At 43.2% G+C, this 72,089-nt stretch overlaps 1 long non-coding RNA gene across 1 annotated transcript; it reads left to right on the top strand.

Annotated features, from left to right (window-relative positions):
* The first annotated feature begins 23,237 nt into the window (after positions 1–23,237).
* LOC138643596 (uncharacterized) lies at positions 23,238–63,847 on the top strand. Its single transcript, XR_011314202.1, has 3 exons — positions 23,238–24,572; positions 28,229–28,329; positions 62,713–63,847. It is a non-coding gene; the product is annotated as an uncharacterized lncRNA (long non-coding RNA).
* The last annotated feature ends 8,242 nt before the right edge of the window (positions 63,848–72,089 follow it).

The following is a 72,089-nucleotide window of genomic DNA, read 5'->3' as shown; positions in this document are numbered from 1 at the left end:
CATGATGTACGTTCTCCCTCTCATGGACTGGCGCATCAGTCCAAAGACGCAATGGTAAGTTAGGTAAAAGCTAATTGGGTGACACTAGAATTCCATTGTGCTGCTGCTATATTCGTATAGGGATGCGTAGTCCGTGTATGCCTAAATGTGGGAAAAGTGCACCGCCTGACCATTGTACCTGCTCCAGCTACCTCAAATTAATTTCATACAGGTTCTATAGGTAGGCATCTATGAACATGTGTTGGTGTATCGACTAGGTGACATTTTTGATAGTATAACTGATTATTTATTTGGTGCTCTAAATGTTAAATCAGCCTACAGGAAACAGCTTATAGTTATTATTAATCATCATTCTATAATACATAATTATTTCACAGCCTCTCAAGGAGGCTTCTGTCAAGTCATAGGACCTGCCTGTTGCCACTATATAGATCCTTCCGGACTAATGAGAGTTTCTCCTGATATAGAATAACTCAAAATGATAAAGGGAAGGGGTGTGAAAAGCTTCTTCACTGGATGATTTACCCCTCCCTGAATGGCTCTTATGTTTAAACCCCGTGAACCTTTTCAAAGGAATAGGTGGATGGATATCGGGTGTAATTCATGTCCTAATTCAAGCAGCTTTAGTGATACTAATCATTGCAGTGATGATAAAGTTATTTGTTATGTAATAAAGAAAATTCTCAGTTCTAATTGTAAATGTTTTCCAGGTAAACGTAAAGCTAAAAACGATACTGACTCTGATAAAAGGCAAACTCAAGTGATCACTACCTTGATAATAAAGCAAACCCAAGTGATGACTACCTCAATAACTGCACTCCAACCTGAATGCATATTCTGCAACAAGCTTACTTCAGTATTGTATTTCAGAAGACCAAAGGTCCGATAAAAGACAAAGAGCCCACAGAGAACTTACAAAGACTCATTGACAATATGGACTCTATGAATTATACTAACAAACAAAAATTATATTCTATTTTCCAACACATATTTTAACCCCTTCATGACCCAGCCTATTTTGACCTTAATGACCTGGCCGTTTTTTGCAATTCTGACCAGTGTACCTTTATGAGGTAATAACTCAGGAACGCTTCAACGGATCCTAGCGGTTCTGAGATTGTTTTTTCATGACATATTGGGCTTCATGATAGTGGTAAATTTAGGTTGATCATTTTTGCATTTATTTCTGAAAAAAATGGAAAGTGGGCGAAAATTTTGAAAATTTAGCAATTTTCAAATTTTGAATTTTTATTCTGTTAAACCAGAGAGTTTTGTGGCACAAAATAGTTGATAGATAACATTATCCACATGTCTACTTTACATCAGCCCAATTTTGGAAACAAAATTTTTTTTTGCTAGGAAGTTATAAGGGTTAAAATTTGACCATCGATTTCTAATTTTTACAACAAAATTTACAAATCCATTTTTTTAGGGACCACTTCACATTTGAAGTCAGTTTGAGGAGTCTATATGGCTGAAAATACCCACAAGTGACACCATTCTAAAAACTGCACCCCTCAAGGTGCTCAAAACCACATTCAAGAAGTTTATTAACCCTTCAGGTGCTTCACAGCAGCAGAAGCAACATGGAAGGAAAAAATGAACATTTAACTTTTTTGTCACAAAATTGATCTTTTAGCAACAATTTTTTTTTTCCCAAGAGTAAAAGGAGACACTGGACCCCAAAAGTTATTGTACAATTTGTCGTGAGTACGCCAATATCCCATATTTGGGGGAAACCACTGTTTGGGCGCACGACAGGGCTCAGAAAGGAAGGAGCGCCATTTGACTTTTTCAATGAAAAATTGGCTCCAATCTTTAGCGGACACCATGTCGCGTTTGGAGAGCCCCTGTGTGCCTAAACATTGGAGTTCCACCACAAGTGACCCCATTTTGGAATCTAGACCCCCCAAGGAGCTTACCTAGATGCATAGTGAGCAGTTTGAACCCCCAGGTGCTTCACAAATTGATCCGCAAGAGTGAAAAAGTACTTTTTTTTCACAAAAAATTTCTTTTAGCCTCAAATTTTTCATTTTCACATGGGCAACAGGATAAAATGGTTCCTAAAATGTGTTGGACAATTGCTCCTGAGTACAGCGATGCCTCATATGTGGTCACAAACCACTGTTTGTGCACACGGCAAGGCTCGGAAGGGAAGGAGCGCCATTTTACTTTTTCAATGAAAAATTAGCTCCAATCGTTAGTGGACACCATGTCGCGTTTGGAGAGCCCCTGTGTGCCTAAACTTTGGAGCTCCCTCACAAGTGACCCCATTTTTGAAACTAGACCTCCCATGGAACTAATCTAGATGTGTGGGGAGCCCTTTAAACCCCCAAGTGATTCACAGAAGTTTATAACGCAGAGCTGTGAAAATAAAAATTCATTTTTATTTCCCCAAAAATTATTTTTTAGCAAGCCATTTTTTATTTTCACAAGAGTAACAGGAGAAATTGGACCCCAAAAGCTATTGTCCAGTTTGTCCTGAGTATGCTGATACCCAATATGTGGGGGTAACCACTGTTTGGGCAAACGTCAGGGCTCAGAAGGGAAGTAGTGACGTTTTGGAATGCAGACTTTGATGGAATGGTCTGCGGGCATCATGTTACATTTGCAGAGCCCCTGATGTGCCTAAACAGTAGAAACCCCCCACAAGTGACTCCATTTTGGAAACTAGACCCCCCAAGGAACTTATCTAGATGTGTGGTGAGCACTTTGAACCCCCAAGTGCTTCACAGAAGTTTATAAAGCAGAGCCGTGAAAATAAAAAATAATTTTTCTTTCCTCAAAAATTGGTTTAGCAAGCAATATTTTATTTTCACAAGGGTAACAGGAAAAATTGGACCCCAATATTTGTTGCCCAGTTTGTCCTGAGTATGCAGATACCCCATATGTGGGGGTAAACCACTGTTTGGTCAAACGTCGGGGCTCGGAAGGGAAGTAGTGAAGTTTTGAAATGCAGACTTTGATGGAATGGTCTGCGGGTGTCATGTTACATTTGCAGAGCCCCTAATGTGCCTAAACAGTAGAATCCACATCTGTGACCCCATATTGCAAACTAGACCCCCCAAGGAACTTATATAGATGTGTGGTGAGCACTTTTTACCCCCAAATGCTTCACAGAAGTGTATAACGCAGAGCCGTGAAAGTAAAAACATTTTTTTTCCTCAAAAAAGATTTTTAGCCCACAATTTTTTATTTTCCCAAGGGTAACAGGAGAAATTGGTCCCCAAAAGTTGTCGTCCAATTTGTCCTGAGTACGCTGATACCCTATATGTGGGGGTAACCACCGTTTGGGCACATGGCAGACCTCGGAAGGGAAGGAGTGCCATTTGGAATGCAGAGTTAGATGGAATAATCTGCAGGCGTAACATTGTGTTTGCAGAGCCCCTAATGTACCTAAACAGTAGAAACCCCCCACAAGTGACCCCATATTGGAAACTAAACTCCCAAGGAACTTATCTAGATGTGTTGTGAGAACTTTGAACCCCTAAGTGTTTCAATAGTTTATAACGCAGAGCCGTGAAAACAAAAAATCATTTTTTCCCACAAAAAGGGTTTTTTAGCCCCCCAAATTTTTATTTTGCCAAGTGTAACAAGAGAAATTGGACCCCAAAAGTTGTTGTACAATTTGTCCTGAGTACGCTGATACCCCATATGTTGGGGTAAACTCCTGTTTAGGCGCACGGGAGAGCTCGGAAGTGAAGGAGCACTGTTTTACTTTTTCAACGCAGAATTGGCTGGAATTGAGATCGGACGCCATGTCGCATTTGGAGAGCCCCTGATGTGCCTAAACAGTGGAAACCCCCAATTCTAACTCCAACCCTAAACCCAACACACCCCTAACCCTAATCCCAACCCTACCCCTAATCCTAACCCTAATCCTAACACTACTCCTAATCCCAACCCTACCTCTAATCCTAACCCTAATCCTAACCTTACCCCCAATCCTAACCCTACCCCTAATACCAACCCCAATTTTAGCCCCAAACCTAATCCTAATGGGAAAACTGAGGCTGGGGGCTGATCAGCGGGGCAGTGGGGACATCAGCGGTGCAGGGGGAATCAGCGAGGCCCGGGGGATATCAGTGGAGCAGGGGGGACATCAGCGGGGCAGGGGGGACATCTACAGGGTAGGGGGGACATCCACAGGGCAGGGGGGAGATCTGTGGGGCAGAGGAAGACATCAGCGGAGCAGGGGGCGATCCACATGGCAGGGGGGAGATCTGCGGGGCAGGGGGGACATCAGAGGGGCAGGGGAGGACATCAGCGGGGCAGGGGGCGATCCGCGGGGCAGGGGGAGATCTGCAGACAGGGGGGAGATCAGCGGGGCAGGGGGAGATCTGCTGGGCAGGGGAGGACATCAGCGGGGCAGGGGAGGACATCAGCGGGACAGGGAAGATATCAACGGGGCAAGGGAGGACATCGACGGGGCAGGGGGCGATCCACAGTGCAGGGGGGAGATCAGGGGACAAGGGGAGATCAGGGGGGCGATCAGGGGGGAGATCAGTGGGGAAGATCAGAGGGGAGATCAGGGGGTCACTGGGGCGGGGGCTGTCAGGTGCGATGCAGGAAATGGAGCTGGCAGCAGCAGGGGGGGTGATCAGGGGGTGATCTCCGGGCAGGGGGGAGGGGGTGATCACCGCGGGGCAGGGGGGAGGGAGTGAAGGTCAGGGGGCATGGAATTGCAAGGCAAGGCTGGAAGAGAAGCAGAGGGGAGTACCTGGCGGCGGCCACTACAGCGGCGGCGGTGACTGCAGCGGTGGCAGCGATCATGGTATGTGGCAGGGCAGTATGCAGGCACCTCGCTGTTCAGCTTCCACGGAAGGCATGAAGCTGGACAGCAAGGCAGCCATGGTTTTCTCCGCCCCTCCACATCTGAATTGAGAGCTAGCGTCACATGGACTCTAGCTCCAATCAGATCTGGGGGATGGTGACAAAGTGGTCACCAGGGCAATCGTAGCCAAATGGGGGCTAAGCCACCCCCCCTTGGCTAAAGTACAAGTTTCCCTGTACCTGCAGGTCGGGTGGAATTTCAGTTAACCCTTTCACCCGACCTGGAGGAACACGATCCCGCCATGATGGATACGCTGCATCACAGGTCGGACTTTCATGGCGCAGCGTATGCGTCATAGGTTGGGAAGGGGTTAATATATTAATATGACTATATTTCTATGTCATAAAAATTTATCTATATCATCCCCTTATAATAATCCCTCTATAGAAATAGGGTTAGAAGGAACAGAAGGTCTGACCTACAAGTATAATTTGAATGGATACACAGCATGTCGGTATCCCATGATATACAGGTCCTTCTCAAAAAATTAGCATATAGTGTTAAATTTCATTATTTACCATAATGTAATGATTACAATTAAACTTTCATATATTATAGATTCATTATCCACCAACTGAAATTTGTCAGGTCTTTTATTGTTTTAATACTGATGATTTTGGCATACAACTCCTGATAACCCAAAAAACCTGTCTCAATAAATTAGCATATCAAGAAAAGGTTCTCTAAACGACCTATTACCCTAATCTTCTGAATCAACTAATTAACTCTAAACACATGCAAAAGATACCTGAGGCTTTTATAAACTCCCTGCCTGGTTCATTACTCAAAACCCCCATCATGGGCAAGACTAGCGACCTGACAGATGTCAAGAAGGCCATCATTGACACCCTCAAGCAAGAGGGTAAGACCCAGAAAGAAATTTCTCAACAAATAGGCTGTTCCCAGAGTGCTGTATCAAGGCACCTCAATGGTAAGTCTGTTGGAAGGAAACAATGTGGCAGAAAACGCTGTACAACGAGAAGAGGAGACCGGACCCTGAGGAAGATTGTGGAGAAGGACCGATTCCAGACCTTGGGGAACCTGAGGAAGCAGTGGACTGAGTCTGGTGTGGAAACATCCAGAGCCACCGTGCACAGGCGTGTGCAGGAAATGGGCTACAGGTGCCGCATTCCCCAGGTAAAGCCACTTTTGAACCATAAACAGCGGCAGAGGCGCCTGACCTGGGCTACAGAGAAGCAGCACTGGACTGTTGCTAAGTGGTCCCAAGTACTTTTTTCTGATGAAAGCAAATTTTGCATGTCATTCGGAAATCAAGGTGCCAGAGTCTGGAGGAAGACTGGGGAGAAGGAAATGCCAAAATGCCTGAAGTCCAGTGTCAAGTACCCACAGTCAGTGATGGTGTGGGGTGCCATGTCAGCTGCTGGTGTTGGTCCACTGTGTTTCATCAAGGGCAGGGTCAATGCAGCTAGCTATCAGGAGATTTTGGAGCACTTCATGCTTCCATCGGCTGAAATGCTTTATGGAGATGAAGATTTCATTTTTCAGCACGACCTGGCACCTGCTCACAGTGCCAAAACCACTGGTAAATGGTTTACTGACCATGGTATTACTGTGCTCAATTGGCCTGCCAACTCTCCTGACCTGAACCCCATAGAGAATCTGTGGGATATTGTGAAGAGAAAGTTGAGAGACGCAAGACCCAACACTCTGGATGAGATTAAGGCCGCTATTGAAGCATCCTGGGCCTCCATAACATCTCAGCAGTGTCACAGGCTGATTGCCTCCATGCCACGCCGCATTGAAGCAGTCATTTCTGCCAAAGGATTCCCGACCAAGTATTGAGTGCATAACTGAACATTATTATTTGTTGGTTTTTTTGTTTGTTATTAAAAAACACTTTTATTTGATTGGATGGGTGAAATATGCTAATTTATTGAGACAGGTTTTTTGGGTTATCAGGAGTTGTATGCCAAAATCATCAGTATTAAAACAATAAAAGACCTGACAAATTTCAGTTGGTGGATAATGAATCTATAATATATGAAAGTTTAATTGTAATCATTACATTATGGTAAATAATGAAATTTAACACTATATGCTAATTTTTTGAGAAGGACCTGTACACTGGATAAGCCATGTATTTCGTGAAGTAGGGTTATCTTGCAGACCTGAGTAACAGGAAGGGATCCGCTAGGGCAAGGTAGATCAGATGATAAAAAGAGGGGAATTGTTAAAGAAATGGTTAATCTTCATCTTTTTAAATATCATAAAAATAACACAGAAAAACAAGTATTGTGCAATGTTATTATCTGAGTCACATTTAGCATGATTTCCCGGATATTCTACATAGCAGTGGTCACTAATTCCCAGAAATTGCCAAGGACATCTTGTTGTTTTTGTCTAGATTCTGTTTTTGTCCAAATTCACCCAAAAATCTTGAATGTTCAGCCAGAATCTCATAAAACCACAGACATGTGCAAAGCCTCCCCGCTTGTTCACCTAATCTATCTTGTATTCCAGGATGTATATGACAACCCATTGTATAATCCATATATACATTCCAATTTATTATGTAACTCTATATTTCCTTTTGATCTTGGGGCTTTAAAAACCCAGCCCTGAAAATAAAGACCAGAGACTACTTGGACAGACAACTCTGATTATTGCTTCATCGCTTTGGTACCTAAAACACAGAACACCTGAGTAGGTTAGAAATCCCTTCTCTAACAGGATCTCGATACCTAATTGCAGTCAGGCTACACATGGAGGGCTGTGCGGCCCTTCAAAGAAATGCCACCCCACACCATTACTGACCCACTGCCAAACCGGTCATGCTGGAATATTTCATTCAGTGATATTTAGGATGTGGGATTTTAGTGTTCCCTTTATTTTTTTGAGCAGTGTATATACGGTACAGACCAAAAGTTTGGACACACCTCATTTAAAGATTTTTCTGTATTCTCATCAAGAGCATGCCAAGAGTGTGCAAAGCAGTCATCAAAGCAAAAGGTGGCTACTTTGAAGAACCTAGAATATAAGACATATTTTCAGTTGTTTCACACTTTTTTGTTACGTATATAATTCCATATGTGTTAATTCATAATTCTGATGCCTTGTGTGAATGTACAATTTTCATAGTCATGAAAAATCAGAAAAATCTTGAAATGCTAAGGTGTGTCCAAACTTTTGGTCTGTACTGCATATATATATATCTATAATATAACGCTGGGAGCATCACTCTGTCTGAAGCCTTTATAGACTGTGCAAGCGCCGGCGCAGTCTGGACCCCACAGAGTGACGCTCCCAGGAGATCGCGGTATGCGTAAACACTGAACGCACACTGCAATCTCCAACGGAGAGGCAGGGACGCGCCAGGAGGGTAAGTATAAGCTATATTCACCTTTCCCCCATTCCAGCACTGCGTGCGGCTCCGTCTCCTGGATCCTCTGCCTGTGACGTTCACAGTTCAGAGGGCGCGATGACGCGCTTAATGCGCGCCGCCCTCTGACTGAACAGTCACAGCCAGAGGACCCGGAACACAGAGCGGACGCAGCGCTGGATCAGGGCCAGGTGAATATAGCAAGTGTTGGGGGCTTGAGCTAGCGGCGACTCCGGCACCTGACCCCACAGCGCACCGGTGTCCCCGCCTGCTCAGGCCCCCCAGCACTTGGCGCCCAGCGACGATAGGTGAGTATGTTATTTTTGTTTTTATATATCCAAAGTAATGAACACTGGCGCTGTACACTACGGGCAATGGAGGGAAGGGGGAAAGAGGCTGATGGAGAGAAGTGGAAGAGGGAAAGAGGAGGGGTTAGAGCTGCTGGTGGGATGGCAGGGTCTGTGCTATACCCTGTCTAAAAGAATAGACTGGAAACTATGTACTAATGACCCACCTGCGCTCAGAAAACAAATACAATACTAGCAATAAAGCAACATGGACGGAGCCACTTGCGCTCCGATAAATGCAATAGATATGTATGAAATAAATGGGCTATGCCTACAACAACAATAGTGTACTGACTGCCTCCTATTGATGGCATGAGAATATGTCAGCTGAGGACCAACTGTATTGGAGTGCCCACAGGTAGTGAAACGTTCACTTACTAGTACTGACGGTCCGGATAGTTGCAGAAAGCAATACAAGTCCCAGACTTGCGTCGGGTGATGTGCTGGGCTGTGCTGTGAGATAGCCGGTAAGTGCTAAGAGCGGCTGTGTCCAGAGCACACGCTGAAAGCTGGGGCGTCTGAAGAGGTAAAGCTGCTAGTACTGAAGGTCCGGATAGCTGCAGAAAGCAATGGAAGTCCCAGACTTGCGTCGGATGATGTGCTGGGCTACGTTGTGAGATAGCCGATAAGTGCTAAGAGCGGCTGTGTCCAGAGCAAAAGCTGAACGCTGGGGCGTCTGAAAAGGTAAAGACCGCCAACTCCTGGCGTGCCCCGGCCGGAAGCAACGCCGGAGCAGTAGCGGTGTGGGTGTGGGTATAGTAACAGGGGGAACCAATAATTGGATTGGTTCCCCCTGTTACTATACCCGCCCTACTTGTGACGTCACTATCTTAGCCACGCCCCCCTCCCACACCACTACTGCTCCGGCGTTGCTTCCGGCCGGGGCACGCCAGGAGTTGGCGGTCTTTACCTTTTCAGACGCCCCAGCGTTCAGCGTTTGCTCTGGACACAGCCGCTCTTAGCACTTATCGGCTATCTCACAACGCAGCCCAGCACATCATCCGACGCAAGTCTGGGACTTCCATTGCTTTCTGCAGCTATCCGGACCTTCAGTACTAGCAGCTTTACCTCTTCAGACGCCCCAGCATTCAGCGTGTGCTCTGGACACAGCCGCTCTTAACACTTACCAGCTATCTCACAGCACAGCCCAGCACATCACCCGACGCAAGTCTGGGACTTGTATTGCTTTCTGCAACTATCCGGACCGTCAGTACTAGTAAGTGAACGTTTCACTACCTGTGGGCACTCCAATACAGTTGGTCCTCAGCTGACATATTCTCATGCCATCAATAGGAGGCAGTCAGTACACTATTGTTGTTGTAGGAATAGCCCATTTATTTCATACATATCTATTGCATTTATCGGAGCGCAAGTGGCTCCGTCCATGTTGCTTTATTGCTAGTATTGTATTTGTTTTCTGAGCGCAGGTGGGTCATTAGTACATGTTTTTATGTATCGCAGCAGCATACGGGGCATATAATACCATGGAGCATGTTATGGGGGCCATAAACCTTTATGGAGCAGTGTACGGGGCATATGGATGGGAGCAGCAAATTACAGAACGTTGGCGCAGGATGGGAGCACATGACAGAACGGGGGCGCAGGATGGGAGCAGCACATGACAGAACGGGGGCGCAGGATGGGAGCAGCACATGACAGAATAGGGCAGCACATGGCAGAACGGGGGTGCAGGATGGCAGCAGCACATGACAGAACGGGGACGCAGGATGGGAGCAGCACATGACAGAACGGGGGCGCAGGATGGGAGCAGCACATGACAGAACGGGGGCGCAGGATGTGAGCAGCACATGACAGAATAGGGGCGCAGGATGGGTGCAGCACATGTCAGAATGGAGGCGCAGGATGGGTGCAGCACATGTCAGAATGGAGGCGCAGGATGGGAGCAGCGCATGTCAGAATGGGGGCGCAGGATGGGAGCAGCACATGACAGGATGGGGACGCAGGATGGAACAGCACATGACAGGATGGGGACGCAGGATGGAGCAGCACATGACAGGATGGGGACGCAGGATGGAGCAGCACATGACAGGATGGGGACGCAGGATGGAGCAGCACATGACAGGATGGAGACCATATACCAATATAAATGCTCGCCACCTGGGCGTAGAACGGGTTCAATAGCTAGTATATATATATTTTGCACAGAAAAATAGAATAAAAGCCGGTAATTCATTTGTCGGCTTCTGTAAAATCACTGCAGGAGCGGACAGGATATAAGACATGGTTTACATACTGTAAATAGATGCAGAATGGGTAGATATATAGATGTCAGTGACCAATCCAATTAGTAGTGTTTATGTGCAAATTAGGGGACATGTATGTAATTAATAAAAGATTATTTTTGGGGAAAATAAATGTCGTGGGCTCCGGCGCAATTTTCGGAACCAGCAGAGGGAAAGCAAATGACTGGGGGCAGATGTTTATAGCATGGGAAGGGGGTAATATCCATGGAGCTTCCCAGGCTATTACTATCAGCTCACCACTGTATACTTAGCCTTTACAGGCTATTAAAATGGGGGCCCCCAAAAAATTGACGTGTGGTCCCCTATAATTAATAACCAGCAAAGGCTATGCAGACAGCTGTGGGCTGATATTAATAATGATGAGAACAGATAACACCAATACATATCACTAAATCCTTCAGGTACAATACCTCTTAAGGGAACTTAGAGTTCCACTGAAGAGTGGTGACATCACTAAGAAAAGGAGCATAACGGCCCTGGATCCCGGGAAATGGGGCAGTAGGTAAGTATATTAACACATACACACTACATGAAATACACACATACACATTTATTGAAAAAATCATCATGAGAGTGCTTCTTTAAGGCACAAATGGAAAGAAGATAAGTGATAAGGTAAAAGGTAGCAAGGTACAAAGTCTTGCAAGAAAGATTCCATCTTATGGATAGTAAATAGACATACAGGTGCTTCTCACAAAATTAGAATATCCTCAAAAAGTTAATTTATTTCAGTTCCTCAATACAAAAAGTGAAACATATATTATATAGAGTCATTACAAACAGAGTGATCTATTTTAAATGTTTATATCTGTTAATATTGATGATTATAGCTTACAGCAAATGAAAACCCAAAAGTCATTATCTCAGTAAATTAGAATAATTAACAAAAAACACCTGCAAAAGATTCCAAACTGTTTAAAAAGATCCCTTAGTCTGTTTCAGTAGCATCCATAATCATTGGGAAGACTACTGACTTGAGAGATGTCCAGAAGGCAGTCACTGACACACTTCACAAGGAGGGTAAGCCACAAAATGTCATTGCTAAAGAAGCTGGCTGTTCACAGAGTGCTGTATCCAAGCATATTAATGGAAATTTGAGTAAAATGAAAAAGTGTGATAGAAAAAGGTGTACAAGCAACTGGGATAACCGCAGCCTTAAAAGGATTGCTAAGAAAAGGCCATTCAAAAATTTCAGGGAGATTTAGAAGGAGTGGACCGCTGCCGGATTCATTACTTCAAGAGCCACCACACACAGAGTGTCAATAAGGGCAGACAAAAGGATCGGGTCCCAATCGGTGGACACCAGTCTAGGGAAGCCTTTAAATGTTATTTCCAGCTCAGGAAAGGGAGGCAATACCCCGGCTTGCACAGAATGCAAAAATACAAAGAAAAAACACAAAAATTGAGCTTGTTTAATGCATGCTACAGCATGTAAATCACCAGAAAAGTCATGCTGATAATGGTATCGTCAGCACTAACCATCTTCGTCGCTATTTCAAAACTGTGCAGAAGGGTGCACAGGTCCCTGATCTGAGACCACTCCTGCAGCGTGATTTGCCCCGCCTCTTGATCTCATTGGCCCAGGCTATACGTCATAACGTATTGCACCAGGGCTCGTCGGTGCTGCCACAGTCGCTGCAACATGTTCCACCGTGTGGGCACATCGCATTTCAGCCGGTGAACTGGCAGGCCCAACGACTTCTGTAGAGATGCAAGTCGTCGAGCTGCGGGATGCGAACGGCGGAAGTGAGCACACAGCATCCATGCCCTCTGCAGAAGCCCATCTAGTCTGGGATAGTGGGATAAAAATTGCTGGACAACAAGGTTCAAAGTGTGAGCCATACAAGGCACGTGTGACATTGCCCCGGTGAAGGGCCACACCCAGGTTTGCAGCATTGTCACACACAGCCTTCCCTGGCTGCAGGTTGAGTGGAGACAACCATTGATGGAACCCAGTCTCCAGAGCTGACCACAACTCCTCAGCTGTGTGACTCACATTTCCCAGAGATTTCAATGTAAACACCGCCTGATGCCGTTGAGCCCAGGTGACAGCATATTAAGGAGGTGTGCAGGATTCCTTCTGAGCAGTTAGAACATGGGTGGCATTACCAGACAGGCTTTGGGTGCAGGTGGAGGACTGAGAGGAGATTGAGGAGGCAGAAGCAGTGGAGGAACTTCTAGATACAGAGAATCGACGAGCAATTTGTGGGGACGGCAAGACTTGGACAGCAGACCCTTCTCCTGATGTCACCATAGTTACCCAGTGCCTAGTCACCGACATGTAATGCCCCTGCCCATATCTACTCATCCAAGTGTCTCTGGTGAAATGCACCCTGTCACACACAGAGTTTCTCAAGGAAGCAGTGATGTTGTGTGCGACAAGCTGGTGTACCGCAGGCACAGCTTTCTTTGATAAGTAGTGGCGACTGCGCATCTGGTACTGGGGCACTGCGATGGACATAAGGTCTCGAAAATCCTCTGTGTCCACCAGGTGGAAAGGCAAAATTTCTGTAGCCAACAGCTTGCAGATGGTGAAATTCAACCTCTTAGCTTTGTCATGGCTAGGAGGAAATGGTCCTTTACTTGTCCACATCTGAGGGACTGAGGGCTGGCTGCCGTGCTTAGACGGGGTTGAGTAGGGTGTCCCCGGCAAACTGCTGGTCTGTGAGGAAGATGCAGGCGGAGATGTTTTGTTGCCTTGATAAAAATGTGGTCTCGATGTCAGAGAGCGCTCAACACCAGCAGGTGTTTCCACTTGCAAATGTCCTGATGACCTGCCAATCACACTGGCTGTTGCAGGTAAAGAGGTGGAAGGTCTGCGTCTAAAACCATGTACGACTGCTGTCCCCACAGTCACAGAGGATGAAGAGGACATGGATGCACTTGATGGGGCAGACAGTGGTTGACCCGGCCCACTAGGCCACATTGTAGCACAGTGAGCTTCCCACTGAAACTTATGCCTCATATCCATGTGACGGTTCATGCATGATGTACTCAAACTAGTCATTTTTTGGCCTCTACTGAGATTTTGGTGACAAATCTTACAGACAACATGAGTTAGGTCATCCTCTGCGATCTCAAAAAATGCCCAGGCTATGCAAGGCTTGGAGCCCATGTGACCTGAAGAGCCACCACAACTACTGCTCAGAGGCACAGTTGGGGTTGAGGATGCAGTTGTTGACGTGCTTCCAGTACTCCGTCTCTGTCCAGGAAGGCGCAACCTAACCTCGTCATCAGACTTGTCACAGGCACCCTCCTCCACCTCCTCTGTTGACCTCATGGACTGGCAGACTGTGGGCTGACAGTAAGTGGGGTCTCCAACCTTGTCATCATCATCCTGTGTGTTCTCACACCCATCGTCCTCAGAGCCAACCTCTTCCTGCCCTGACCGAAAAGTCAAGTTTTCGTTCCAATCAGGTATCTCAGTCTCATCATCATCTTCCTCATTGTATCCACCAACAGGAGTTACAGTTTGGGAACGAGGGTCTGCATTATGCTCAGAACCTTCTTCATCTGGGCCTGGATCTGACCAGAGGCGTAGCTAGAGCTTTTGCCGCCCGGGGCTGTTCCCGAGTTTGGCGCCCCCCCCCCCCCCGGCTCAATACACACAAAGGTTACCAAAAATGGTTTTCCTGTTTTGTAGAACTTAAACTGGGCCTAATGGTGTCACCCCCACATGCCACACCTGTGACTTAATACCACCACACCATGACCAGGCCACATAGTGACCGAATAATACTACATACAAGGGACAAATACCACCGCACCATTTCCAGACCACATATTACCACCACATAGTGACTGAATACTACAATACTGATCAGTAATAAAAAAAAAAAACACAATACTATCACCATAAGTGCCAGTATTCACAGGAGATCTGTAGTTAGTATGCAGTGTCTGTGTAGAGGTAATACAGAGATCACTGGTGACATTATACACAGGACCTCTATATAGTATACAGTGTATAGTGTCAGTGTATAGGTAACACTGACTCACCAGTGACGTCTCTAGGTGAAGTCCTTCATCTTTCATCCAGCACAGACCGCCATCATTCCTTCCAGCCAGGACTCGTTTCTGCAGGAAATAACACAGTTATCTCGAGCTCCGCTTGCAGAACACATTACTTAATTTTTCACAACTTCTACATTACATCACATGAAGAAAAAAAGGTGATATAGTGTCACTCTGCACAGTAACAGGCCTGCCCCCCATTTAAAACAGTATACTCAAAAAATAAAATAAATACATCACTGCAGTAATAATATCCCTTAATTATCCCCTATGGTAACACTATTCCCCACCCTGGCCCCGTTTATCTTATTCCTGGCTCCAGCCATATGTTCTCGCATCCTGCCCTCATGAGTATCCATTCTACCCCATATGATCTCCCCATCCTGCCCCACCAGCCTCCATCGTATCCGTCCTGCCCCATGATCCAATCCTGCCCCGTGTCTCCAATCATGCCCCGTATTTACATTCTGCCCATGCCTCAAGTCCTGCCCCCAGTGTGTCCAGCATATTACCCCCATGTTGTCCAGCAATCTGCCCCTGTGTGTCCAGCATATTACCCCCATGTTGTCCAACAATCTGCCCCAGTATGTCCAGCACTGCCCCCAGAGTGTCCAGCAATCTGCCCCAGTGTCCAGCCTTTCCCCAGTGTGTCCAGCAGTCTGCCCCAGTGTGTCCAGCATATTACCCCCAGTGTCCAGCATTGCCCCAGTGTGTCCAGCATATTACCCCCAGTGTGTCCAGCAATCTGCCCCAGTGTCCAGCTTTGCCCCAGTGTGTCCAGAAGTCTGCCCCAGGGTCTCCAGCATTGCCTCAATGTGTCCAGAAATCTGCCCCAGGGTCTCCAGTATTGCCCCAGTGTGTCCAGCAATCTGCCCCATGGTCTCCTGTATTGCCCCAGTGTGTCCAGCATTCTGCCCCATGGTCTCCAGTATTGCCCCGGTGTGTCCAGCGATCTGCCCCCTGGTCTCCTGTATTGCCCCAGTGTGTCCAGCATTCTGCCCCATGGTCTCCAGTATTGCCCCGGTGTGTCCAGCAATCTGCCCCATGGTCTCCAGTATTGCCCCGGTGTGTCCAGCAATCTGCCCCATGGTCTCCAGTATTGCCCCAGTATGTCCAGAAGTCTGCCCCAGGGTCTCCAGCATTGCCTCAATGTGTCCTGAAATCTGCCCCATGGTCTCCAGTATTCAGTGTGTCCAGCAATCTGCCCCATAGTCTCCTGTATTGCCCCAGTGTGTCCAGCATTCTGCCCCATGGTCTCCAGTATTGCCCCAGTGTGTCCAGCATTCTGCCCCATGGTCTCCAGTATTGCCCCAGTGTGTCCAGCAATCTGCCCCATGGTCTCCAGTATTGCCCCAGTATGTCCAGAAGTCTGCCCCAGGGTCTCCAGCATTGCCTCAATGTGTCCTGAAATCTGCCCCATGGTCTCCAGTATTCAGTGTGTCCAGCAATCTGCCCCATAGTCTCCTGTACTGCCCCAGTGTGTCCAGCATTCTGCCCCATGGTCTCCAGTATTGCCCCAGTGTGTCCAGCATTCTGCCCCATGGTCTCCAGTATTGTCCCAGTGTGTCCAGCAATCTGCCCCATAGTCTCCTGTATTGCCCCAGTGTGTCCAGCAATCTGCCCCATGGTCTCCTGTATTGCCCCAGTGTGTCCAGCAATCTGCCCCATGGTCTCCTGTATTGCCCCAGTGTGTCCAGCATTCTGTCCCATGGTCTCCTGTTCTGCCCCAGTGTGTCCAGCATTCTGCCCCATGGTCTCCAGTACTGCCCCAGTGTGTCCAGCAATCTGCCCCATGGTCTCCAGTATTGCCCCAGTGTGTCCAGCATTGCCCCAGCCCCAGTCAGACATAAAGAAAAAAAAAAAAAAGTAAAATCCTCACCTCTCTCGTTCCTAGCGCAGGTCCGGTGCAGCCAGTCAGCGTCTCTCCGGCTCTGCGATGCTCAGGACAGAGAGGCAGAGCGGCGCGCACAGTAGTGACGTCATCGCGCCCTCTGCTCTGAGACGTCGCAGAGTCAGAGGACGCTGAAGCCGCAGGAACCAGGAGAGGTGAGTATTAGAGCGGGGGGTGGGGCGGGGGCGGGGCCCGGTGGTGGGGGGAGCTGGCCCTGGTCGTGGTGGCGGACGGCGCCGCCCGAAGATTTAAAGGGGCGTCTTTTTTTTTTTTTTCTCCTGCAGCGCCGGCCGCCACCCGCATTGTGCCGCCCGGGGCGGACCGCCCCCCCCGCACCCCTCTTCCTACGCCACTGGATCTGACTCACAAAGATTCTGGGCATCAGTGCAGATCATTTCCTCACTTACAAGAGATAAAATGAGCTGGTTGGGACCCAGTCCTTTTTTCTACCCTTATTTACACACTGAGGCCAACTCTGACATAGTAAGGTTTTTAATATTAGACAGTATAGGACCATCCCAATCAGAGTCACCTTGTCAACAGTGGGATGGCTTTTATGCTATTTTTGATCAAAAACAGTCTTACTAAGAACTCTGTGTTATTTAAATGCACTTTTGCTTTTTACTTAGTTACATCAGTGTTTATGTTCATTTTGACTCTTTTAGGTTTTGTATGTTTTATGGCCAATGTGAACATGCGTTTATGTGCTGCATGTATACCAACTCAAACCAAGCTCAATTTTTGTGTTTTAAAATAGTATTCTTGTATAGAATAACCTTTCACACCTATGGGTTGTAGTGTAGGCATCATTTTTAATAAAAAGGACAAATGCATAATAATTGGCGGGCATAATACTTACTGTCTCCATGTCTTTTATGGTTCCCTCACCCTCGGTACCCTTATTTAGCCATAAATACTGTGTGTATCTTGTATGATGTGGGAGGGATGTGGTTTACTGTAAGGAAGTTGATATCCTGTGAGTGGATACAGTCCTGCTCATCATTATTGGCACCCAAGAAGTTTAAGTACATAATGTGGAATATCTCCTGAAAAAAATGATTCAAGTAAAAAAGGAATTTTTTTTTGTATAGAGCATTAGTGTTAAATACAAAAGATCAAATGATAAACAATAATTTAAAATAAAAATTAATGGGAGTGATAAAAAGAAAAACCTAAAGCTTGCTGTGCACTGGTATTGGCACCCTATACATTAAATTAGTATGAAAAAACATTTTGACTCGCCTGTGGTAAATAATAAATGAGAATCAACTTTGATTAATTTTCGGTGCCCATGTGACATGAATTAGCCAATGAATGATGACTTCAGTGTTTTAAAAAGCCACATGGTAGGGCCTGTTCCTTTGTCACAATGATGAAGGCAAAGGAGCTGTCTGAGGACACCAAATCTGCTGTTATTATCAAACACAAGACTTCCAAAAAGTATAAGGCCATCTCCAAAGATCATGTCATCCTAGTTTCAAGAGAGTGAAATGTTATTAAGAAATTTGCCAAGCATGCAACAATCAAGAACCTCCCAGGATGTGGGGCAAAAAGGAAAATTGACAAGAGATGTCTTTGAAGGCTGGTGCGAATGGTGGAAAAGACACCACGTCAAAAATCCAAAGACCTGTAGGACAACCTGGAACAGTTTGGGATCATGGTTTGAAACAAGTACCAAACACCGCCCACTAAACCAAGCAGAACTTTATGGGTGAAGGCCAAGGAAGAAACCATTGCTGAAGAAAAGACGTACAAAGGAATGACTGATCTTTGCCCAGGAGTACCTTGACAAACCACAATACTTCTGGGAAAATGTTCTGTGGACAGATGAAACAAAAATAGAACTTTTTGGCAATGAGATGCAACAGTTTGTTTAAAGATGGCGCAATGAGGATTATAAGGAAAATAACCCCCTACCAACAGTTAAGCATGGTGGAGGATCCATAAAAGCTGTGGGGTTGCTTTGCTGCTTCTGCCAGCCAGTGGACATCTAGAACCAACATGTTTTGGCCTGTAACAAGGCCTTAATCATGGTCTCACTGAACAGACAAAAATAGACATTAAATAACTACAAAGAGCAAGTCCATACAGAGGCAGAGTTCAGAGCAGAAATTTCAGCTGTGTGAGTAACACTTTCATATCCAGCAGGCACAAAAGTGGTTTCAACGTGGTTGTTGAATTTACGTCATTCCTTGTAACCAGAAAAGTGCAGTTGGAAAAAAAGGTCCATGTGAACCTGTACATATAAATATAATAGCAAGATAGTAAAGAATCATATTATGTTATATAAATAACATTACAAAAAATATATTATTTCATATATCAGGATATTCCCATACACAATACAAATTAATTCAATGTACAGTGCCTTGTGAAAGTATTTGGCCCCCTGGAACTTTTCAACCTTTTCCCACATATCATGCTTCAAACATAAAGATACCAAATGTAAATTTTTGGTGAAGAATCAACAACAAGTGGAACACAATTGTGAAGTTGAATGAAATGTATTGGTTATTTTAAATTTTTGTGGAAATTCAGAAATTGAACAGTGGGGCGTGCAATATTATTCGGCCTCTTTACTTTCAGTGCAGAAAACTCACTCCAGAAGTTCATTGTGGATCTCTGAATGATCTAATGTTGTCCTAAATGCCTAATGATGATAAATATAATCCACCTGCTCTGTGATAGTCTCAGGGTTCTGTTTGAAGCACAGAGAACATCATGAAGACCAGGGAACACAACATGCAGGTCCGTTATACTTTTGTGGAGAAGCCGGATTTGGAAACAAAATGATTTCCAAAACTTTAAACATCCCAAGGAGCACTGTGCAAGCGATCATATTGAAATGGAAGGAGTATCATACCACTGCAAATCAACCAAGACCTGGCCGTCCCTCTAAACTTTCATCTCAAACAAGGAGAAGACTGATCAGAGATGCCGCCAAGAGGCTCATGATCACTCTGGATGAACTGCAGAGATCTACAGCTGAGTTGGGACAGTCTGTCCATAGGACAACAATGAGTTGTACACTGCACAAATCTGGTCTTTATGGAAGAGTGGCAAAAAGAAAACCATTTCTCAAAGATGTCCATAAAAGGTGTCGTTGTTTAATGTTTGCAACAAGCCACCTGAGAGACACACCAAACATGTGGAAGAAGGTGCTCTGGTCAGATGAAACCAAAATCGAACTTGTTTGCAACAAAGCCAAACGATATACTTGGCGTAAAGGCAACACAGCTCATCACTCTAAACACACCATCCCCACTGTCAAACATGGTGGTGGCAGCATCATGGTTTGGGTCTGCTTTTCTTCAGCAGGGACAGGGTAGATAGTTAAAATTGATGGGAAGATGGAGGGTGCCAAATACAGGACCATTCTTGAAGAAAACCTGTTGGAGTCTGCAAAAGCCCTGAGACTTGGATAGAGATTTGTCTTCCAACAAGACAATGATCCCAAACATAAAGCAAAATTTACAATGGAATGGTTCACAAATAAACCTATCTAGGTGTTAAAATAGCCAAGTCAAAGTCCAGACCTCAATCCAATCGAGAATCTGTGGAAAGAGCTGAAAACAGCTGTTCACAAACGATCTCCATCAAACCTCACTGAGCTCAAGCTGTTTGCCAAGGAAGAATGGGCAAGAATTTCAGTCTCTCGATGTACAAAACTGATAGAGACACACCCTAAGCGACTTGCAGCTGTAATCGCAACAAAAGGCGGCGCAACAAAGTATTAAGTTAAAGGGGCCAAATAATATTGCACGCCCCACTTTTGTTTTTGAATTTCCACAAAAATGTAAAATAACCAATACATTTCGTTCAACTTCACAATTGTGTTCCACTTGTTGTTGATTCTACACCAAAAAATTACATATGGTATCTTTATGTTTGTCCAAAACAAAAAAGGCAAAAAAGCATGACCGCACAGCTGCTTAAACAGGATCTGAAACTGACTGCGGTCCGTCCACTTATTAACGTGAGCCTGATGCCATGGTAGAGGTGCTCGTAAGAAAAAGTATACCAACAAGAAATGTGAAGAGCAATACGGCAACACTCACCGGTCCAGGTGTGGTTCAAATTCTTTAATGAAGCATTAAAACAAAACCGTCTTGTTCACGGCCCGGGATGGTGAAACATGAAAAGAGGTAAGCAGGATGTGATGACGGCCGTTTCGCGCCTACGTCAGTGCTTCAACGGGTCTGAGGTGCAGGGGAGTGACGTGGATATAAATAGGTGAGTGGCAGAGAAACCTCTCTCCCTCCTTGCCCACGTCCCTTACTTCCGGCCCCTCCAGACGAAATACACATGTGCCAAACATAAAATACATTAAAATACATAAAATCCGGGGACAAACACGGAATATATACCCCACCTTGTACAAGCTCCCTGCACACCACAAGGATCCGGTAAAAATACATCAGAGATGCACATCTAGGTGATCCGGAGGTCCTCAGTTTTGTGGGGGTGGAGAGGGTGGTCTTACCTGCACAAGGGGGTAATTTACATAAGTTATTGTTAAGAAAGGAAGCCAGGTGGATCATGCGCACGCGCGCGATGGGTCCAGCTGGCTTGAATGACAGGATTGACATGTCCATCTTCCTGTTGTTCCCCCGGGAGTAGTTTCCTACTCATGCGTTGATAGACTACCACCTTTTCTGTGTGAGCACAACCCCGTGACATGAGTATGTAAGAGGTCTGTCTGAGAGGTCATAGATAGGTGCGTTCAGCATACTGCGCATGGAGTGGGTGAGTTCTCCCTTAAATTGATGTATTTTTACCAGATCCTTGTAGTGTGCAGGGAGCTTGTACAAGGCGGGGTATATATTCCGGGTTTGTCCCCGGATTTTATGTATTTTATGTTTGGCACATGTGTATTTCGTCTGGAGGGGCCGGAAGTAAGGGGCGTGATCAAGAAGGGAGGGAGGTTTCTCTCCCACTCACCTATTTATATCCACGTCACTCCCCTGCACCTCAGACCCATTGAAGCACTGACATAGGCGCGAAACGGCCGTCGTCACATCCTGCTCACCTCCTTTCATGTTTCACCATCCCGGGCCATGAACAAGACGGTTTTGTTTTAATGCTTCAATAAAGAATTTGAACCACACCTGGACTGGTGAGTGTTGCCGTATTGCTCTTCACATTTCTTGTTGGTATCTTTATGTTTGAAGCATGATATGTGGGAAAAGGTTGAAAAGTTCCAGGGGGCTGAATACTTTCGCAAGGCACTGTATTTTCCAATGCACAGTGCCATTGAAATGAGGGAAATATACATAATGAATAACAATATTCATAAAAATAAGGCTGCCAGCTGCCATTTATTGCTAAACTGTTTCAAGTTTTCAAGGCACAAAAACAATCTTGAATTATATTTCTTATTTTATATTTCATTTCATTTTCTTCACAGTCATGTTCTTAAGTTGACAGTAGTTGAACAGCAGCACTTAGAGTATAAAGTTAATCTGTTAAAACGAAGTTGAGCTATACTTTATATCAAAGAACTTTTTATTGTAATAAAATAACTCTTAATGCCACTGGTGTACATAGAATAAAGTGGGTCTTATACCAAAAGACCAGGTACCACTTATAGTCAATGTCATCGTATCCCTTCATTGCACACAGAATATCTTCACTCTATCTTTTGAAGGAAAGATCTGCGTAACCTGCTCCTTTTTTCCTTTTACATTTCTTCAATGCAAACTAAAGTACAGGAGAAAGGCTATCAAAGGGCAATAAGCTTATAGTGTGCCCCTTTCACCCCAGACTGGAAGAACAGGAACAGCTTCAGGAAGAACTGGGTCACTGGCAGGATAGGTAATGGACCGCAAGTGCTGACTGGCAGGGAACCACAGATGGGGACAAGCAGGGAACCACAAGTTCTCACATGACAAATAGGACCAGGTATGCACAGGACTAACACAATGACAAGTACACACAGGACAGATTCACACAAGACAAATACAACAAAAGGTATACACAGGACAGACACAGACAAGTTCACACAGGGTACTCACAATGCAGTAGCAAGTGTACATACTAATAACTAAAGTTGCACAGCGACAACAGATTAAAGGCAGGTATTCACATATAGTTGGTTTTGGAAAGGTACTGGTTCTAACAGCAGGTTTGAAGATAGCTACAGATTCAGACAGAGTAGATTTAGGGAAGGGAACTGCTTAAGGTAGGGACTGATTCAGACAACAGTTTGGAGGGAGGAACTGAATCAGACATAGCTTGTGTGGAAACAGGTACTGATCAGTGAATTCGGCCGAGAGGTAATGAGCTGCCACGGAAGCAGATGCGGCCAGGAGACAGTGGAACGGGAGGACGCGTCGCTGGACAGGTAAGTATAATATTTATAATGTTTATTATTAATTTTATTCTTTCTTTTACAGGCCCTGGACCCAAACTGTAACACAGGTTTCCCATAGAAACCCATGTTTGGGACCTTGTGACCGAACACTATGTGTTCGGTAAGGGTCCCAAACTTTACAGTTCGGGGTCGCCCATCCCTAGTCAGGATTAATGGTGCCCTCAATGCTAATATATATATAGGCAGATACTTATCTATCATGCAATACCAGTATGGAGAAGTCTGATTGGCTCCAAATTTATTCTGTTCAGGACCATGACCCCAAACATACAGCCAATGTCGTTAAGAACTATTCAGCATAAAGACATACAAGGAGTCCTGGAAGTGAATAAATGTCCCCCACACAGGCCTGATCTCAACATCTTTGAGTCTGTTTGGGATTACATTTAGAGACAGAGCAATTTACAGAAGCCTACATCCACAGAGGATCTTTAGTCAGTTCTCCAAGTCATCTGTAACAAACTCGCTGCTGACTTTTTTCAAAATCTGTGCTCAAATGTAGCTTAAAGAATTGATGCATTGATGCTGTTTTAGAAGGTAAAAGATAGTAATTTCTCTTTTTGCTCACTCACTTTGAATTTTGGTCTTGGCTAACTTTGCCAATTTATTGAAAAGTTTGAAAAGTATTTGGAGATTTACAGAAAAGGTGGTTGCCAATAAGATCATAATAATTGACACCACACAACTGGCATATATTATTCCAGCACCTGACTGGAAAATATTTGTTGGTGGGGTGCAGAAGTTTAAAGTGCATCCAATTCAACAGGAGACCCATGACTCATAATAAATTGGGCACATTTTCTGTGCAACATTTACAAAGGCTGATGTACAAAATGTCAGTCTTGATAAATCATAGTTTTTTTTTTCCCTGGCTTAGAGCTATCATGCCAGAGGCAAAGAAACAGAAATGTAACTGTGAGAGAACAAAATTCTGTGCAACAATGTAGCTTTCTTTGCAAGGTTCATAAATATCTCACTGTAATGGCAGCCATTAATATTTGTCTTCTTTGGAAATGAACCTCATACTAAATTACTTAAATCAAGAAGGCACAAGGACATTTTACCTTCCAAGATGTTTTTTAGTTTAAGGGGCACTTTATTTTAATTGTTAATGGATAAGAGAAAATCTGTTAGCTGGGAAATTGCATAAAATTAATTCAGTGCAGCTTAAATCTGCCCAAAGGTGGTTAAAAAAAATCTTATATTTATAACTTTCCTCATCCCTCCGCATTCCTCTTCCACTGCCTCCTCTGATCTTACAATCAGATCCTTTGACTTCTCAACTCTCTTTTCTGCTTTCTTTTTGTTATGGGCCTCCAGTGCTACCATTCCTCACTAGGCCCAATCCCGTCACATGGCGTGAAAATCAAATAATTGTTGTCAATGTTGTGCATCGTACCCCATGTGAGGACACGAGGTATAATGAAGGACTTCTTAATTAAAGGCCTGGAGCAAGAACAAAGGCCGAAGAGGAGCAAGTTAAGGGTCAAGCAGCAGGACAGGTAAGAGGTGGGTCAAGGAAAGATGATTTTAAGTTTATTGTTATTTAACTCCTTCCTTAGAAGGAAGGTTTCTTAGAATCCAGCAAAATGGAAACTGTCAATAATTTTGCTAGATTTGCCCAAATCGAAATATTAAAAAATTGGATTATTAGCAAATGCTGTTTAGAATTGATTTGATTTACCATTATTTTGTAATGTTTTTCCAACCGAGAGTAAAACAGAAACAGATCAGCAAGGGATCAGTCAATGCTTTTATAGCTAACTTTACATTTTGTTTGCCAACAAAACAGGGAATAGAAAAAGCCTATGTAGAGAAAAAAAAAACCTACGTAGAGAAAAAAACGAATAAGTAATTTTTTTATAACACAAAATTAAAAGAGCTTTAATTGGAGATGTAAACAAATCGTACAGAAAATGAAAACACGCAAACACTGGTCAGATGGATGGGTTATGTCCAAAATTACCGTATATACTCGAGTATAAGCCGACCAGAGTATAAGCTGAGGCCCCTAATTAATTTTAATTAAAAAAACTGGGAAAACTTATTGACTTGAGTATAAGCTTAGGGTGGGAAATGCAGCAGCTTCTGGTAAATTTAAAAAATAAAAATAGATACCAATAACAGTAAAATTAATTGAGACATCAGTAGGTTAAATGTTTTTGAATATCCATATTGAATCAGGAGCCCCATAAGATGCTCCATACAAAATACGCCCCGTATAATGCTGCACAAAGGTTAATAATGGCCCCATAAGATGCTCCATATTAAAATGTGCCCCATGTAATACTGCACAAATGGTTATTGATGGCCCAATAAGATGCTCCATAGAAAAATATGCCCCATATGCTGCTCCATAGCTGTTGATGGCCCCATAAGATGCTCCATAGAAAAATATGCCCGATATGCTGCTCCATAAAGGTTGATGGCCCCATAAGATGCTCCATAGAATAATATGCCCCATATAATGCTTCATAAAGTTTGATGGCCCCATAAGATGTTCCTTAGAATAATATGCCCCATATGCTGCTCCATAAAGGTTGATGGCCCCATAAGGTGCTCCATAGCATAATATGCCCCATATGCTGCTCAATAAAGGTCGATGGCCCCATAATATGCTCCATAGAGTAATGTGCCCCATATAATGATCCATAAAGGTTGATGGCCCCATTGAATAATATGCCACATATCCTGCTCCATAAAGGTTGATGGCCTTATTAGATGCTCCATAGAATAATATGCCCCGTATGATGCTCGATAAAGGTTGATGGCCCAATAAGATGCTCCATAGAATAATATGCTCCATATGCTACTCCATAAAGGTTGATGGCCCCAAAAGATGCTTATAGAATAATATGCCCCATATGCTGCTGCTGCGATAAAAAATTGACATATTCACCTCTCATCACTGGGGGCCAAGTGCCGGTACCCTTAGCAGGTGGAGACACCGGCATGTTATGGGGTCCAGGTGATGGTTTCACCACTGGCTCAGGCCCTCGGCACTTGCGATATTCACCTGTCCCCGTTCCACCGCCACGCGCCACTGTGTCTTCCATCTCTCTGCAGTAACTGTTGAGGCAGAGGGTGCACAGTAACCACGTCATTGCACCCTGAATGTCACAGCCAGTGGATGCGGAAGACACAGCCCGGAGGTGGAATGGGGACAGGTAAATATCGTATGGCTCACCCTCCCCATCATACTCACCCTCCTGGCTCAGTCTCTGCACTTCCCTGCTTTTTTGTTGTCCCAGGGCGGCAGCTCCTTCCAGTGGTGAGCGGTCACATGGTTCCACTCATTAAAGTAATGAATATGCGCTCCATGCCTATGGGAGTGGAGTCGCGTGCATAGTCATTACTTTAATGAGCAGTACCACGTGACCACTGAACACAGGAAGAGCTGTCGATGCCAGAGACCATCTGAGAAGCAGGGAAGTGCTGAGACCGTGCCAAGAGGGGGTGATTATGATGGGACAGCCACCGACTCCAGCTGCTCCCCCTCTCCCACCGACCCCTGGGGCAATTACTCGGGTATAAGCCAAGAGGGGCACTTTCAGCCTAAAAAAATGAGCTGAAAATCTCGGCTTAGGCTACATTCACATTTGCGTTGTTGTGTGCTGCGTCAGCGATGCAACGCACAACGTATGCAAAAACGCATGCAAAATGCAGAAAAACACTGCGTTTTGTGATGCATGCGTTCATTTTTATAGCGCAAAAAAATGCAACAAGCAGCGTCCTCTGCGCCCTGACGCTTGCGCCCCAAAAATGCATGCGTCACAAAACGCAACAAAACGCATGTCCATGCGCCCCCCCATGTTAAATATAGGGGCGCATGGCGCATGCGTCGCTGCGGTTGCGCCTGACGCACCGCAAATGTGAACGTAGCCTTATACTGGAGTATATACAGTATACATAAAATACAACATCTTGCAGAATAGACTCTAGTTCTTATGTGAGCAAATGCATGAGTAACTCTGGTAACTCCCACCAAAAAGTTATACTAAATGTATAGTGCACCCCTTCTATGGAAGAAATCATAGAAACGTGCATCAAGGGGTCACACTGGATCTCTCTGCACCCTGGGTATTTATATATCTCTTTGCTTGGACTTATCTGTTCAGCTTTATATGATACTAATTATCTACTTTGACCTTGACAGATAATGTACACTTTTACCTGAGACAAACCCCAGCATTGTCTAACTAATCTATGCCCTTTTCTGCACCTTAGTTATTTGCGCCTTGCACTTTATTCACTAGAATTATATTTTCTATTATATCATGCATTTGATCCCATATGAACTGGAGTATTCTGCAAGGTGTTTTACTTTATGTATAATTTTGGACATAACCCATCCATCTGCCCAGTGTTTGCTTGTTTTCATTTTTTGTATGGTTTGTTTACATCTCCATTTTAAGCTCTTTTAATATTGTGCTATAATAAAATTGCTTATTCTTTATACAACTTGTGTTTCTCTACATAGGTTTTGTCTTGCATCACAGTCCTCCATGTTTATTATACAGTATTGAGCGCTTTTCTGTGAAAACAGGGAACAGGTAGAAAAAAGGTTTAAAAAACCTGTGCATTTGTCCTGTAGCTCAACTTTTTTCCAATTTTTTCAACTGTATCTAAAACTTAAAAGTATTCTAATTTTTCAGAAGAGCTATTACCTTCCTTATCCTTAATATTTCCATGAAAACTATTGCTATCTTTACCTCTTAATAGTTCCTAGAATATGGAAAAACCACAGTTTACATATTGAATTTGTAATACTGGACAGACTTTTAAAACATTATATTCTGTCTTGGAATTTGCATATGTCATTGAGACATTATAATGATCTATACTTAGTTATTCTTGTGTCCATATCTTGTTAATAAAATCCTTTATTGCAGCCTCTATTTTATCTCCAACTGGGCAAATTGTGTAATATTCAAAATGTGTAAGCATAAATTATACATTCATATACTATTCAATTTCTTCTAGAATTACACGCATTTGCTGCCTACAGTGAATATCAATAAGACATTTTTGTATGATTATCAGCATTTTTGAGTCATTACATTTCATAACAAAGTCTTATTTTAATTAAATTCTCATCAGGTGTATCAGTAATACTGAACCATAATATCTTCTCATTTATTTTGAAATTATCACCTTACTTTAAGGTCTGGAGGGCATCTAAAAATTGCTGAAAACTATATAAACAGTGCTGAAATGGCAGAGGAACAGCATGGAGAAGACCCCTGCAAGCATCTCTGTATCCCAGGTCGGTGCTGAGAACAATGTTGTCAGAGTATTACTCCACTTTTATGGACTGACAATAAAACGTACAAAGCCAAAAATAAAATGGATTTGACTGGAAAAAATGCTCCTCCACATCTTGGGCTATGTTCACATGCAGTGTTTTTGCTGCATTTTTGCATTTACATTGCTTTCAATGATGAAAAAAACATTCAACAGGAAATGTAATTTTATCATTTTAGTACCTTATCTGACCATGTGGTATGTGAGACATGATCAAGCATATTGAAAGCCACAATTATTTTTTTTTTCACGGTCACCAGCCAGCCATCACCATTTGTTGACGACCATCAAGCAGCTCTTTCTATTGTTAGAGTGCGAGCAGGTGTCTTGTAGACAGATGAAACAAAGATGGTAAAGCGTATAATTCTAATGTTTAGTGTAAATTGAATGCGGCATACAAATAAAGGAACACAGTAGTTACAGTCAAATGTGGTGAACGTTCAAAGATATTTTGGGGTTGTTTTGCTGCCTCTGGCCTGGGGTGCCGTTGTTAGGGCACACGGGATGCGTATATTCTCATCTTAGTTGTCTGCTGCCAAATTGGATGTGAAGTATTACGGCCGGAGAAATCAGGACACAAATGCAAGCAATTGTCTCTCAAAGACTTCTGGTTCTTTATTCGTCGGACCGCTCTTTTATGGAAAAATTGGGCAGTCTCAGCACATTACATCATGGGTTTTTCCAACTTAATACTTATCAGAAAACTCTTTTGATCTTACATGTTCTATGTTATTATCTTTATTACTATAGTACCATAATTCTAATGATTATTACTTTTAATCCATTTCTGTACCGTTATCGCCCTAATGGCGCCTTTGGGTCAAGCTGACATCTGTCTATGCACGCATTCTACTTATCTTTGGTTTATTGGGGATCAATTCACCTTCGTGCAGATACATTTACTCTCGATAAGACTTTACACGGATCTTGGTACATCCTGGTACAGAGTAATCAACAGAATTTAGTCTTGTGACAGTGAATCAGAAAACCTTAAAGCTACACAAGTCTAATGTTAAGCAAAGCATCCATATTGGTTTGATTTAAGTATATCTTCATATGCCATACATTCTCCCCTTAACAGTCCCCCCTTTGGAGATATGCAAAATCAAAACTCTGATCTCGTCGAGCCTATCGATCTGCTCCTTTGCGCCTAATCTGAAGCCTATCTAACTAACTAACCTTCACCGTATAGACGAGACAGTCCATCTCTAGTAGATGGACCCCCTCCTAACGGACTTTGCACAGGAGGAGTCAGATCCTAGTCCCTCCCTCATCAGTGTGCTTCAGGCAGACGTATTCCGGGGGATGTGGATCCTCTCATGGTTTTCATAGAAGCTTCTTTCATCTAGGGGATCTTTGAAATCAGCATGTATGGTCATCATCACTTTGGTTTCCATGGTCCTCATCATCATTTTCTTAAGACATGTAGCTATGCAGGTAGAGAATTAAGGCTTAATATAGTTAAAACAGATAGAATAGTTATTGCAAACTTAATGGGTCAATATGTGCCTTTATGGTATCCCCAGTGTATTTTATAAACCGTTGTTGATTGTAGTATAGGTAGTTTATCGAGTGTATGTTCTTATTTATGGGAATGGTGGGTTTAAGCCCAACTGCTGTCTTGTTCCTGGCTTTGAATCTATCAGGTACCCCCTGTGTCCCCACTGGTATCTATGCTTCTTAGCCAAAATTTACCTTTTGTGCATTGTGTGTTTAGCCAGATGTCAAACTGTGCCATGGGGCCTGGGCATTCTACTATGAGGCAATAGTCAAATTGATATGTTACTCTTGGGGTGGAGATATTATACCAAAATGTCACTATACCCTTCTCATGAGTGACTACCCCTTGGTGACTGGCTACCCCTTGGACTAGGTGAAGGATAAGTGTCAGACGGATGAAGAGTGGCAGCCGCCACTGGATTCTGGATCTGGCATCTCCTTGCAGTGGGAAGCGTGGACCCATGGACTGCTGTGGTAGTAGACAGGACTTGGTACGGGCTGTCATCTCTAGGTTTGAGGGTACATCTGTTGAACCTCTTGGTGATGAGGAATCAGTCATCGGGCAGGATCTGGTGGGCACCTTCTAGGTCCTCAGGATCTGGGATAGATTGAACTTGAGAACAAATTTAGTCACATGCCTTATTTAACAATAAACTTAGTCTGCATATAGACAACTGTAGTTAGAAAAGGTATAATCCTAAACTGGGAATATTAGTAGGGTCCTATAGTGCTGAGTTTGTAGGACCAGCTAGTGTGTGTGTGTGTGTGCACATGCGTATGTGAGACCTAAGGGAAAGACTAAAACTCCCTATGCTATAGCTCCACTGTTTCCTGTCTAGCATTAAGTATGTAGGGTCATTTGTTTGAGGCCTTCAATTTCCCTTGTTCATCCTTAGGCGTGTTTCATCGGTGTGGCTCCATCTTGGTCCCTTTTCTTCTTCTTCTTCTTCTTCTTCTTCTTCTTCTCTTCTTTGGATGCTTGCTTCTGGGATGTTAGGACATCTTTTTCCAGGGATAGCAATTTTCCCTCCGTTTCTGGATCCATATTAGAGTACAGATGAGATGTTTCTGTGTCAAGTAGTATCATTGCTGCTTCTTGTGCTGTTGCTTCAGTTAGTCTGCTGCCCACTGCTTCCCTTGAGGTGTCTCCAGTGTGTGTGCGTCTTCACCTTTTACCACCGCAACTCTTCCAGGCATCAACGAGGACTCCATTCGTTCTTGTATGGCTTTGGCTGTCTCTGACCGGCGTTCCATTAGCCATGATGAAGTCTCTTTCCCTCCAGATTGGTCGTGGCTGTGTGTTGAATCAACCTGTTGCATGCTTCTGTCAAGGCCCACAGTCCTGCCTTTGGGTTGAGGCAGCGGTTTTGCTGGCAGCAGGTATTCTTCTGTAACTACTGCTATACCAGTGTGCGAACGGCCTTCTTGGACTGCATACCTTGGTCAAACCACAAAGAGCTTCAGGTCAGGATCTTCCAGAGGTCTTCTTGTCTCATGACAGCGAGACAATCGCGTTGAGCCATTTCAGAGTCGACTACCTCTTCCACTGATGTGTCAGAGATGTGATTTTCACCCTCTCCCCCCTTGGCAGAGGTAGGAGAGTAGCTGGGTTATGAACAGCACATCTGGAGACAGTGACGTTGAGCAGAATAGGGCATTGCAGACGTAGCAGGTGCTATGGCAGACAGGTGCTATGGGCCAGGATCTTCAACTGGTGACCCATAATGATGTCAGAAGCCTTGTCCAGTACAGGTGGGTTGCAACGTGGTTCTCATGCAGGTTGGGACTCCACGGGCCACTGGGTTAAGAGTAGTACCCAGGAGGGCGTTGTCTCCTTCTGTGAAGCTGTGTCAGGACTCCAGTTGCATGGCTTACTTTTCCATGACAAAACAGGCAGAACAGTTTGTTATAGTCTGGCAGTCCTAGAGCAGGAGAGGATGTGAGTGCAGATTAGCATGTCAAACCCATCGATGGTTTCCTTGGATGAACTGAAATGAGTGTCCTTGAGGCATGTGTAGAGGCATCAAGGCTCCAAGGATGGCAGGAAACTAGACCAATGAAGGACTGTAGCTGTGTTGGCTTGGCTGCCATAGGTATGTGCTGGACAGCTCCTTTCCTGTCTTCAGTCAGAGTGGCAGTGGGATGTGTCATCTTCCAGGGCTCCAGGTATATTTCCAGTTGTTGTATAATGGCAGCAGATTACGAAATGGAAGGTGGGCATTGCAGTTTCTATGGCAGCAGGGCTCCTGACTCCAGTTCCATCTTCGTAGGCTGGACTTTGAGCCTGCAAATTTCTTCCAGGCCTCGTGTCCGCAGTGAGTCTGGGATCAATGCCATCAGTTCAATGTCCACATGATCTACAGGTGTGTCCTGTAAAGTGAAGAGACCGTACACTTCTGCAGATGCAGACTGCTCCTGTGAAAGTGACAGTTCGTCCTTATGAAACAGAATGCTGGCTTGGATTTTTGGTGGTAGATCTGATGCTAGTAAAACTGACAGGGTAGGTGGATGAGACAACCAATTGAGACAGCATACTCTGCAGGTTGTAGACCTTTCTGTAGGGGTCTGATTCTTGGAGTGTACCGTGTGTTACCATCCACCCCCACAAAAGGCACTACTGCATCCGTGAGAAGTCTGGGTCTGGTAAGTCAATGTTCCTGATTACGCTTCTCTCGGGTATTTTTGTGGACTGTAAGGGTATACGTACTTTCATAGATTACGGATTCAGTATGCCAATACCCTATTAGGGTCTGGAGCTTGGTAGTGGTGGGTATCACAGTTCCTTCTAATTGATTAACTTGCATTTCAAATCTGAGATCCTGAAACTTTTGATTACATCGATGGAAGAAACTATCCACAGGTTCTCCTTTCCCCTGCATGACATCCTGGAGAGTGGGGGTCTGGGCTGGCAGGCGGTTCTTAGCCCAGACGTAAAGCTTATGGAGGAAATATTCTCCGGATATAGGTGACTCAAGCCATTCTACATGGAGGTTGTCAGGCTCAAGGGCTAGTCGCATCCTTGGCCAAAGGGAACGTCCTGCTGCAATTTGAGTGAGCCTTTCTAAATATGTCCATGAGGCAGAGTGTGCCTTTTGTATTTGATGCATCCTTTTATAAAATGGCATGGGATGTTGCACTGGGTCTGGCAAGCTGCTCACTAGAGTGTCTGTCTCCTGGTATTTCCAGGGGTCCTTGTGTGGAGTAGGTTGTGTGCGAGAGTGTAAGCTTTGAGGTTTAGAAGATGATGATGTACTCCCACCATATAGTGGTGGATGCTGTGGATTAACAGTCTGAACTGCTTGATCATGTACCTCCATGTCATCTTCTCCTTCATTATTCTTTTTATAGACTGCATTAATTAATGGAGCTATAGTGGATGCTGGACAGGATGTAGCATAAGGTATTCCGTCTACATATATAGTTGGATAGAAAGTAGGGCTATTTGGGTTGGTCATCTGACAGTCAGAACAAGTCTCATGATATTCTGCATTCTGCGTTTGACAGCTGGTACATGTCCAGTCGTCGGGAATGTACATGGGCGGTATCAATGACTGTAATGCAGATGTTGCAACTGACACATTTTCTGTAGCCGCCTGTTTGGCATAAAATTCAGTATCCTTGTCATATTCCTCTCTCCATGCCTGTCTTCTGACTTTCTTTACCATCTTATAAAATTCTTCAGGGTCCTGTAGGATTTCATGATATCTAAGCCTAGGACCCTGCTCTCTACTCATTAACACATTCTTCCATACCTTCTTATCTAATCCTCCCCCCTTTGGGGTCGGAGGGTTCTTTTTAACATGCGCTTTCTTTCCTTGCTCCCCTATGGGTCGAGTCTGTCTTATGAGTATTGACTGACTACTCCCACCCATTCTATCATCTGAATTTTTAGTGCGTCTGAGGGACATGTGTGTCTATCTCTTGAGACAAGTTCCCACGGGGTTTTGAACAGTTGGCTATGTGAGACTGTGAAAGCTGTACATACTCCTTATGTCAAAGGAAAGGGGTCTTCAGTGATATTGTGATGTCTAGTATTTTGAACACAGTGATATAGGAAGTTGGCTAACAATTACCACCAGGGTATTTAACAATTCTTCTATACCCAGAAAAATGCGTAGTCTAAAAATGCCAGATAAATTGCTAGAATATCCGCTTCCACAACACTTTCACTTTAACAAAAAACCATTTCAAAAACCGTCTCACAAAAAAATGCAGTGACGTTAGTCAAACATTAACTAAAGAGTGACAATGGACTTCGGATCTCACAATACCAGAGATATCTGTACAAGTAAAAGCAATTACCATTCAAGGAATTCTCTTCCTTAATGAACACATTTAACAACTAACCTTACAATTCTACAGTATGCAAAACAAAACCGGTTAACTAATTCTCTAATCTCACAACATATATATACAGAATGAATTCAAAACTTTAACCATATGTTAGTACGCCTCCTGCCGGCAAACCATATACCATACAAACAGACAAAAGACAGCTTAAACTAGCACTGATGTCAGATACTGTGAATCCCTGACAACAAAACACTTCACAATTTATCAATCTATATGCCAGCCTGATCTGTAGAGATAAAAAGTCTATACCTGGGCAGAACACACTTTAGGTAAACAGGGAGAGAGCAATCACTCAGTCACATCAATACAGTAATTGTAATTACCCTTCCACCCTTATAGAATAAAACCTATGAACTTACGCTGCAGCCAAAACATCATCACCATAGCCAGGTGATCTCCGGTGGGCATCCGCAAGAAGTCACCAACCTCTTAGAGGTTGTAAAATCACTCAGAGTAATCAATCAGCTACTCCCACTTGCCCACTGGGAGAGACACAGTTCAGACTTCTGCGACCATCGGTCAAGCTGAGAGCAGGACCGGAACCAGAGTGACAGTGAAATTGCTCAGTACGTCTCCCTATCTTTGTCAGGCTGGCTGAGGTAGTACCACATATGCAAACCAACAAAACAGCAAAGCAGAGAGGCAAAAGCAAAAACAGATAAGGCAGACAATTAAGGAAATCGTGACCAGGGTGGGTTTTTGGTGCTAGGACTTGTCAGAACGGTCACTATGTCCGAGTCTGACAGCCGACTGACCTTTATCTCGGCACGGAAATACTGGAGGCTTATAGGTAAGATGAATGATTTTCTTACCTAGTAGTAGGTGCACTTCTCCACCCTCGAGTGGTCCGGTCCAAGATTGGAGGTCTTCTTCGCGGCTGGTCAGGTTCGAACTCTCGTCCTAGCCCCACATTGGGCGCCAAAATGTTAGGGCACACGGGATGCGTATGTTCTCATCTTAGTTGTCTGCTGCCAAATTGGATGTGAAGTATTACGGCCGGAGAAATCAGGACACAAATGCAAGCAATTGTCTCTCAAAGACTTCTGGTTCTTTATTCGTCGGACCGCTCTTTTATGGAAAAATTGGGCAGTCTCATCACATTACATCATGGGTTTTTCCAACTTAATACTTATCAGAAAACTCTTTTGATCTTACATGTTCTATGTTATTATCTTTATTACTATAGTACCATAATTCTAATGATTATTACTTTTAATCCATTTCTGTACCGTTATCGCCCTAATGGCGCCTTTGGGTCAAGCTGACATCTGTCTATGCACGCATTCTACTTATCTTTGGTTTATTGGGGATCAATTCACCTTCGTGCAGATACATTTACTCTCAATAAGACTTTACACGGATCTTGGTACATCCTGGTACAGAGTAATCAACAGAATTTAGTCTTGTGACAGTGAATCAGAAAACCTTAAAGCTACACAAGTCTAATGTTAAGCAAAGCGTCCATATTGGTTTGATTTAAGTATATCTTCATATGCCATACATTCTCCCCTTAACACCTTGAGTTGTGAAGATTCCCAAAGGATTTTGGGTCACAATGTAGTGCCTGAGGTCACAAAGCTGCGTTTGCATCGTAGTAGGTCATGTCTCTTCCAACAGGACAATGATCCCAAACAGACTTCAAGAAGCAGCCAGAAATAGATGAAAACAAACCACTGAAGAGTTCAGAAGTGGTAATTCCAGCTCCAGTAGCCTAAAGTCTCCCACCACTACCTCTTACGTACAGATGCTAGAGAGAAACTGTCAATAGACACATTAAATGAGTTAATTTTGCCTGTCTTATGAATTTCTGTGTACAGAACGCCATAAAAAACATGAATCAGTTGATTCAGTCAAAAAACACAGCAGCAAGGCTTAGAATTTAAAGTCAATAATTCCTGACTAGATGCCTGTCATATGCCATTCCTACTGCCACACTTCACCTTTGATGAATTGCAGATAAGAGTAGTATTATTGTAGAATATAGGAGAGATTTTAATTGGCCCAGAAAAGATCTTTTCTAGTATGTTGCAGCAACAAAGTCTGAAGGAACACAGTTAACAATGGCAGCTTGAATGAATTTCAGAGTACCAATTGCCATAAAAACATGAATTGGTCAAAGAGCACATGGAAAAAGCAACAGCAAGGTTTAGCATTTATGAGGCAATAATCCCTGACTAGATGCCTGTTATACGCTATACCTACTGCCACACATCACAGTAGATGAATTGCAGAAAAGAGAGATATTATTGTAGAATATAGAAGGGATTTGAACTGGCCCTGAGAAGATTTTTTTTTATTGTACATGGCAGCAACAAAGTCTGGAGGAATGCAAGTGACACTGGCAGCTTGGATGAATTTCAGAGTACAGATTACAGTAAAAAACATGAATTGGTCAATGAATCCATGGAAAAAAACAGCAAGGCTTAGAATTTATAAGGTAATAACCCCTGACTAGATGCATGTCATACATTATTCTTACTGCTACACCTCACTGTGGACAGATTGAAGATAGGAGCAGTATTATTGAGGAATATGGAAGGGATTTTAACCGGCTCAGAAAAGATTTTTTATTGTAAGTGGCAGCAAGAAATTCTGGAGAAACAGGAGTATCACTGGCAGCTTGGATGAATTTTAAAGTACAGATTTGTTGTGAATTCTGTGGCTGAGTTTACTTCTGTGGTCACAAGTGGTATTGCAGTCTCTGGGCTTCCTCCCTCAGGTGTTTTGGTGAGCTCGTTGGCTGCCTTGCTATTTAGCTCCACCTGAGTCTGTCTTCCTTGCTCCTTGTCAATGTTCCAGTGTTGGATCTGAGCTACTGCATCTTTCCTTGGGCCTGCTGCTCTGCTAGATAAGTGCTTCTAGTTTGTTTTCTGTTTTTTCTGTCCAGCTTGCTATTTACTTTTGCTGGAAGCTCTGAGATGCAAAGGGGTGCACCGCCGTGCTGTTAGTTCGGCACGGTGGGTCTTTTTGCCCCTTTGCGTGGTTTTCGTTTTAGGGTTTTTGGTAGACTGCATAGTTCTCTTTGCTATCCTCGCTCTGTCTAGAATATCGGGCCTCACTTTGCTGAATCTATTTCATTCCTACGTTTGTCTTTTCATCTTGCTAACAGTCATTATATGTGGGGGGCTGCCTATTCCTTTGGGGTATTTCTCTGAGGTAAGTCAGGCTTGTATTTCTATCTTCAGGCTAGTCAGCTCCTCAGGCAGTGCCGAGTTGCATAGGTAGTGATAGGCGCAATCCACTGCTGCTTATAGTGGTGTGAGGATAGATCAGGTACTGCAGTCTACAGAGATTCCACGTCTCTGAGCTCGTCCTATTGTTTTTGGTTATTGCCAGATCTCTGTATGTGCGCTGATTACTGCACGCTGTGTTGCCTGATTGCCAGCCATAACAGTACAAGGAGCCCGACCAATGATTCCCAATAGAGGGAAAAAAGAAATCCTGACATCATTTTTTTTTCTTAGCTCTGTCTTCAGTCTTTTTTTTCCCCTAGACATTAGAGTGCTTCAGGACACAGCTGTGGACATGGATATTCAGGCTCTGTGCTCCTCAATGGATAATCTCGTTGTAAATGTACAAAAGATTCAAGATACTATTGATCAGAAATCGATGCTAGAACCAAGAATTCCGATTCCTGATTTGTTTTTTGGTGACAGAACTAAGTTCCTGAGCTTCAGAAATAATTGTAAGCTATTTTTGGCCTTGAAACCTCATTCTTCTGGTAATCCTATTCAACAGGTTTTGATTATTATTTCTTTTTTGCGCGGCGACCCACAGGACTGGGCGTTTTCTCTTGCACCAGGAGATTCTGCATTGAGTAATGTTGATGCATTTTTCCAGGCGCTGGGATTGCTTTACGATGAGCCTAATTCAGTGGATCAGGCTGAGAAAAATCTGCTGGCTTTATGCCAGGGTCAGGATGATGTAGAAGTATATTGTCAGAAATTTAGGAAGTGGTCAGTACTCACTCTGTGGAATGAATCTGCACTAGCGGCTTTGTTCAGAAAGGGTCTCTCTGAAGCTCTTAAGGATGTAATGGTGGGATTTCCTATGCCTGCTGGTTTGAATGAGTCTATGTCCTTGGCCATTCAGATCGGTCGTCGCTTGCGCGAGCGTAAATCTGTGCACCATCTGGCGGTATTGTCTGAGAGTAAACCTGAGCCTATGCAGTGCGACAGGACTATGACTAAAGTAGAACGGCAAGAACACAGACGTCTGAACAAACTGTGTTTCTATTGTGGTGATTCTACTCATGCTATTTCTAATTGTCCTAAACGCACTAGGCGGTTCGATAGCTCTGCCGTTATTGGTACTGTACAGTCCAAATTCCTTTTGTCCATTACCTTAATGTGCTCTTTGTCATCGTATTCTGTCATGGCGTTTGTGGATTCAGGCGCTGCCCTGAATCTGATGGATTTGGATTATGCTAAACGTTGTGGATTTTTCTTGGAGCCTTTGCGGTGTCCTATTCCGTTGAGAGGAATTGATGCTACACCTTTGGCCAAGAATAAGCCTCAGTACTGGGCCCAGCTGACCATGTGCATGGCTCCTGCACATCAGGAAGTTATTCGCTTTCTGGTACTGCATAATTTGCATGATGTGGTCGTGTTGGGGTTGCCATGGCTACAAACCCATAATCCAGTATTGGATTGGAACTCTATGTCGGTAACCAGCTGGGGTTGTCAGGGAGTACATGGTGATGTTCCATTTTTGTCTATTTCGTCATCCATTCCTTCTGACATCCCAGAGTTCTTGTCGGGCTTTCAGGATGTATTTGAAGAGTCCAAGTCTGATGCCCTACCTCCGCATAGGAATTGTGATTGTGCTATCGATTTGATTCCTGGTAGTAAATTCCCTAAGGGTCGTTTATTTAATTTGTCCGTACCTGAACACACCGCTATGCGCAGTTATGTGAAGGAGTCCCTGGAGAAGGGACATATTCGCCCATCGTCGTCACCATTGGGAGCAGGGTTCTTTTTTGTAGCCAAGAAGGATGGTTCGCTAAGACCGTGTATTGATTACCGCCTTCTTAATAAGATCACTGTTAAGTTTCAGTATCCCTTGCCATTGATTTCTGACTTGTTTGCTCGGATTAAGGGGGCTAGTTGGTTTACTAAGATTGATCTTCGTGGTGCGTATAATCTGGTGAGAATCAGGCAGGGAGATGAATGGAAAACGGCATTTAATACGCCCGAGGGTCATTTTGAGTATCTGGTGATGCCGTTCGGACTTGCCAATGCTCCATCTGTTTTTCAGTCTTTTATGCATGACATTTTCCGTGAGTATCTGGATAAATTCTTGATTGTTTACTTGGATGACATTTTGATCTTCTCAGATGATTGGGAGTCTCATGTGAAGCAAGTCAGAATGGTTTTCCAGGTACTGCGTGCTAATTCCTTGTTCGTGAAGGGATCAAAGTGTCTCTTCGGTGTGCAGAAAGTTTCATTTTTGGGGTTCATCTTTTCCCCTTCTACTATCGAGATGGATCCGGTTAAGGTTCAGGCCATCCAGGATTGGACTCAGCCGACATCTCTAAAAAGTCTGCAGAAATTCCTGGGCTTTGCTAATTTTTATCGTCGCTTCATCTGTAATTTTTCTAGCATTGCCAGACCATTGACCGATTTGACCAAGAAGGGTGCTGATTTGGTTAATTGGTCTTCTGCTGCTGTGGAAGCTTTTCAGGAGTTGAAGCGTCGTTTTTGCTGTGCCCCTGTGTTGTGTCAACCTGATGTTTCTCTTCCGTTCCAGGTCGAGGTTGATGCTTCTGAGATTGGTGCAGGGGCGGTTTTGTCACAGAGAGGTTCTGGTTGCTCAGTGTTCAAACCATGTGCTTTCTTTTCCAGGAAATTTTCTGCTGCTGAGCGTAATTATGATGTGGGCAACCGAGAGTTGCTGGCCATGAAGTGGGCATTCGAGGAGTGGCGTCATTGGCTTGAGGGTGCTAAGCATCGCGTGGTGGTTTTGACTGATCATAAGAACCTTACTTATCTTGAGTCTGCCAAGCGCTTGAATCCTAGACAGGCCCGTTGGTCGTTATTTTTTGCTCGTTTTGATTTTGTGATTTCATACCTTCCGGGCTCTAAAAATGTGAAGGCGGATGCTCTGTCTAGGAGTTTTGTGCCCGACTCTCCGGGGTTATCTGAGCCGGCGAGTATCCTCAAGGAAGGAGTCATTGTGTCTGCCATCTCCCCTGATTTGCGGAGAGTGTTGCAGAAATTTCAGGCTAATAAACCTGATCGTTGTCCGGCCGAGAAACTGTTCGTCCCTGATAGGTGGACTAGTAAAGTTATCTCTGAACTTCATTGTTCGGTGCTGGCCGGTCATCCAGGAATCTTTGGTACCAGGGAGTTGGTTGCTAGATCCTTCTGGTGGCCGTCTCTGTCACGGGATGTGCGTGCTTTTGTGCAGTCCTGTGGAATTTGTGCTAGGGCTAAGCCCTGCTGTTCACGTGCCAGTGGGTTGCTTTTGCCCTTGCCGGTCCCGAAGAGGCCTTGGACACATATTTCGATGGATTTCATTTCTGACCTTCCCGTTTCTCAAAAAATGTCGGTCATTTGGGTGGTCTGTGATCGCTTTTCTAAAATGGTCCATCTGGTGCCCTTGGTTAAATTGCCTTCCTCCTCTGATTTGGTGCCTTTGTTCTTCCAGCATGTGGTTCGTTTACATGGCATTCCTGAGAATATTGTCTCTGACAGAGGTTCCCAGTTTGTCTCGAGGTTCTGGCGAGCCTTTTGTGGTAGGATGGGCATTGACCTATCTTTCTCCTCGGCCTTCCATCCTCAGACTAATGGCCAGACCGAACGAACCAATCAGACCTTGGAAACATATCTGAGATGTTTTGTTTCCGCTGACCAGGATGATTGGGTGTCATTTTTGCCGTTGGCTGAGTTCGCCCTTAATAATCGGGCCAGCTCGGCTACCTTGGTCTCTCCATTTTTCTGCAATTCTGGGTTCCATCCTCGTTTCTCTTCAGGACAGGTTGAGTCTTCGGACTGTCCTGGTGTGGATTCTGTGGTGGACAGGTTGCAGCAGATCTGGACTCAGGTAGTGGACAATTTGACCTTGTCCCAGGAGAAGGCTCAGCTTTTCGCTAATCGCAGACGCCGTGTGGGACCCCGACTTCGTGTTGGGGATCTGGTTTGGTTATCTTCTCGTCATATTCCTATGAAGGTTTCCTCTCCTAAATTTAAACCTCGTTTTATTGGTCCGTATAGGATTTCTGAGATTCTCAGTCCGGTGTCTTTTCGTCTGACCCTCCCAGACTCCTTTTCCATACATAATGTATTCCATAGGTCGTTGTTGAGGAGATACGTGGCACCTATGGTTCCATCTGTGGAGCCTCCTGCCCCTGTTTTGGTGGAGGGGGAATTGGAGTATATTGTGGAGAAGATTTTGGATTCTCGTGTCTCTAGACGGAAACTCCAGTATCTGGTCAAATGGAAGGGTTATGCTCAGGAAGATAATTCCTGGATTTTTGCCTCTGATGTCCATGCCCCAGATCTTGTTCGTGCCTTTCATGTGGCTCATCCTGGTCGGCCTGGGGGTTCTGGTGAGGGTTCGGTGACCCCTCCTCAAGGGGGGGGTACTGTTGTGAATTCTGTGGCTGAGTTCACTTCTGTGGTCACAAGTGGTATTGCAGTCTCTGGGCTTCCTCCCTCAGGTGTTTTGGTGAGCTCGTTGGCTGCCTTGCTATTTAGCTCCACCTGAGTCTGTCTTCCTTGCTCCTTGTCAATGTTCCAGTGTTGGATCTGAGCTACTGCATCTTTCCTTGGGCCTGCTGCTCTGCTAGATAAGTGCTTCTAGTTTGTTTTCTGTTTTTTCTGTCCAGCTTGCTATTTACTTTTGCTGGAAGCTCTGAGATGCAAAGGGGTGCACCGCCGTGCTGTTAGTTCGGCACGGTGGGTCTTTTTGCCCCTTTGCGTGGTTTTCGTTTTAGGGTTTTTGGTAGACTGCATAGTTCTCTTTGCTATCCTCGCTCTGTCTAGAATATCGGGCCTCACTTTGCTGAATCTATTTCATTCCTACGTTTGTCTTTTCATCTTGCTAACAGTCATTATATGTGGGGGGCTGCCTATTCCTTTGGGGTATTTCTCTGAGGTAAGTCAGGCTTGTATTTCTATCTTCAGGCTAGTCAGCTCCTCAGGCAGTGCCGAGTTGCATAGGTAGTGATAGGCGCAATCCACTGCTGCTTATAGTTGTGTGAGGATAGATCAGGTACTGCAGTCTACAGAGATTCCACGTCTCTGAGCTCGTCCTATTGTTTTTGGTTATTGCCAGATCTCTGTATGTGCGCTGATTACTGCACGCTGTGTTGCCTGATTGCCAGCCATAACACAGATTACAGTAAAAAAACATGAATCGGTCAATGAATCCATAGAAAAAAGCAACAGCAAGGCTTAGAATTTATAAGGCAATAATCTATTACTACATGCCTGTCATATGCTATAACTACTGCAACACCTCAATATAGACGAATTGCAGATAAGTAAGGTATTATTGTAGAATATAAAATGGATTTGAACTGGCCATGAAAAGATTTTTTTATTGTAAGTGGCAGCAGCAAAGTTTAGAGGAATGCAAGTAACACTCGTAGCATTGATGAATTTCAGAGCACAGTCTATAGAAAAAAACATGAATCAGTCAATGAGTCCATGGAAGAAAGCAACAGCAAGGCTTAGAATTTAAAAGGTAACAATCCCTAACTAGATGCCCATCTGTTATGATCTGGTGGCCTAGGAGCAGCATGAGATGGACTCTGGAGAAGGTGGACCCTGAACCTAGCAGCGCAACTAGAAGTAGCCGTGGGGTGTACCTAACACTCCCTAGACCCCTTGGCACAGCCTCAGAACTAACTTCCCCTAAAGACAGAAACAGGAAACCTATCTTGCCTCAGAGAAAATCCCCAAAGGATAGATAGCCCCCCACAAATATTGACGGTGAGAGGAGAGGGAAATAACATACGCAGACATGAAATCAGAATTTAGCATAGGAGGCCATACTAGCTAAAAAGAAAGAATAGAACAGAGTACTATGCGGTCAGTAAAAAAACACTAGAAAATATCCACCACAGAAAATACAAGTCACCACATCTGACTAAAGACATGGAGGGTATATCTGCATCTCCAGAGACACAGCTTGGCTGCAAAAAAAACCTTCACAGACAAAGCTGGACAAGACAAAAACATGAATATGCACAGAACTATAAGGTCCACAGCAGGTGGACAGCAAAAACAAAGCCAGGACTTATCTTAGAAGAAAAGCACAAAAAACTGGAGAGACCAGCAGGGAAGAGAATCCTCCAAAAACAATGGACAACTGGCAGGGACTAAAGAGTCCTGCAAGGCTATATACCCCAGTCAGTTTTGCAATTAGTAGATACACCTGTCCAATCCTGCAGTCCAGGCACAACTGCATTACCCTCTACAACCACCGGAGGGAGCCCAAAAGCTGAATTCACAACACCCATCATACGCTATACCTACTGCAACACATCATCATAGACAAATTGCAGATAAGAAAAGTATTATTGTAGAATATAGAAGGGATTTCAACTGGCCATGGATAGATTTTTATTGTACGTGGCTGCCACAAAGTCTGGAGGATTGCAAATAACACTGGCAGCTTTGTTGAATTTTGGAGTACAGATCACCCTAACATATATTAATGGGTCAATGAGTCCATGGAAAAAAACAAAAGCAAGTCTTAGAATTTATAAGGCAATAATCCCCGACTAGATGCCTGTCATACGCTATACCTACTACAACACCTCACCATAGATGAATTGCAGATAAGAGATTTATCATTGTAGAATGTAGAAGGAATTTCAACTGGCCATGATAATATTGTTTCTTGTATGTGGCAGCACAATGTCTTAAGGATCACGAGTAACACTGATAACTTTGTTGAATTTTGGAGTACAGATTACCATAAAAAGTAATAATTGGTCAATGAGTCCATGGAAAAAGCAACAGCAAGTCAAAGAATTTATAAGGCAATGATCCCTGACTAGATGCCTGTCATATGCAGATAAGAGAGGAATAATTGTAGAATATAGAAGGGATTTGAGCAGGGTCTGAAAAGATTTTTATTGTACGTGGTAGCAACAAAGTTTGGCAGAATAAAACAAAAATGGCAGAAATGCTGAATTTAAAAAACATGAATCAGTCAATAACTCCTTGGAGAAAAGCAACATCAAGCCTTCGAATTTTTAAAGCAACAATCCCTGATTAGCTGCCTGTCATTTGCTATACCTACTGCAACACCTCACCATAGATGAATTACAGATAAGAGAGGCATTATTTTAGAATATAGAAGGATTTGAACCGGCCGTGAAAATTTACCCATACCTGTCCGGCGTATATCTGGAGGATATATAGTTTACAATCAGGAGCGGACTGGGGAATGAATGAGATGGTGCCGGCGTCAGCATCAGTGACTAGCCGTCACTGAGGCTGTTCTAAACTATTGAAGGTTCCAGTGAGCACTGTTCAGACCATAATCCGCAAATGGAGAAAACATCTTTTTACCATAAACTGGCCACAACCATGTGCTCCCTGCAAGATTTCAGACAGAGGAGTGAACAAATTTATTAGAAGAGTTGTAGAAGAGCCAAAGGCCACCTGTGGAAAGCAAAAGAAAGACCTGGGTTAAGCAAATACAATTGTTTAAAAGAAAACTTTAAGCAATGCACTCAACCTCCATGAGCTGTGTGCACGCTTGCCATGCAAGACTCCATTGCTGAACAAAAAGCATGTTAAATAATAATAATCTTTATATGACGCTAACATATTCCGCAGCGCTTTAAAGTTTGCACACATTATCATTGCTGACCCCGATGGGGCTCACAATCTAAATTCCCTATCAATATGTCTTTGGAATGTGGGAGGAAACCGGAGTACCCGGAGGAAACCCACGCAAACACGGAGAGAACATACAAACTGTTTGCAGATGTTGTCCAGGGTGGGATTAGAACCCAGGACTCCAGCACTGCAAGGCTGCAGTGCTAACCACTGTGCCACCATGCTGCCCATGTTCAATCACCTTTACAGTTTGCTCAACAAAATTTAGACAAGCCTGCGAAAAACTGAGAGTACATAGCCTGGTCCGATGAGATCAAAACTGATCTCTTTGGATGCCATAATACACGAATATCATGGAGTATCACCAAGATATCAATAATCTGGAAATTTTAAAAAATCACTGACCAAGTGGATTATTATGATAAAAATAAAATTGTAATTATTTACCAAAAGTATATTATTAAAATTCCACCGTGCTATGCGCTGTTCAATCTGGCAAAATTATTTTAAGGGCCAATATAGCATACGTCCTGAAAAATTATTGTTTTTTGCCAAAGCAAAATATAGACAGACTCATGCCTATCATTCATTGACATTTGGGATTATACAAAAGATAGCTGCAATGATTTTCTATCTATGTATCTATTTACTATTGTTTACTGACAGGAAGGAATTTTTATTCCATAGCTCCAAACACTCACAGGTTTCTACATTCCATTGCATATCGAAGGTACATAAGGGGTACACATCCTTGAAGGGGAGGCCAATAGTGTCAGGCATAGGCAGTGTCACCCAAGTGCTTAGCAAGTATGTCGACGCATTGCTGTGTTTATACTGCTGTCTCATACGTCCATCTGAGGTGGGCACATTTGCCTGGAATTGTAATACAGCACAAAGAGCCATCCTCTATGCTTTTCTTAATACACAGAAAATTGTATATATATGAACACTTACTACAAACATGCACATGTTATATACAAATAAATACAGAAACTTTAGCAATACTACCTTTCCTTAGCATGGGGAAGGAAATGCTGCTGATGCTTGTAAGCACAAATTAATTCAAGAATGCTACTGATCTGCAGGCAGAGAAAAGATTTATCAGCTTATAATCAAACTATTTGCCCATCCGTGCCTTGCCAAGAACTAGGAGACCATTTACTGGTGAGGCCCACCACCCAGCTTGAGAAGCAAGGCTAACTAATTTCTGCCACATAGTCTTCATGGACACTAAGTGTAATGTGCACCATGTAATGTATGCTACCTCAGAATAGAGATTCCCCTTTACCAGAACAATGATTTTGAGTCAAGCGTATACCAGTGGTAACTGTATCCGAAAAAATAAACTCATTTGGATACTAGTTTCTCTGCGATTATAGTCACCTATCTAGAGGTGGCCCTTCCATCAAATTCTTTAATAATCAGTTTAACAAGAGACAGTCATTGACATGGTCTGATAACAGGCAAACAAATGTTCATAAGAACATTTGTTCCAGATCATCGGCCCATGTAAATATACCACCTGTCAGGAAGAGAAAAGAGCAAAACTCTTATTCATAATTTGATTAGATCATTTATGCCGAATTTTTATGCAGCAGCTCATTGTAAATCTAAAATGACTTTGTAAATGGTATTAATTATCATTCTGTCCCAATACGGTTTGTCGACCTGTGTGAATTTGTAGTTGGTCAGCTCGTTTTTATGCTCAGAAGTTGGCCCATCTGAATGGGCCTTTAGGTGTCAAGGGGCTTGTAACATAGAAGATGTGTTCCAAACTCTATTGCTGCTTCTCGTATAAAGCAGTTTCATCTTCTGAATAACAAATCAAAAGTAGCATTAAATATTTATTAAAAGAGTTAACACAACTACACTGTAGAATCCTAGACGCATTTACTATCAAGGTTATCTCAGAAACAACCCATCGGCATACAGTGCATATCTGTCATAGTTCAGTTTAATCTTCTGTGACAGATGATATGTTGTTGCTTTGAAAGGCAGATACCTAAGAATCACATCACATATAGTATATTCACTGTTGTATGAACACAATGTGTAAATAAATAATATATTTTGTTGGGATGCACCTTTGTAACATGAGAGTATGAATTTTAATTAAAAAATGTTTCACTGTGATGAAAGATGCTGTGTCAGCTTTCCCAACATATCTATTTTAGTGGATACACTAAGATGCGTTCTTTAATTTAATTTAATTTTGTAATTATTTTTTTTACAAATCTGCATTATGACATTTTGATCTTTTTTATATGGTCTAAAGTAATTGTACAACAAGGTATTATCAGTTATGGGCTGTCCATGCCCACAATGATATTGTCCAGTCAGTGCCCACATGGAGAGCCTAGAGCATGTAGACACTTTAGAAACTTGTACCAAGGAATAGCACAATTCTGAGTTACGAAAAATGATAATCTGCAAATATTATTTAAAGATAGCCAGTGATGAACTGAGGTTGCTGGGGTCCATAGGTATTGTAGAATTGACTTTAGGAACCCACACTACATCTATATGCAAATAACTGTTAGGTGTAATTCCCGCTAAAGTGGAGCATCAACTGTAAAACACAGGTAACTCCTGCACATCTACGGTGCTCACACAGTAACTAGGGTCACATTGCGTTAGGGCAGTCCGTTTAGCACATAGCGCTATGGACTGGGCTAACGCAATGTCCCAAAAGGGATCGCGTTAGCTGATCCCGCTAGCTCAGATCCACTCAAATGACGGTACATCGCTAGCGCACACCCAATGTGGGCGTGCACTAGCGATGCGTTCGCCATTACAATCATTGGCGGCGTTAACGGACTACATTACACCGCGTTATGCCGCGGTGTAACGTAGTCCATTAAACGGGGTCACATAACGCAATGTGACCCTAGCCTAAGGTAGAATTATGGTGATTTGTATTTATAGGGTTCTTCAGTGAAAACAAGTTATCACCCACACAGAGGATAGGCGATAAGTTATTGGTCTGTAGAGGTCCGTCCAATACGACTTGTAGTAATGGGACACACTTATCCTCTTTTCAAAATGGAATGATATGTCAGATATCTGACTGGCACTGCATTCATCCTCTTTGGGACTGGCAGAAAAAGTCAAGTGCAGTTCTTGGCAGCTCCATAGGGTATGAATGAAGTTGTGATCGAGTTGAATATGCTGTTTCATTCAATCAGGAATAAATGTTCCATATTCTTGCAATCAATGCAGGTTCCAGCAGTTGGATCATCACTGATCAGTAAGTCGTCGCTTATTCTGTGGGTAGGTAATAACTTGTTTTCACCATAGAAACCCATTAACCGCTGCAGAATATGTCGGCACTATATGAATAAAATTATTATTATCATCTCTGCATTTAAGCATTTATAGGGGTTGTTCGTGTTTTTTGCATAATTTGTGTGTGTACCTAGGCTGCAGAATGCTGACAGCTTGTAATGTACTCTCTGTCAGCATTCTGCCTGGTGTCCTAGATATCACATCTAGTAATGTGAGCAGCGCTCTCCTGATTCTGGAGCAGATGCACACTCCGACTAGAGTTTTCCTGCCTGGCAAAGACTGGTTGAAACGTCACAACTGACCCCACCCCCAGTCTCTACCAGACCGCTCCCTGCCTACTGCTCCAGTCTCCCTGTGCAGTGCCAGGCAGCAGGGGAATGACTCAGCTGATTGGACTAACCAGGAAGGAAGAGGCAGCTACATAGGTAAGTATAATGTGCTGTGTGCATCCATCCCTCCCTCATCCATCCATGTAGGTCATTAATTTCAAACAAGATTTATTGTTGTACACACCCAAAAAAGTAATTTTCCTAACCAATTCATTGAAGGCCTTATTGAAAAAATCAGTACAGCTCAATGAAAGTCTTAGGGCAAATCTAAAGTATGGACTACAAAATTCTAATTAACAAGAATTTAGCCACAGGTAAGTCTAGTTATTCATTAAACAGATGTCTAGCAGACAGTTGATTATAAAAAGGTGTTGCTTAACAAAAAAATACCTATTCCCACGCAATGCTGTCAGCAATAGCACCACATGGAAGATAAATGTCACAATTCAAAAGAAAAAAAAAATTTTTTTACACAAGAAAAGTGACAGTTACAAGGTCAGCAATGCTTTACTTATCAGTCAGAATACTGTAGCAAAAGTGATACAAAAATTTAGCAAAGATAGAACTGCATCCACCTCACAGAGACATCCAGGCCAACCACAGAAGTTAACACCTAAGCAGGAGCATCTTTTGGTGAGAAGGGTGTGATGCAGCGGTAGCACTGTACGCAGTGAAAACGGCAGTGACTCAAGCAAGTTCAAACAAAACTTTCCTTTAATGTGTTACTTCACACAGTCCATTAGAAATACACAGTACACAGCTTCTTCACACAGTCCATTAGAAATACACAATACACGGCTTTAGTTTGCAGTCCCTAAAAAGGCCAGACTTCCCTTTGTCCAGTTTCCCTGGGTGACAGCATGCCGGTACCAAGTCTCTTTACTCATGCCGTGCACCGCACGCTATCCTCTGGATTGCAGCCTGGTAAACATAAGACAGCCCAAGAGACCATTCTAATCATAGTTGCACCTGTGACTGCAATACGCCCTCATGGCCTTTGTATGCCTCGATGAGCATTCTGGAGAGCACAAACAGCGCCCCCTAGCTGTAACAGGGGTCACTGCCTCACATATCCTCCCCGCCTGTTCATACCTGTGGGGTTGGACATTTGTTACCCTATATGTCCAGCTTCCCTGGGCAACCGCACGCCGGTACCAAGTCTCTTTACTCACGCCGTGCACCACACGCTATCCTCCGGATTGCAGCGTGGTAAACATAAGACAGCCCGAGATGCAGAGTGTCAGTCTCTTAGGTTCCTCTTGCCCCTGTGTTGCTCCACACAGAAAGAGCTCTGCAGAAATCTGCTCTGTCTGCTTCCAAGACCAACACAGACACACCTCCTCCTCTACTACAGGGCTTCTTAAACAGTCACTGCTTCACCATTCTAAGCATAGTAGCACCTGTGACTACAATATGCCCTCATGGCCTCACTACGCCTCTGTGCGCATTCTGGAGAGCACAAACAGCACCCCCTAGCTGTAACAGGAGTCACTGCCTCACATAGTTTATAGAAAATCAATAGCAAGTTCACTGCAGTTAGCTAAAGACGTATACAGGAAAGTAAAACAGGGATGAGTGTTTCCCTTGACACAATACAGTGTTCTCCCTTCAAGGATGCAACTCCCAATGACCATGCACAAGAAAGTCTGCCTACCATTTTCCAATGCCCATGCGGAAAAATATTACCCGACGCTATACTCTGGATTGATGAGACCAATTTAAATGTTTTTGCATTAGATGGCTTCAAAACTGTTTGGCATTGCAAAGGTGAGGACTGAGGAGTACAAAGAAAAATGCATGGTTTCTTCAATGAAACATGGTGATGGCAGGGTCCTTATGTGGGATGGCATGAATGCTGCTGGTGTTGGGAAGCTACATTTCATTGATGAGTTCATGAATTCACAGATGTACCTCTCAATAATGAAAGAGACGATGCTAAAATTGCTCAGTTCCCTTGGTTGACGTGCACTTTTTATCTATGAATATGGTCCAAAACACACATCTAAGGTCACTATTGTTCACTTATGAGTAGGGGGGTAATGATCGTGGTCGGCCAATCATAGGCCGGTAGATGACGTTGACTTGCCAGTCATGAGTGGCGCATGGCTGTGATGTTATGCCCGTGCTGGCATGTCTTGGAAGCAGAGAAAGGTAAGGCAAAACATTATACCATGACATGGGATGGGAATATTATACAAGGAGCTGATCAAGATGGGGGGTGCTATACAAGGAAGGAGCCCAGGATGGGGGGCATTATACAATGAAGTAGTATAAAATGGGGGGCATTAAACAAGGAAGGGGGACAAATTGGTGGACATTATGCCAAGAAAAAGCTCAGTATTGGGGTCATTATACCTGGAAAGAGCCATTGTGGGGCACTTTATAAAGAAAGAGGACTGGGGGATATAATTAGAGATGAGCGAATATGTTCGGAAAACGATCACCAAACATAAACTTGGCATGAATATGGTTCATTCGGAGTCCTGATTGGTAACAGGAGCATATATTACATAGATAGGTAGAAGAAAAGCCGACAATTCAGCAGCCGCGATAGTGTAAAATCACAGCAGGAGCTGACAGGATAGAAGAGATGGATTACACGCAGTAAATACACATGGAATAGGTAGATATACAGATGTCTGTGACAAATACAATTAGTACAGTGTGTGTGCAGCTTACTGTACATGTATTTAATTCATAAAAGATTATTTTTCTGAAAAAAATAGCATGCGCTCCCTAGTAATTTTCATAACCAGCAGAGGAAAAGCCGACATTTGGGGGCCGATGTTTATAGCCTGGGAAGTGGGTAATACCCATGGAGCTTCCCAAGCTATTAATATCAGCTCACGGAGTAAAAAACGATGGTGCACCGGCGCTAGTGAAAAATAGCATAAAGAAGCAGCCAGTATAGCCCTTAACCACACAGGGCAGAGATAAGACTCTATAAATTACAGTAATTAATGTATACCTGCGCTAAAAAATGCATAGAAGTAAATAATAACCATTTACCTGAAGGGGAGGATGGTGCTGAGAATAATATGAATATTCATATGTAGATAAAGCAATGACATTTGGACTCTGAGACTAAGGGTAGAAAAGAAAAATGGATCTATGTATAATCCTCAGAAAGAAAAATAAAATATATATAGTGTTATATACCCAACACATTAACAAGCAGATCAATATAAAGAGTACTACTAGAAAAATGTATATGTGCGATATTAAAAAGCAACCGGTGATATAGAGGCTTGCAAAGTGGTGACTCCCTCCACAGACACACAGTAGTAATCCAGGAACGATTATACGTACTATCAGGTGCACAGACACATAGGTCCAGAGGGTATCAGCAGGAGCAGCACACGTAGAGCGGTAAGATATAAACTTGGTATTTACTTCCCTTAAGTAGTTTTGATGGAGTTTGGAGGTAGTAATCCCTCGGCGCGCTGTCCCGGCCGGTGACAGCCGCCCTTGCGGCAGGAAGTAGGTAAAGGCTAAGCGCTCTGTTTCGCTGCAGCTGACAGGACCTGTGAAAGCTTCGGGTCACGTGTCCTGTATGTCACGTGGTGCCCCTGTTGGAAGTACGGAGCACTGTAGGAGCCAAGAGTAACCGACGCGTTTCAGAATAACACGGATTCCTTCTTCAGGGTTGGCTCCCGCTGTGCTCAGCTGGCTATATATAGCCTTGGCTCCTAAGTTGCTTGTCACTCAAAAGCAAAGAGTTCGACTCCATTGTTAAGTCCCTTCGGTTTGAGCGTATCTAATTCAAAAATAAGTCTCGTTTCTTCTCTGGACATTTGTTTAATATAGTCCCTATTGCGCCAATCTTTATGGACCACCTTTATTCCAAACACTTTTATCCCTTGTACGGAGCCCCCATGATGAACTGAAAAATGTTTTGAGAGGGGATGCTCGCCATATTTTTTCTTTATATTGCGGAGATGTTCACAAATTCTCCTACATAGGGGGCGTTTTGTTCGTCCTATATAGAGCTTTTTGCAAGGACATTCAATTGCATAAATCACCCCTTTAGTAGTACATGTAATGAAATCAGTGATTTCTATTACTGTACTGTTATGAGATACCACAGATTTTTGTTTCAAAAGGCTTAATGATTTGCACATCCTACATTTTTGACATGGGAAAAAACCTTGTATGATTTGTTTGAATGGGCCTACATGTTTCTCTGTAGGGTTTGGGCACTGCACAGTGGGGGCGACAAGGAGGCCTAAATTTTGTGCTTTTCTGAATACAAAGCTTGGATGATTTGGCAATTTATCTCCAATTACCTTATCATCTTTCAAAAGTGGCCAGTGTTTTTTAACAATTTTTCTGAGTATCTGAGTATTTGAATTATATTGTGTGATAATCGGGATAGATACCACGTTATCACTCTCCATAGGGATATTATCCTTCCTTGTTTGCTCACTTATGAGCTGCTCTCTGGGGATGTCTCCCACATCATTTCTTGTTTCCACCAGTTGTTTACGGTCATAACTTTTATTCACAAATTTTTCTATCAGGATATCGGATTCTTTAGTATAGTCAGTGGATTTTGAGCAGTTTCGATTTAGTCTCATAAATTGACTGTGTGGGACGTTCAGCAGCCATCTTGGGAGATGGCAACTGCCCATAGAAATAAAGCTGTTCGAGTCCGTTGGCTTGCTGTATGTGTTTGTCTGAATCCTACCATTTTCTATAAAAATATTTAAATCTAAAAAATGAATACTTTCTTTATTTATATTTGCAGAAAATTGAAGATAAAAATCATTGGTATTAATACTAATTAAAAACTGGTTCAGTGAGACATCATCCCCCTCCCATATAAAGAGGATGTCGTCTACGAACCGTAGCCATAGGGCCAGGACCGCGCGCAGACACCCCCCTGGAATATGCAGAGCTCCTCCCACATACCCACATAGAGGTTAGCGTAACTGGGCGCGAACCTGGTCCCCATGGCTGTGCCCCACTGCTGGGCATAGTAGTCCGCCTTATATTTAAAAACATTATGTGTTAAAATAAAAACTGCACACTCTTTTAAAAAGTTCACTTTTGCTGAAGAAAAAAGTTGCGATGAATCTAAAAAATGTCCCATTGCTGTTGTGCCTTTTTCATTCTGTATAACTGTGTATAATGAGGCTACATCCAGCGTACCAAATATATAATTTTCTTTCCATTGTATTTGGTTTAAAACTTGTAAAACGTGTTTGCTGTCCTTTAAGTAGGCCGGCAATGTTGGCACTAATTTTTGTAAAAAACAGTCCACGTAGTGGGATAAATTTGAAGTCAAGCTTCCAATTCCAAAAATAATAGGGCGGCCTCGAGGATTAATTGAATCCTTATGGATTTTTGGGAGGTGATAAAACATAGAGGTCCTAGGATATGGTGTATAGATGTAGTCAAACTCCTGTTTGTTTATTAGGCCATCTTCTAGACCTTTAGTCAGAAGTACTTTTAAATCCTGTATAAATTGTCCTGATGGGTCACTATCTAGTTTTTTGTATGCCCTTTTATCACCCAAGAGGCGTTGTGATTCTTTGTCATAGTATGCTTTGTCCAAAATGACGATACCTCCCCCTTTATCCGCTGGGCGGATCACAATATCCCCTCTTTGTTGCAGGTCGCAAATTGCTTCTCGCTCTTTTTTTGAGAGATTAAATTTATATTTAGAACATTTTTTCTCACTAGTGAGCTTTATATCATTAATCACATTTTTCTGGAATGCCTCAAAGGCTTCAGAGTACTCATTTAAAGGATTAAATGTCGACCTAGGTCGTAAGCTAGTATATGTGTCCACTTGTATATCATTACTCAGCGTGGTATATTCACTGGGGCCTTTTTTAGGAAATGTTTCTTTATTGTGATCCGCCCAGCGGATAAAGGGGGAGGTATCATCATTTTGGACGAAGCATACTATGATAAAGAATCACGACGCCTCTTGGGTGATAAAAGGGCATACAAAAAACTAGATAGTGACCCATCAGGACAATTTATACAGGATTTAAAAGTACTTCTGACTAAAGGTCTAGAAGATGGCCTAATAAACAAACAGGAGTTTGACTACATCTATACACCATATCCTAGGACCTCTGTTTTATCACCTCCCAAAAATCCATAAGGATTCAATTAATCCTCGAGGCCGCCCTATTATTTCTGGAATTGGAAGCTTGACTTCAAATTTATCCCACTACGTGGACTGTTTTTTACAAAAATTAGTGCCAACATTGCCGGCCTACTTAAAGGACAGCAAACACGTTTTACAAGTTTTAAACCAAATGGAAAGAAAATTATATATTTGGTACGCTGGATGTAGCCTCATTATACACAGTTATACAGCATGAAAAAGGCACAACAGCAATGGGACATTTTTTAGATTCATCGCAACTTTTTTCTTCAGCAAAAGTGAACTTTTTAAAAGAGTGTGCAGTTTTTATTTTAACACATAATGTTTTTAAATATAAGGCGGACTACTATGCCCAGCAGTGGGGCACAGCCATGGGTACCAGGTTCGCGCCCAGTTACGCTAACCTCTATGTGGGTATGTGGGAGGAGCTCCACATATTCCAGGGGGGGTGTCTGTGCGCGGTCCTGGCCCTATGGCTACGGTTCATAGACGACATACTCTTTATATAGGAGGGGGATGATGTCTCACTGAACCAGTTTTTAATTAGTATTAATACCAATGATTTTTATCTTCAATTTTCTGCAAATATAAATAAAGAAAGTATTCATTTTTTAGATTTAAATATTTTTATAGAAAATGGTAGGATTCAGACAAACACATACAGCAAGCCAACGGACTCGAACAGCTTTAGTTCTATGGGCAGTTGCCATCTCCCAAGATGGCTGCTGAACGTACCACACAGTCAATTTATGAGACTAAATCGAAACTGCTCAAAATCCACCAACTATACTAAAGAATCCGATATCCTGATAGAAAAATTTGTGAATAAAGGTTATGACCGTAAACAACTGATGGAAACAAGAAATGATGTGGGAGACATCCCCAGAGAGCAGCTCTTAAGTGACCAAACAAGGAAGGATAATATCCCTATGGAGAGTGATAACGTGGTATCTATCCCGATTATCACACAATATAATTCAAATACTCAGAAAATTGTTAAAAAACACTGGCCACTTTTGAAAGATGATAAGGTAATTGGAGATAAATTGCCGAATCATCCAAGCTTTGTATTCAGAAAAGCACAAAATTTAGGCTTCCTTGTCGCCCCCACTGTGCAGTGCCCAAACCCTACATAGAAACATGTAGGCCCATTCAAACAAATCATACAAGGTTTTTTCCCATGTCAAAAATGTAGGATGTGCAAATCATTAAGCCTTTTGAAACAAAAATCTGTGGTATCTCATAACAGTACAGTAATAGAAATCACTGATTTCATTACATGTACTACTAAAGGGGTGATTTATGCAATTGAATGTCCTTGCAAAAAGCTCTATATAGGATGCACAAAACGCCCCCTATGTAGGAGAATTTGTGAACATCTCTGCAATATAAAAAAAAAATATGGCGAGCATCCCCTCTCAAAACATTTTTCAGTTCATCATGGGGGCTCCGTACAAGAGATAAAAGTGTTTGGAATAAAGGTGGTCCATAAAGATTGGCGCAATAGGGACTATATTAAACAAATGTCCAGAGAAGAAACGAGACTTATTTTTGAATTAGATACGCTCAAACCGAAAGGACTTAACAATGGAGTCGAACTCTTTGCTTTTGAGTTACAAGCAACTTAGGAGCCAAGGCTATATATAGCCAGCTGAGCACAGCGGGAGCCGACCCTGAAGAAGGAATCCGTGTTATTCCGAAACACGTCGGTTTTTCTTGGCTCCTACAGTGCTCCGTACTTCCAACAGGGGCACCACGTGACATACAGGACACGTGACCCGAAGCTTTCACAGGTCCTGTCAGCTGCAACGAAACAGAGCGCTCAGCCTTTACCTACTTCCTGCCGCAAGGGCGGCTGTCACCGGCCGGGACAGCGCGCCGAGCGATTACTACCTCCGAACTCCATCAAAACTACTTAAGGGAAGTAAATACCATAGGGTTGAGCGACTTTTACTTTTATAGGATCGGGTCGGGTTTCACGAAACCGGACTTTTTCAAAAGTCGGGTCGAGTGAAATCGGCCGATCCTATAAAAACGTCGGGGTCAGGGTCTGCCGAAACACAAAACCCAATGCAGTGCATTGGGTTTCCAATGGTTCCCAGGGTCTGAAGGAGAGGAAACTCTCCTTCAGGCCCTGGGATCCATATTTAAGTGTAAAATAAAGAATTAAAATAAAAAATATTGCTATACTCACCCTCTGACGCGCCCTGGTTCTCACCGGCAACCTTCCTTCCTAAGAATCAGCGCGTGAAGGGCCTTAGATGATGTCGCGGCTTGTGATTGGTCGCGCGACCGCACATCTGACCGCTCGCGCGACCAATCACAAGCCGCGACGTCACCGAAGGTCCTTCAAGCGCTGATTCTTAGGAAGGAAGGCTGCCGGAAAGAAGCAGGGCGCGTCCGAGGGTGAGTATATTCCTATTAGGTATATACTCACCCTCGGACGCGCCCTGCTTCTTTCCGGCAGCCTTCCTTCCTAAGAATCAGCGCTTGAAGGACCTTCGGTGATGTCGCGGCTTGTGATTGGTCGCGCGAGCGGTCACATGGGTGGTCACGCGACCAATCACAAGCCGCGACGTCATCTAAGGCCCTTCACGCGCTGATTCTAAGGAAGGAAGGCTGCCGGTTAGTACCAGGGCGCGTCAGAGGGTGAGTATAGCAGTATTTTTTATTTTAATTCTTTATTTTACCCTTTAATATGGATTCCGATACCGATTTCCGATATTGCAAACATATTGGAAGTCGGTATCGGAATTCCGATACCAGATTCAGAAGATCGCCGACCTCATGGCCGACCCCACACAGGGGTCGGGTTGGGTTTCATGAAACCCGACTTTGCTAAAAGTCGGCGACTTCTGAAAATGGCCGACCCGTTTCGCTCAACCCTAAAATACCAAGTTTATATCTTACCGCTCTACGTGTGCTGCTCCTGCTGATACCCTCTGGACCTATGTGTCTGTGCACCTGATAGTACGTATAATCGTTCCTGGATTACTACTGTGTGTCTATGGAGGGAGTCACCACTTTGCAAGCCTCTATATCACCGGTTGCTTTTTAATATCGCACATATACATTTTTCTAGTAGTACTCTTTATATTGATCTGCTTGTTAATGTGTTGGGCATATAACACTATATATATTTTATTTTTCTTTCTGAGGATTATACATAGATCCATTTTTCTTTTCTACCCTTAGTCTCAGAGTCCAAATGTCATTGCTTTATCTACATATTAATATTCATATTATTCTCAGCACCATCCTCCCCTTCAGGTAAATGGTTATTATTTACTTCTATGCATTTTTTAGCGCAGGTATACATTAATTACTGTAATATCAGCTCACAGTTGTATGCTTAGCCTTCTCTGGCTATTAAAATGGGGGACCCAAAAAAAAAGACGTAGGGTCCCCCTATAATTAACAACCAGCAAAGGCTATGCAGACAGCTGCGGACTGATACTAATAGCCACAAAAGCGACCATGGATACTAACCCCCAGGCTAAAAACATCAGCTCTCAACCACCCCAGAAAAAGCGCATCTCTAAAATGCCAATTCTTTCACTTAGCCTCGCTCTTCCCACTTGCCCTGTAGTGGTGGCAAGTGGGGTGATAGTTGAGGGGGTTGATGTCACTTTTGTATTATCAGATGACATCAAGCCCTGAGGTTAGTAATGGAGAGGCATCAATAACACGCCCCCATTACTAACCCCATAGTCACATTATAAGAGAAAACACAGACACCCAGAATAAAGTCCTTTAATTGAAAGAAAGACACAGACTCCTTTAATAATCTTAATTAAACCATACTTACTACCTCGCCTAATTCCATTGAATCCCTCATTCTCCTGTAATAAACCAAAAATAATAAAACAACAATATACCAGTAGTTCATTCCCCAGTGGTTCTCAGCCTGGATGGTCACATCTTGGCACTGTCCAGGTTGAAAACTATCTCTCCCCGACTCTTCTCAGAATGCGGCCCTCAGGTCATTGAGGTTCTGGGGTACAGAGTTACAAGCCTATACTCAGCGACCCAGCTGATCCCATAGGTTTTCTAAGGGACTCAGGTCTGGGGAAAGTGAAGGCGACTCCATTCAAGGTATTCTAGTCTATAGCAGCCATTCCCTAATGATACTATATGCCGAAAAAGAAAATGGACAGCACCTCTAAAAATCATACATTGATCTAATGCCACTAGGCAAATATATATATATATATATATATGTATATATATATATATAAATATATATCTAATATATAATTGCCTAGAATACTACTTCCTGCAATTTGTGCCAACTTCCGTGGCTTTGTCCGGAGCTAATGTCCGGAGCTAATGTCCGGAGCTAATGTCCGGAGCTAATGTCCGGAGATTAATAGCCTAGAATACTACTTCCTGCAATTTGTGCCAACTTCCGTGGCTTTGCCCGGAGCTAATGTGCGGAGATAATGTCCGGAGCTAATGTCCGGAGCTAATGTCCGGAGCTAATGTCCGGAGATAAGTGACGTCAACAGTGTCCAGTGTCTGATTGGTTGCCGCCTGCTGCGAGCGACCAATCAGAAACGTGCCGTACTGTGACACACTCCGCCCGCCATTTTGGTGTGATTTTTGAATTTTTACCTCACAGCAAGTTTCTTCTGCGTGGAGGCGGGCCCAGTGACGTTGCTCTTCAAGCTCCTGCCGAATTTCGTCAAAAAAATGATAATACCATTTACCAAAACTATATATATTTAGTTGTGAAGTGGTTCAGTGACATTTTCACACCAATTTTGAACTTTTGTTTGGTGTTTTCTCCATATACTGCCTATTATTTTTGTTCTTTCTTACTATTATTTATTAATTGTATTATTCTTACATTTGAATAAATAAAGTATATATGGATTCTAGACTCCCGATTCTTTAGAATCGGGCTGCCATCTAGTATATATATATTACTAAACATTAGGTTTTTAGTTTAAGATTCTGTTCAGACTGTAGACTGTATGAAGCTCACTGCCACGTTACGGCAAACCTCTTAGTGGGTCCTTAACACCCTGATGGAACGGAGCCATGTACCGACCACCGCGCACCAGCAGTACACCGGTCGGGCAGACAGCCTGGTGCCTCACAGCGCCCCTGCGGCAAGACTGAGTCCCCATGACTCCAGACCATGCTGTCCCATCAGCCCTTTTTTTCTTGGATGTGCACTCCTCCCATTTTGCACAGGTGATTTTAATTAGCAATTGATCAATTGTTAGGTGTCGTCTTGGTCTCATGATGTCCAAATGTGAACAGCATGATATGGAGGACTGTTTAAATACCAATTCTAACTGAACCCCGAAATGAATTGTACAATTCATGGATCAAACATCTGTTGTGAATTTTGCCATTAAGCTCCTCATTAGAGAACAGCAAGTTGTACAAAAAGTACTGAAATATTGAACAGTTGGGCACGTGTATTCAAAAGTTCATACAAGGTCACATTAAGTTCACCTTAAAAGTTTAGAGTACTTTTTTTTTCATTCTGAAATTTCGCTCAAAAGCCAAATATCCCTTACTTTTTGGTGAGTAGTTTATACATACAAACTATACCTAATGTGCTGCCTAGATCCTCACTGTTAGGCCGGTGTCACACTCAGCGTAGGGAAATACGGTCCGTATTTTACATGCGTAATACGCAGAAATGATCCCAAAACAGTGATCCGTATGTCATCCGTAGGTAGGGTGTGGCTGCATATTTTCCGCATGTAAACCTCCGTATATAATCCGTATGGCATCTGTACGGCCAGATTTTCTCGCCGGCCTGCAAAACGGACATAGAATGGATCTATGGGCTCAAATATTATAATATATATTATAATAATATTATTGTGAAAACATATATACAGTCTCTCTCTCTATATATATATGTAAGTGAGACACACATATATATATATTTATATTTCATACAGCGCAAGATAGCAGAAAAGCCGGTATTACAGTCATGAATATGCGTTTCCACCTCCCATAGGGGTGGAGCCGCATATTCATCACTGTAATCGGCGGCCCCACGTGACCGCTCATACAGGCGAAGGTGCGGCGAGGACAGGACGCTGCGAGGGAGCCGGGTGAGTATTTTATTAACAGCGGGGGGGACAAGGATCTTTATTTTAAACACGAATAAAAAAAAAGGATTTTTCATATCTTCTAACCAGCGAACGCTGCTGGAGAGAAGATATGAATGGCGGCTTCAGCACCAGATGCAGGGGACAGCGCTTATCTCTAGCGCTGTCTCCTGCATGCTCCGTGTGGTACCCAGTCGGCACACGGGCGGCACACGTGTGTCACACGTGTGACACACGGATGGCCTACGTGAGCTCACAGACACACGGACATGGATAATTCCAGTACCGATTTTTCCGGTACAGGAATTATCTGGACATGTGAGACTGGCCTCAGGCAGTGCTTGCATACACAGTAATGTATTCAATCACTTTTCAGACTCCATTTAGTAAACGAGCCATCCATACCCTTAAACTATTACTAAGTGACTGTCTCCCAAAAAGAAAGTGGTTGAGTTTAGAAAAGGCTTCACAGAGATACTGGAGGATATAACAACACTGTAGAGTTTTCATTTTACATCAGAGCTACGCAAATTTAATTGGTCTTATGCTTACAGAATTATTGTCACTAGTAATTCTGCAATAAAAGTTATTTCCATTCTTTATTATTAGGTTTTTTATCTTTTTATATATAAAAGGATGATAAAGAGTACATCAAATTAAGAACACATGTTGTTTTTGCTACGTTCTTCTCAGGAAGATCTCAGGAACCTTATATGGTTCATTATCAACTCAAGCTGCAAAACTATGATTCTTGATCCCAAATTAGCTGTTGGCTCCTACCATTAGACAATAAACAGACAATAGTTCACATTGTATTAACACTCTGTGTGGTTTCTATAAAAATAATAAATCCTGAATGTGTTTTTTGGGGAATTTTCCCTAGTAGCAAATTAGTTTATTTAATAATTGCTAGGTTAGTTCATTTCAAATACAAAATAAGTAGTTAAAGCCGATGTTCATAAAGCTGAGATTCAATCAGTGATACATTTTTAAAATGAATTATCTTATAGATTATGTATTAATATGAAAATTAATACTAGACACCCCTGCTGATAATTTGTTTCCCATCCCAGTGGCTTCTAGATGTGCTTAGTAGAAGTACACAGCTCCATGAACTGCATAGTGGTCACAGTGGTGTACTGCAAATCTACTCCTATTCATTTCCATCCTCACCAATCTGGTATTAATGACCTATTCTAAAAATAAGTCATTCATGTAAAACTACAGTTTAAAAAAGTGAAAGATTTGCAGTGTGGTAGCTGAGGGCTGCATTATCATTCCAAAAGGGCATGTACATGGGCAGTAATGCCACTGACACCAATGTGCATTACAAAACATCTGCAGGTCTGTGCAACCCTGCTTGATATTTCCTTTTCCACCACCTTCTGATTGGCAATATCCAAAGTGCAAGCAAATAGATGCAACCAGTTGCAATAGTTATAACCATGATATTTAGAAATATGCCAAGAATAGAGATGCCTGTGGATGTTCGGGTCCAGCGGGTTCAGCTGAACATTTTAAAAAAGTTGAGTTCTGGTACCAGAATGGTACCGGAACTCGAATCTGAACTCAGACACCATTCAAATAGATGGGATGTTTCCCACGCTGTGATTTGTGTGACAGCACAAGAAATACCGGCTCTGATCGGCAGGGAGACCCTGCCCAAAAAATGACATGAGGTCCCCTATATAATCAATAACCAGTAAAGGCTAAACAGGCAGCTGCATGCTGATATTAATATCCTAGGAAAGGGCTGTTGATATTGGTAACCTCCCAGACTAAAAATATATTCCACAGCACCACTAGGAATAAATGAGGATCTTTTATTTACGGGTTTCCTGGGTTGATTCATCATTTATATCTTCTATATGTTCCTTCTAGGTGGTCTTGTGGATGCATCGATGTTCTACCAGTCTTTAAACGGCATTGAACCTTTTGGCTCATGGATGAAATTACAATCAAGGACCAACATGTGTTCTGCAGCATTGCATTGTGGAGTCTTGGAAGGAGGCGTACTGATATTCGGATGGACCTCTTGTATCTCCTATATGTCCCTTCTAGATGGTCTTGTGGATGTATCGATGTTCTACCAGCCTTTAAACGGCATTGAACCTTTTGGCTCATGGATGAAATTACAATTAAGGAACAACATGTGTTCTGCAACATTATTGTGGAATCTTGGAAGGGGGCGTAATGATATTTTGATGGACTTCTGGTTCTGGATTCAAACTTTGAAATCTATGTGCCTAGGGAGTATCTGAACCCAATTATACGATGGACTAGAATTGAATTGCTATGCAATCTTGGTCTTTGTATCCTTAAACAAGGTATGTAATTTGGGCTGTTGCACATACACCAGGTTATCTTGCAGGTCTTTCTGACCAACTTCTGATTTGAGCAGAATAGTACTATATCTTTTAATTCTGACTGCACCTGTATGCCATGGCATTGACTATTGTTATATGCCTATTTCTATGTTCCTAATTGGTCAAGTACACTTGTGTATGAAAATATATTCTTTCCATCGTAGGAGTACATCTCCGAAGGTCTTTCATGACCTTCTTTTCTCAGCTCCAGCCCCATTTTTCAGTGTGGTTGTGCGGTTTAATTGGGCCTTTTTTGTGGCACATTTCTTATCCCCTCTCTGTATTTCATGGACCCATGGTGGCAAATATGCATGTAAACCTCTTCATTCACTTACCGTGCAGTCTTTTTTGTGCTGGATGGATCCCCCCCCCCTTTTTTTACATTTACGTTTGCTTTCAATATCGTTTATTAATATACCTTTTGGTATTTTACAGTTATTCAGACACACATTTTTTATCTGTCATTAATTGTTCAGTCAGTGTATACTCACTTTTCAAGTCTAAATTACAATAAATAAAAAACAACTGTTTGCAACGAGAAGACCATCTTTATTCTGTATTTTGAGTTATAACATTAATCTGGTTTTTCCTTTCTTATAGGTAATGCACAATTTTCAAATAGGACACTATATGGTTAACCAACAATAACAGCTTGGAAAAAATATATATATACATACATTATTATCTTTTTTGTTGTCTCCTTGTTATAATAATAATTTTTGTATAAATCTTTGTATTTTTTGTATTTTTTCTTTTTCGTTATCTCTTATTAGTTATTTTTTCTTGTACCCCACTGTCGTTCCCTTGTGTGTGTGTTTGTTTTATTACATGTCCCATTCATGTTTTGTTGTACATTAGTTTTCCATGGCATCCCATCCCCTGGTTGCGCTCTAATATGCTACTTTGTATGCCGCAATCATCCCTGTTGCTTTGGCCTTGTTATTTCACTTAAATCTCTCCCTACTTACAAGTTCCCGATGCGCCACGCTGAATAATTCTGGCACGTGCGCATTGTGGACTACTGGCAGAGACGTCTGCCTGCATTGTTTGCCCCTCCTGTGTCACTTCCGCTTCCGGCCTTTTCGCATACCTGTGCCTACTGATCGGCTAACATCTAGAGGTATTTAAACTGATTTTGCTCACTCACCTTTCACTTTTCCCTGACGAAGCTGTCCGTGTAACGGCGACACGCATTGGGTCTTCACCCCACGTGGATTCCTGCATTTTTTCCTCCCCCGTATGCAGCAATTCTTACCCGGCAGTTCTTATTGGGCTGGACATGTGGAACTTGATCCTTATCATCCTCATTTGGTTGCGGTAACCCTTTCTGGTATTATGCTCATTTAGGCTCATGTGCATCATTTTTGGCAGCGTATTCATTTAGGCTCATGTGCATTATTTATTATTTATTGTAGGCACATTCATTTTGTTCTGGCATACAGGCACATAATATACACAATCTTGTGAGGGATATATTCCTAGGGTTCTCAAGAACGATTTTATCTGATTATCCACATTGTTCTATGCTTGCCTTAGGCATAGACTGTCACTGCTCATTTTGCCCAACTCCGGGAGGTATTTGGTTTATCATCTGTGCATTCAAATGGGGTCATTTTGTACAGTACATTATATATATATATATATATACATATATATATATATATTCTGTACCTTGTATTGCATTTATGTAAGATTTGCACATGTTTGACCCCTGTCACTTAGGCAGGATCACCATGTGGGGGTTGTGATTGTTTTTAGATGTTTTTATACTTTGGAGTGTCAATAAAGTTTGCCTTTTATATTCAATATTTATAGCAGTGTGCATTGTTTCAGAGTAGTCCTTTTTTGTGTCTTCCTTGATAATGCATATCTGTCCTATGACGATCTGGATGGTTTGGAGATCAGTCACATCAGTGCTGCGACCACTCTCCACACCAGCTGGAACACACTGAGCAGGGCGTGAAAAGCTCTGCCTGTGACCGGTGGTAAGCAGAATGACATCACCACCGGTCACAGGCAGGCAGTGCTTCTCATACTCTGCTCAGTGTGTTCCAGCCTCTGTCTAGCCTTTACTGGTTGTTGACTATAGTGAGGACCCCACATAATTTTGGGCTATAAAGTGAGCATAAATCACACCCTGACAGAGTCTGCACACCCCCATTTCCTAATGCAATGACAACACTCATTAAACACACGGGACGATGAATCCCCCAAAATATGTTATTGTCAGACAATCAAAAGGTCACATGCTCTCTTAAAGGCTATATTTTTATATTTTCTTTAGAGGGCATACAAGGATCAAACTTGTTAAAAATTTAAAGCTTTAGTATAAAAATATGCAGTGCTTAATATAAAAGATATTAAAAGATAAAAATAAAATGAAACACAAATAAAAAGGAAGAAATAATAGAAATACCTAAATGTCTCCGTCTACACTTATCTTCTGTTTTCTTGAGGGAAGGAAAAATGAATAATGGATCACATCAACATATGCAACCCTCACATGTGAACAACTTATTTTGTTCCCGTCAGCTTTTGATAGTCCCGACTAGAGATGGGTGGATCCATGCATGTTTGGGTCCTGTGGGTTAGGCTGGTCAATTAAAAAAAGTTTTGGTTTGGGTACCAGAACAGAACCCGGACCCGAATACAAACCCCATTCACAGGAATGGGGGGCCCAAACTTCCAGTGTTTGCCACGCTGTCATATGCATGACAATGCGGAAAACACTGCCTCTGATCGAAGGTAAAGTCATTATCGACAGTCAAACAGCTGCGGTTTCCAAGTTGACAATTGATAGTGTGAGCCCGCAGATGCAATCGGAGGTAAAAAGTTTACTTCCGGTCACTAACATCAGCTCATGGGAATTTTACTCCCATCATCTTATGCCTCCTGCCACTAATAAGGCCGGTGTCATACTCAGCGTAGGGAAATACGGTCCGTATTTTACATGCCTAATACGCAGAAATGATCCCAAAACAGTGATCCGTATGTCATCCGTAGGAAGGGTGTGGCTGCATATTTTGTGCATGTAAACCTCCGTATGTAATCCGTATGGCATCCATGTGGCGAGATTTTCTCACCGGCTTGCAAAATGGACATAGAATGGATCCATGGGCTCAAATATTCGTGAAAACATATATACAGTCTCTCTCTCTATATATATATGTCAGTGAGACACATATATATATACAGTGGGGCAAAAAAGTATTTAGTCAGTCAGCAATAGTGCAAGTTCCACCACTTAAAAAGATGAGAGGCGTCTGTAATTTACATCATAGGTAGACCTCAACTATGGGAGACAAACTGAGAAAAAAAAATCCAGAAAATCACATTGTCTGTTTTTTTAACATTTTATTTGCATATTATGGTGGAAAATAAGTATTTGGTCAGAAACAAAATTTCATCTCAATACTTTGTAATATATCCTTTGTTGGCAATGACAGAGGTCAAACGTTTTCTGTAAGTCTTCACAAGGTTGCCACACACTGTTGTTGGTATGTTGGCCCATTCCTCCATGCAGATCTCCTCTAGAGCAGTGATGTTTTTGGCTTTTCGCTTGGCAACACGGACTTTCAACTCCCTCCAAAGGTTTTCTATAGGGTTGAGATCTGGAGACTGGCTAGGCCACTCCAGGACCTTGAAATGCTTCTTACGAAGCCACTCCTTCGTTGCCCTGGCGGTGTGCTTTGGATCATTGTCATGTTGAAAGACCCAGCCACGTTTCATCTTCAATGCCCTTGCTGATGGAAGGAGGTTTGCACTCAAAATCTCACGATACATGGCCCCATTCATTCTTTCATGTACCCGGATCAGTCGTCCTGGCCCCTTTGCAGAGAAACAGCCCCAAAGCATGATGTTTCCACCACCATGCTTTACAGTAGGCATGGTGTTTGATGGATGCAACTCAGTATTCTTTTTCCTCCAAACACGACAAGTTGTGTTTCTACCAAACAGTTCCAGTTTGGTTTCATCAGACCATAGGACATTCTCCCAAAACTCCTCTGGATCATCCAAATGCTCTCTAGCAAACTTCAGACGGGCTCGGACATGTACTGGCTTAAGCAGTGGGACACGTCTGGCACTGCAGGATCTGAGTCCATGGTGGCGTAGTGTGTTACTTATGGTAGGCCTTGTTACATTGGTCCCAGCTCTCTGCAGTTCATTCACTAGGTCCCCCGCGTGGTTCTGGGATTTTTGCTCACCGTTCTTGTGATCATTCTGACCCCACGGGGTGGGATTTTGCGCGGCACCCCAGATCGAGGGAGATTATCAGTGGTCTTGTATGTCTTCCATTTTCTAATTATTGCTCCCACTGTTGATTTCTTCACTCCAAGCTGGTTGGCTATTGCAGATTCAGTCTTCCCAGCCTGGGGCAGGGCTACAATTTTGTTTCTGGTGTCCTTTGACAGCTCTTTGGTCTTCACCATAGTGGAGTTTGGAGTCAGACTGTTTGAGGGTGTGCACAGGTGTCTTTTTATACTGATAACAAGTTTAAACAGGTGCCATTACTACAGGTAATGAGTGGAGGAAAGAGGAGACTCTTAAAGAAGAAGTTACAGGTCTGTGAGAGCCAGAAATCTTGATTGTTTGTTTCTGACCAAATACTTATTTTCCACCATAATATGCAAATAAAATGTTAAAAAAACAGACAATGTGATTTTCTGGATTTTTTTTTCTCAATTTGTCTCCCATAGTTGAGGTCTACCTATGATGTAAATTACAGACGCCTCTCATCTTTTTAAGTGGTGGAACTTGCACTATTGCTGACTGACTAAATACTTTTTTGCCCCACTGTATATATATATATATTTCATACAGCTCAAGATAGCAGAAAAGCCGGTAATTCAATTACCGGCTTTTGCTATCTCCTTTCCAAACCCGACAGGATGTGAGACATGGTTTACATATAGTAAACCATTTCATATCCCTTTTTTTTGCATATTCCTCACTACTAATGTTAGTAGTGTGTGTGTGTGCAAAATTTGGGGTCTCTAGCTGATAAAATAAAGGGTTAATTCACAGAAAAAACTGTTGTGGGCTCCCGCGCAATTTTCTCTGCCAGAGTGGGAAAGCCAGTGACTGAGGGCAGATATTAATAGCCTAGAGAGGGGCCATGGTTATTGCCCCCCCTGGCCAAAAACATCTGCCCCAGCCACCCCAGAAAAGGCACAACTGTGACATGCGCCTATTCTGGCACTTAGCCTCTCTCTTCCCACTCCCCTGTAGTGGTGAGATATGGGGTAATAAAGGGTTAATGCCACCTTGCTATTGTAAGGTGACATTAAGCCTGGTTAATAATGGAGAGGTGTCAATAAGACACCTATCCATTATTAATCCAATAGTAGTAAATGGTTAATAAAACACACACACATTAGGAAAAAAGTATTTTATAGAAATAAAGACACAGGGTGTTGTAATAGTTTATTATACTCTTAATCCAAATGAGGACCCACGTTCTGTAAAAGAAAAAAAATAACAAAGCAATAATATCCCATACCTTTCCGGCACTCAGTCACGTCCCACGCTGTTAATTCATCTGAAGGGGTTAAAATTTTTTACAGCCAGGAGCCTGCTAATGCAGATGTGCTCCTGTCTGTAAAATCTGGGGAATTAATTGAAAGCAGGGGAACATATCATTGTAGACTTGCGCTGCTGCATCCCCTGCTGGTATAAACTCATATGAACTCTAGCGTGGGAATTTTTCTGAATAGTTGTGTTGGTGGCGGGGTAACACTGAAAATTGCTTCCTCTGTCCTCTCCTGCCAACCATGGATAACAGAGAGGTGATCATTATTGTCTTCATCTCCGGACTTTTGAGCATCCATCACCTTGTCATCCTCGATTTCTTCCTCAGCTCCTGCACCTTCATTACCAGTTTGACTGGTACCATAAGCCCCCTCAATCACTGTAAGTCATCCTCCCATAGCATCTACCAGTGCAACGACAGTCCAGAAATTTGAAAGTTTGAGATATTGTTATCCCTTCTGGATTCTCCTCTGCTTCCACCTCTTCCTCTGGTACCTCCACCTCCTCCCGCAGACTATTCAAAGTGTGCTCCAGCATGTAGATGACCGTAATACAGTTGCAATGCTGAAGAAGGCATTGTCAGCGCTAACCATCTTAGCAGCCATTTCAAAACTGTGCAGAAAGGTGCAGAGGTCCTTCGGCTATGCAAAAGGACATAGTGCACTAGGCTTGTCGCTGCTGCCACAGTCACTGCAACATGTGTAGAGTGGAATTCCACCATGTCGGGACATCGCAAATCAAATGGTTAACTGGTAGGCCAAAAGACCTCTGTAGCGATGCAAGTAAATGACCTGCGGGGTGCGATAGTCAAAAGTAAGCACCCAGTGAGCTATCTGCTGCAGCGCATTCAGCCAGGATAGTGGTGGAGAAAATGCTGTACCACCAGGTTGAGGATGTAAGCCATGAAAGGCACATGTCTGAGGTTGCCCCGGTGTACGACCGCCACCAGGTTTGCACCGGTATCGCACATGGTCTTCTCTGGCTTCAGATTCAGTGGAGACAGTCATTGCTCTAACTCAGCCTGGATAGCTAGCCTCAACTTTTCAGCTGTGTGACTGCGATCTCCAAGGCATCTTAATTTGAACACTGCCTGATTGCGGTGAGCCATGGTAGTGCAGTACGGCGGCAAGGTGGATTCTATCTGCACTGTCGGAACACATCTCTAATTAACGGAGAAGTTGAGGGCCCAGGTGGAGGAGTCAGAAGTAGTAGAGGAACTGTTAGATACAAAGATTTGTCCCACAAGTCTTGGGTATTCAAGACAGCCACTTGACCGCTCAGTGCCCAGTCATTGAGATGCAACTCTCATGCCCATGTTTGCTCTTCCAGGTGTATGTGGTGAAATGCACCCTGGCAGACATAGATTTTTTCAAGGAATGGGTGATGTTGTCTGCGACATGCTTGTGTAGTGTGAAGGCCAAAATTTCTTAGAGAAATAATGAGGACTGGGCAACTGGTACTGAGAAACTGAGACGGCTATCAACTTTCTGAAACAGTCTGTATCCTGGAAAGGCAGCATTTTTGTGGTCAACAGATTGGAGATGGTGGAGATTAAGCTCATAGCTTTGGCATGTGAAACATTCTTTTATGTGAACACAACTTCAGAGCCAAGGGCTGGCTGCTGTTCTGAGAGAGGGTGGCGTACAGAGAACAGGACAAACTGCTGGACTGTAAGTGAGGTGTGGGCAAAGATGTTATGGTGCATTGAGAAAGAATTGTTATCCTAGGTTATACAAAAGGGCAGTCATGTCCACTTCCTTAACAGCTGATGCGCTCTCACTCACCTCAACTGTAGGGAGTAAACATGTGGAGTTTCTGCAGTCAGAGACCTGTGTGTTAAGACTTGGCATGATGACGGAGGAGGAAGAAGCAGCAGATGTGGTTGATGGGACGGCCGGTGGTTGGCGAGGCACACTAGTTCGCATTTTCCCTGAGTGAGTTTTACATACAAAGGCATGTTGATTGTGCATGTGCCAGTTCATGCAAAGAGTTGTCAAATTATTGCATTTTTTTGCCTCTACTGAGTTTTTTCCCTGCAAACTGAACACTTTGTGACTGGTGCTGGCCACAGCCAGAGTTGGGGCTGAAGATGAAGTGCTTGTCGTGGTTGCATCACTTCCTGTCTGTGTAATGTAACCTCCTCATCTTCCTCCTCTTCCACCTCCTCTGCTGACTTACTCAGCTGCATAAGACTGGGTTCACACCAAGTGGGATCTACAACCTGGTCGTTATCCCCTCTGTTCTAACACTCATCACCCTGAGAGTCACCCTTCTCCTCTTCCTGCCCTTACACCATGGTACAGTCCATGTGCGCTGCTGGTATCTGAGTTTCATCAGGATCACCTCCACCTTTGATGGTTAACAACTGGTGATGAGGGTCTGGATTCTGCTCGGACCCTACTTCTTCCTACCCCGGATACAATGAAAAAATTGTGAACATTGGTACACATGCTTTCCTCCTCTTGATTCTGTGAATCGTCGGAGCAGATCTCTGATGCTCAATGAATAAAATGTGTGTACAGTTCTGCAGAAAGACCCATCTGTGGCTCCCCACAGTCAGTTGGGTGCTTGGAAATTTGTGACGCAGGAGAAAGAAGATTGATTGGGGTGCCACCTATGAGGATTGTACTTTGATGTGAAGGTGGAGGAAGAGGAGGAGAGGTCACTTGATGCAGCGCTTGCCATCCACTGGAGCACATGCTCTTTCTGGTCCTCATCTACAAGGCGTAACGCTGTGTGGCTGCCAAAAAAAGAGAGTCAAGTAGCCTTTTCACTAACAAATGTTTTCAGTAGTCTTTGGATAGGACAAGACTGTGTTCATTCAGTTGAGCTTTCATTAACATTAACACATAACCCACATACATGTCAAACGCCAAGCCTATTCCCCCTTCTATCACGACATTGCTTTTTTCCACTCATGTATATAGCCTTTCCCTCATCTAACCTGCTGATTCACAATCTTAGGTCCACAGCTAGCAGTAATCTGTTGCTAAATGAACAATCACTATTTATTTTCTTAGTTAGTGTGCCTGCACAGCACTGTTAAACCTAACAATTTTTAAGTGGAAATCTGGCCTTCTGATATGTCACTGAAACACAGTTTTATCACAAACTATTCAGATTAGCTAATTGGGCCTCCTGGCTGCACCCCAATATTAGGTCTAATGATTTTTAAGCTTAAATTTTGCATTTTGATTTGTCACTGAAACACAGTTTTACCACAAACTATTTGGACCAGCTAATTGGGTCTCCTGGCTGCCTTCCAGTATTAGGCCTAACGATTTTTGAGTAGAACTCTGGCCTTCTGATTTGTCACTGAAACACAGTTTTATGACAAACTATTTGGATTAGCTAATTGAGCCT

This window comes from Ranitomeya imitator, chromosome 6 (assembly GCF_032444005.1).
Source record: "Ranitomeya imitator isolate aRanImi1 chromosome 6, aRanImi1.pri, whole genome shotgun sequence".
NCBI classification, from domain to species: Eukaryota; Metazoa; Chordata; class Amphibia; order Anura; family Dendrobatidae; genus Ranitomeya; species Ranitomeya imitator.
The sequence above is the reverse complement of the archived record's forward strand: the minus strand, read 5'-3'. Positions and strand labels throughout refer to the sequence as shown.